The following is a 72,089-nucleotide window of genomic DNA, read 5'->3' on the forward strand; positions in this document are numbered from 1 at the left end:
TGAAGGAAAAAATGTATGCTGAGGCCATATCAATTCAGTTATCACACATACACACATATATACACACCTGTAAGAAAAGTTCCAGGAAGCAATGCTTCCCCTTCTTACAGTAGGTATATATATATACAGGCGTGAAGGAAAAAATGTATGCTGAGGCCATATCAATTCAGTTATCACACATACACACATATATACACACCTGTAAGAAAAGTTCCAGGAAGCAATGCTTCCCCTTCTTACAGTAGGTATATATATATACAGGCGTGAAGGAAAAAATGTATGCTGAGGCCATATCAATTCAGTTATCACACATACACACATATATACACACCTGTAAGAAAAGTTCCAGGAAGCAATGCTTCCCCTTCTTACAGTAGGTATATATATATACAGGCGTGAAGGAAAAAATGTATGCTGAGGCCATATCAATTCAGTTATCACACATACACACATATATACACACCTGTAAGAAAAGTTCCAGGAAGCAATGCTTCCCCTTCTTACAGTAGGTATATATATATACAGGCGTGAAGGAAAAAATGTATGCTGAGGCCATATCAATTCAGTTATCACACATACACACATATATACACACCTGTAAGAAAAGTTCCAGGAAGCAATGCTTCCCCTTCTTACAGTAGGTATATATATATACAGGCGTGAAGGAAAAAATGTATGCTGAGGCCATATCAATTCAGTTATCACACATACACACATATATACACACCTGTAAGAAAAGTTCCAGGAAGCAATGCTTCCCCTTCTTACAGTAGGTATATATATATACAGGCGTGAAGGAAAAAATGTATGCTGAGGCCATATCAATTCAGTTATCACACATACACACATATATACACACCTGTAAGAAAAGTTCCAGGAAGCAATGCTTCCCCTTCTTACAGTAGGTATATATATATACAGGCGTGAAGGAAAAAATGTATGCTGAGGCCATATCAATTCAGTTATCACACATACACACATATATACACACCTGTAAGAAAAGTTCCAGGAAGCAATGCTTCCCCTTCTTACAGTAGGTATATATATATACAGGCGTGAAGGAAAAAATGTATGCTGAGGCCATATCAATTCAGTTATCACACATACACACATATATACACACCTGTAAGAAAAGTTCCAGGAAGCAATGCTTCCCCTTCTTACAGTAGGTATATATATATACAGGCGTGAAGGAAAAAATGTATGCTGAGGCCATATCAATTCAGTTATCACACATACACACATATATACACACCTGTAAGAAAAGTTCCAGGAAGCAATGCTTCCCCTTCTTACAGTAGGTATATATATATACAGGCGTGAAGGAAAAAATGTATGCTGAGGCCATATCAATTCAGTTATCACACATACACACATATATACACACCTGTAAGAAAAGTTCCAGGAAGCAATGCTTCCCCTTCTTACAGTAGGTATATATATATACAGGCGTGAAGGAAAAAATGTATGCTGAGGCCATATCAATTCAGTTATCACACATACACACATATATACACACCTGTAAGAAAAGTTCCAGGAAGCAATGCTTCCCCTTCTTACAGTAGGTATATATATATACAGGCGTGAAGGAAAAAATGTATGCTGAGGCCATATCAATTCAGTTATCACACATACACACATATATACACACCTGTAAGAAAAGTTCCAGGAAGCAATGCTTCCCCTTCTTACAGTAGGTATATATATATACAGGCGTGAAGGAAAAAATGTATGCTGAGGCCATATCAATTCAGTTATCACACATACACACATATATACACACCTGTAAGAAAAGTTCCAGGAAGCAATGCTTCCCCTTCTTACAGTAGGTATATATATATACAGGCGTGAAGTAAAAAATGTATGCTGAGGCCATATCAATTCAGTTATGAGGTACAGAAGAGGAAAAGGAAATTGGGGACCTGGGTTGGTAAAGGATTATGAAATGTTTAGCATGTCAAACCAAAAAGGTAGGCTTTATTCTATAAGCAATGGAAAACCATCAAAAAAGTTTTAAGTGAGGAGAGGAATGGACGATCCAATTTTTCGAGTACAGAGAAAAAACTGGAGAGGGAGGAGATTAAAAGTAGAGAGAGCTTCCCTGGTGGCGCAGTGGTTGAGAGTCCGCCTGCCAATGCAGGGGACACGGGTTCGTGCCCCAGTCCAGAAAGATCCCACATGCCGCGGAGCGACTAGGCCCACGAGCCATGGCCGCTGAGACTGTGCATCCAGAGCCTGTGCTCTGCAGCGGGAGAGGCCACAACAGTGAGAGGCCCGCGTACCGCAAAAAAAAAAAAAAAAAGTAGAGAGAAGTTAGGAAGCTGTTAAAATAGTCCAAGAGGGCCTTCCCTTGTGGCGCAGTGGTTAAGACCCCGCCTGCCAATGCAGGGCACACAGGTTCGAGCCCTTATCTGGGAAGATCCCACGTGCCACAGAGCAACTAAGCCCGTGCGCCACAACTACTGAGCCTGCACTCTAGAGCCGGCAAGCCACAACTACTGAGCCTGTGTGCCTAGAGCCCGTGCTCCACAACAAGAGAAGCCACCACAATGACAGGCCCGCACACCGCAATAAAGAGTAGCCCCTGCTTGACACAACTAGAGAAAGCCTGCGCGCAGCAACAAAGACCCAATGCAGCCATAAATAAATGGGGAAAAAAAAAAATCCAAGGGAGTTCCCTGGTGGCTTAGTGGTTAGGATTCCAGGCTTTCACTGCCATGGCCTGGGTTCAATCCCTGGTCGGGGAATTGAGATAATGGAGATGGAGATTTTCATTAAAAGATTTAGGAAGGTAAAGCAAGCATACTCCAACAAAAATTAATAATAATAAAAAAAGATTTAGGAAGTAAAACTGCCAGAACTTGGTGACTATGTGAAGGTTGGAGATAAAGAAGGCATCAAAAATGATGCCCAGCTAAATGCAATATGGTATCCTGGATCATATCCTAGAACAGAAAAAGGACGTTAGTGGAAAAATCAGTGAAATCTGAATGAAGGCTGGAGTTTAGTTAATATCAATACTAATGTGCCAACCAATGTTGGCTTCTTAGTTTTTACAAATGTTAACATGTTAACATCAGGGGAAACTAGGTGAGGGGTATAAGGAAACTCTGTGTTATCTTTGCAACTTTTCTGCAAAACCAAATTTATTCCAAAATAAGCTTATCAAAGATGCCTAGGTTTCTGGCTTGGGCACTTGGGAGCTGGGGGCTGATGGTAAGGCTTAGATTTAGACATGCTGAGTTTGATGTCCCTATGACTAGAGGGTGAGATACCTAGAATTAAGTGTATCTTGAGCTCAGAAAAGAGATCTGGATTGGAGAAAACAGACTGGAAGTCAGGGTGGGCTGGTGGGCTTGCCTATGAGACTGCCCTGGGGACACTTATATTCAAAGGCAGAGAACAATCTCATTCCTCGTGAGGCTTGGCTGCAGAATAACAAGTTTATCAATAATTATGTACTTATTGAGCACTTACCACATACCAGGCCCTGTTCCAAATGCTTTATATTTGCACATGCAATCCTCGTACAATTTTAACCATTCTACAGATGGGAAAACCATGAAGCAGGACTGCTCGTGCCCTAGTAGTGGCACTCAACTGGGGCAAGCCTAAGAATCACCTGTGGAGTTTTAAAATAGATGCCTTGGAAAGAGATTCAGGAATCTAGCCCAAAGCCCACACCTATGCATACTGATGGTGGTGTTTGATGATAAACCAGCTGTGGTCATGTGAATCATCTCTTTTGCCCATTTAGTCAATGATTAGCTTGTCATTGGTAAATGATTAGCATTTACCATTGGTGTATTAAAAAGTGTATGACATTCAATTTGATATTAATCCAATACTGTTAATACAAATGTGCTGATCTATACGGAGTATCTTAGAGAGATGGTATATTTCGCCTCAGATAAACCCAAAACCTATTGTATGTGGTATTACGAGTAGCACAGAATGGAATAAAGTAGGGCTTACCTTAGTTTAAGACCAAATGGTGCTCACAGTATGGTTCCCAGACCAGCAGCATCAGCATCAATTGGAAATATTAGAAATGTAAAATCTCAGGCCACACCCTAAACTACAGGAGTAGGACCCAGCAAGCTGTGTTTGTAAGGAAGCTGGGATGCATGCTAAAGTTTGAGGACCACTGCTCCAAAAAAGCTTCAATCTGGTGGTTCTCTATCATCACCTAAGATTAGAAGCTTTAAAAAAATATTCCTAGTTTAGGCCCCAAACCTGTTTGTTAGAATCCGGGAGTGAATGCAGCCTAATCATGTAGACTAAAAAAGAAAACTCCCCAGGTGACTCATACATACATCTGGTTAAGAACCACTGTTTTAGTGGCACCAATCAAAAAATATCTACATTACTCATTTCCAAAAAGCTAGGTTAGGAAGTAAAACAGATACCTGGTTAACCACTTACAGTACACCAATTTCATGGAATATTATCCAACTGTCAACAACAATAAGGTAGTTATTTAGGTACTGATATAAAAACAATCTCCAACACAGTGTTAAATGAAAAAAAGCAATATGCAGAACATTTAAAAATATTTTTTAAAAGGGACGTGGGCATGCACATATTTTATACAAGAACAGCATATCTCTTAAAGGTTAGATAAGAAATTAGTAGCTGAAGTTTCCCCTGGGAAGGGAAGAAGGTGATTTAATTATAGGGATGGGAGAAACATTTTTACTGTGTGTTTTTGTACTGTTTACATTTTTTTTTTAATGGCCCAATAACAATTTTTTTTGGGGGGGGAGGGTTCTTCTAGATGTTTTACAGTTTTACTTTTTATTTATGTTTCTTTCTTTCTTTTTTTTTTTTAATTGGGGTATAGTTGTTTTACAATGTTGTGTTAGTTTCTACTGTACAGCAAAGTGAAGTAGAGTTCTCTGTGCTATCCACCTGGTTTTTATTAGTTACTTATTTTATACATATTAGTGTATATATGTCAATCTATAGGTACATATATTACTTATTCAAATTAATTAAGTTAAAAATGTTTAAGCTTAGGGGCAATAAAGAACCACTGCTTTAGAGGGAATGAAACATTAGCAGGCAAGCTGTCAGCTGCTAAAGGGCAATCAGAGCATTAATGAAGGGAAAGGGGCAGGAGGAAAGACAGTCCTGGCAAAAAGTCCAATGCAGGCAATCCTCCCTCCACTTCCTTCCTGAGGTGATGTTAGGTAAACTGAGACTCAACCCAGAGCACTCAATTTATCCATAGTCAGCTTTATTCTGAAATAACCATCTATGGAGAGCACACATCAAAAGAGTAGAAAAAAATAAAGGAGCCCATCAAAAAAAGTTCCCTGGCAAGTGGGAGGGAGGGCATGACGTTAGGAGCCCTGTTTAGGGAAGGAAATGTTGTCCAGGTCGTGGATGCCATTCTTGTCAATGATTCGAACACTGAAGGCTGGCAGATTCAGAATGAAGCGTTTCTGGAGCTGCAGAGAAACATGAAGGAAATGAGTCAACAAGTTTTTATTGAGAACTAACTGTGGTCCAGGCTCTGTTCTAGGCACTGGGCATATAAGCAGATAATAATCTCTGCTTTTGTGCCGCTGGTATCCTATTGGAGGCAGTTGGTACTAGGACACTGAGGAAAGCCCAAATGGCAGGTGGAGGCTGACTGGAAGGTAGTGAGCAAGAGCTGAGGGCTTGACTCTGGTCAGTCAGCTGATGAAGAATGAGACAATCTAATGCTCTATTCCTCACAATTTGCCACTAATTAGCCTGGTAAACAGACTTCTCTTTTAAAGTGTCTCAAGGTAACAAGCCAACCAAGGAGCGACTGCCCTAGGAATAAGCTTTGGACCAAAGCCATGTACTCCTAGGTCCCAACAGTTTGCTCCAGTCACCCGCCCACATTATAAGGACCAGATGTGTATGTGTTTGTGTGTATAGCTGGGGAGTGGTGGGAAGGATGGCCTCAGAACTACTCTTGGAACAACTCCTGCTTCTGTCTCCTCCAATACAAGCTAACCTGTCATTAAAGAAACACCTCTGGGCTTTCATGAGACTCTCTGCTTGAGAGGCTATTCCAAAGGAGCTGTGGTCTATGTGCATAAAACCAGACGGCCCCCATTAACCTGGCTGGAGATTATTGAGAAACACAGCTGGAGGAAATCTTTGCTTCTGTGGGTGACTCTTCCTGGACACCTCACTTAATCTCTAGATAGAAGGCACAAAGCTCCATGTGCTCCCTTAGGGGCATATCCTGGACATGTACACCTCTCCAGGCCTAAGCCCTCTCTCTCTTGATGTTTCCCATCTCCTTTACAGATGAGGACTGGACAGCAAGAACCATTTCCATTTCTACCGTCCTCTCTGGCTGATGACTCCTGTGTCCAGACACCAGCTCCAAGATCAAGAAAAGGTGACAATAAGGAAATGTGGGTTTATAAAATAATCATATTTAGGATCCTTGAGGAATAAAGTCTCAAAGCATTCAATAGTCCAGTGGCTTCTTCCTGGCAGCCCCTTGCAACACTTGCGGCTGCTGGACTAATACGGCCTCGTGGCTGAATGGTTAATAAGAAAAGCACATGAGTTTATTCTCAGCTTCTGCTTTGGAAAGGGGATTTACAAACAAGAGGAAAAAGGGGCACTATGGACTGAAAATGACAGGCTTGTGTAAGAGGCAAACTGACATTACTGTCCAATGCTACCACCTGCTCTCAACCTCCTACTCTCTTCTCACTAGACCATGAATTCAAGTTCATCCTTAGGTTACAAGAACAGTAAAAGAATTAAAAAGCCTACAGGAGCTGCTTTCTTTTCCTCCTCATCTTCCATTCATACCCCAGAGCCTTAGACTCCTAGGAGTAGTATTGGAATGGGCAGGGCCTGTGTTCCTGGCCTCATAAACTAAGGGCTGCTCTCCCCTACTGCCCAAAGCCTCTTAGTTACCTTCTATGGCCTCCTGAATTCCCAGCAGAGGCTTTCCCTCCCAAACTTATGTACTATTAAGGGAACAGACTTTTTTTGGGGGGGGTGCTGCATTTGGTCTTCGTTGCTGTATGCAGGCTCTCTCTAGTTGCAGCGAGTGGGGGCTACTCTTCGTTGAAGAGCAGGGGCTCTAGGCACAAGGACTTCAGTAGTTGTGGCTCGCGGGCTCAGCAGTTGTGGCTCACGGGCTCTACAGTGCAGGCTCAGTAGTTGTGGCACACGGACTTAGTTGCTCCACAGCATGTGGGATCTTCCCAGACCAGGGATCAAACCCGTGTCCCCTGAGTTGGCAGGCGGATTCTTAACCACTGCACCACCAGGGAAGTCCCCAAGGGAGCAGACTTTATGACAACTCCGGGTAGCACAAAAATAGAGCAGGTATAAAATCTAGCACAATAGTTCTTAAAGTATGGCTCCAGTTACCACCTGCAGCAAAATCATTTGGGACTGCTGGTTAAAATATTCTCAAGATCTACACCAGGACCACTGAATCAGAATTGGGTGGAGAGTGTGAATCTGCCTTTTTTAAGAAACAAGCTCCCCAGATGATTCTTATACATGCTAAATTTTGAGAACCACTAGTCTGGATGAACCAAAAAGAAAATTAATTAAATTATAAAATTGACATTGATGAGAAGGTGACCCATGAGTGAAAAAATAAGCTTGTTATGTACCAAACTCTACCCCTGGTAGCAACTTCACATCTGGTTAGTGGATATTTATTATACCTTCTGGCAAGGATCAGAAAAAATGCAACTGAGGAACGGGAACAATATTGGCAAACAGAGAGACAAAACATTCCTTTCAGGATCCCATGGGAGCTACTCACCTCCTCCAGACATTTCCTAAGAAGCTCCACTGCCTTCTCACGTGAGATAGCTGAAAGAGAACACAGAGGCCAGGCACTCAAGGTGCTGACATTAAGTCCAACGCTCTGCTGCAACTTTTGACTAAGTTTCACACGTTTCCAGGTCAGCATATGCCACACAAATGCCACACAACAGAAAAGGCAAAAAAACAACAAAAAAAGCCTAGCCTTCTGGCTTTCAACAAACTTATTCCATATGCAGTTGAGGGTGCCCCACACCCAATGCTCAGGCAGCCACAAGCCATTGCAAATTGATTTGCTACAGAGAAGGGAGAGCATGACGGAATTCTGCCTCCCATGGCCAGGGCTTGCCTCTAGAGAAGTCCAGCGGCCTGCCTCTTCGTTATAACCCATCCCCCAACTCCCAACGCCCCCAGCCCCCCTTCAGACCAGGGCTTAAATCAGCTCCATCTGCCCTAGCCAGCTGCAAATCAGGGAAAGGGAGGCCAGGGCCAGTGTTTTAGCCTCACTTTGCCAGCTGGGCCTCAGCTTAACAATGGAATGAGAATTCATAGGATGGGGCTGAGTCTCTCATAAAATAGGAGCCAAAGGAACTGTCCACAGGCATGGCAAACTGGGATGACATATTACGCAGTTAGGCTTCAGGGGTGGTTGGTGGTTATTTTGGTGGGCAAATCAGCTGTATTACTGACAGACGCCAAATCAAGAAGCAGTCACTAGGAGGCCAGGCTAATTCTTTTTAGGATGTGGCCTGGAGCTCTGGCATGGCTGAGGTTGAGTGAGAGGGCAGCACCAAAAAAGGAATGAACAAGCCAGATTCTTACTATACTGACAGGGATGAATGGAATGTAAGGAGAAAACTGGTTATCTGTGCTACATCTATAGCTTGTAAAAGCTGAGAATCCCAACTGCCTACTGCTCACAGTGGCTGAAGTTGAGGTTAGGATTGGGGTCAGAAAATAGAACTTAACACAAAAGCATCCCAGTGTCTGGAGGTTTGCCAAGCTGATGGTTCATGGACAAGTAGAGAGCCAGCTTTTTCTTGTAGGAGAGGGTAGCCATTAGGTGATAAGAACCAAGGGAACAGCTCAGGCTATGGCCCTAGAAAGCTTTGATATTTAAGAAAAGAAACCCTCAGTTGTCAAGCTGGAGACCTGTTCATCACCACAAGCTCAAAACAAACATTCAAACCACTTGGTTTACTTGCTCATTCTTTACACCTGAGAAGCTAATGAGCACCTAACTAGGGCAAAATGAGTGAAAAAACTGAACTTATGTAACTGAAGAATTATAGTTTTACTCCAACTCCCCTTTAAAACAAAACAAAACCCAGCTCTGGGCATATGCAATACCTCGTTTTATCTGGCAGAAGAGGGAGTTCGATCAGCTTTTCCATAACCCTAATGACCTACCAGAGAAAGCTTCCAGAGGGTACCTGCATGTACTTCTTAGGATCCATCCTCTTTTCAAGCCCTGGCCACCCAACTCCAGGGGGTTGTGCACAAAACCAGGAAACAGCTGAGGACAGGGCTCTGCTACTGCTCCCTACACTTAGAGAGCTGAAACTTACTTGGTGTGTAATACCGGTCCAGGATACTGAGAGTCAGGAAGGCACCATAGCCGTGGGCTGCAAAAGGGGCTTTTGCCAAGGCTGCCAGGTAGTCCATGTAGTAGAGCGCTGGACCCTCATGCTCATCATAGCCAGCCAGGAGGAGGTTGACGTGATATGGGGTCTGCAAAGGAAAGACACTGCAAAGTGATGGTCAAAGCAATAACACCAACACCTCTCCTCATGGAAATAGGAACGTTCCAACTCTTGATAAATAAGAAAATAGCAGCAGCTGAGTAAATCATGATGAAAGTAAAGATTTAGACAAATCTAAAGGACCCAGAGTGTGGTCAGAGGTAAAGGGAGGTCAGCTTGTTTTCTCTGAACAGAAGAGTATTTGGAGCACTTTAAGGTATGTGAAAAAGCTGCTTCTTAAAGCCCATGGACCAAAACCTGTTACAAAAGCATTTCAAAGGCAAAGCACGGGTGTTCTTGTATTGTTCCTAATAGCTGAAACCAACACACACAACTCTGAGAGTGTCAGGCCACAGGCTAAAGAAAGCTGCAGCTCCAACCACATCATCCAAAAGAAGAAGGCTCAGTCTGGACAACTGGACCAAAAACTCAAATGGTAAACATTGTTGGTGGGAACGTAAACTGGTGCAGCCACTATGGAAAACAATATGGAAGTTGCTTTAAAAACTAAAAACAGAGCTACCATATGATCCAGCTATTCCACACCCGGGTATATGTCCAGAAAAGACAAAACTCTAATTCAATACACGCACCCCAATGTTCATAGCAGCACTATTTACAATAGCCAAGTCATGGAAACAACCCAAGTACCCATCAAGAGACGACTGGCTTAAGAAGATGTGGTACATATATACAATGGACTATTACTCAGCCATAAAAAAGACTGAATTATTGCCATTTGCAGCAACATGGATGGACCTAGATAATACTTAGTGAAGTAAGTCAGAGAAAGATAAATATTATATGATATCACTTATATGTGGAATTTAAAAAATAATACAAGTGAATCTATATACAAAACAGAAACTAACTCACAGACATAGAAAATAAACTTACGGTTACCAAAGGGGAAAGGAAGCGGGGGTATACATTAGGAGTATGGAATGAACAAACTACTACACATAAAATAGATAAGCAACAAGGATTTACTGTATAGCATAGGGAACTATATTCAAAATCTTGTAATAACCTATATTGGAAAATAATCTGAAAAAAATAGTATATATAAAACTGAATCTTTTTTTTTTTTTTTTTTTTTTTTTTTTGCGGTCCGCGGGCCTCTCACTGTTGTGGCCTCTCCCGTTGCGGAGCACAGGCTCCGGACACGCAGGCTCAGCGGCCATGGCTCACGGGCCCAGCCGCTCCGTGGCATGTGGGATCTTCCCAGACCAGGGCACAAACCTGTGTCCCCTGCCTCGGCAGGCGGACTCTCAACCACTGCGCCACCAGGGAAGCCCAAAACTGAATCATTCTGCTGTATACCTGGAACTAACATAATATTGTGTATCAACTATAAAAAAAGAAAAGATTTTTTAAAAAAAGAAAAAAAGAAACAAGTCTTGCAGTAGGGAAGGGTAGAAAGTCTCAAATATTTAAGTCAAATCACTAAACTTTCTTTTTGGCTGTGTCACACATCTTGCAGGATCTTAGTTCCCTGACCAGGGATCGAACCCACGCCCCAGGTGGTGAAAGCTCAAAGTCCTAACCACTGGACTGCCAGGGAATTTCCAAATCATTAAACTTTTAATGCAGACAGTAATAATGGAAGTTCATAAATACAAAGAAATGTGGTAACTCTAGAAGAACTGTAGATTTAGGTGAAATGCTAATATTTTTCTAATATAATAAGGCTCTGCTAAGGTAACTAAGAAGTAATTTTTATCAGTGAGATAAATAAACAGTACTTATAATAACCTATTTATAGGTATCCTTTCTTTGTATTACCTGCAAGTCTAAAAATGCAAGTTTCTACAGAGAACCTTAACTATGTCTGCCTTGCTCTTCATCTCCAAATGGATGATTCTTTTTCTATACCAGGTGGGCCATTTACCATGGCCTGTCTATGCTGCCAGGCATCAGCGGTGAGACTCCCATGTAAAATGTCTTCCTTTTTCTGTGCAAAGTGTGTTTTCCCTCTTGCATTTGGCACAGTGGCTAGTGAGCAGGCCTTGCCCATGGTTATATGTCCCTCCCTAAACTTATACATTCGATTAAATGCACATTAAATGAAATCAAATACATTTATGCATCCTATTACGGGGCATAAAGTAATAACAGCTAATGGTCTTAAAAGTGATGCTTTGTATTCTTTGAACACTGATTAACATGGGCACTTGGCAGCCTGAAGAAACATTCTAACTCATGTTAGAAGAACACATGAAAATATCATGTACTTACTTGGAATTCCAAGCCAGCTGTGCTAAGTAATACTTCCCTTAGACTACAGAGTAGCCCTAACCTGCAAACAAGTTTCTGCCTTGGGGATAAGATGCTGAATAGTCTCAGGGGTTAAGAATTGACCAGCAATAGTCAAGTCTTTAGAGAAAATAATCTGCCTATCACATTTCCCAGTAAGTAGCGTGCTACACTTTGCCAGGCTCTGGAATTCTCTGCCACATTCTGTGACTACATTCTTAGTAAGTCTGACCTTAGGCAAGACACTTAACCCCTATAAGCATATGTTTCCTTATGTGTAAAACTGAGTTAATTAATCCTTCCCCTTTCTGTCTTCTATGAAATATGGTGAGAAAAAAATAATAGAGGTGAGGCATCCCAAACTCTGGAAGAAAAAAATGCTACCTGAATTCTTAGTATATTAGCTATACCCCAGTCTCCTTTTGACATCTTACCACTTTAAACAACAACAACAAAAAAGTCTAAATTACCTAAAAATAAAAAACATATAATATATATATTTTTAAACTGTGAGAATAGTAATGCAAAGTCAGGCAGACAAAGAATACTGTAGTGTTCTTATAGTTAAAATTCGAATAGCAAAACAGAGAGAGAAATATACAGCAAGGAGATTCTAACTGGTTTCCTTCCCCAAGAGGTTTAATAATATAGTTTCTTACCTATCACAAAGTAGGTTCATCTTTTTGCTATGAGGATAACTCTACTCTTCTCCATTCACTGGAGAATACTCCTTTTACGGCTAACCAAAACAATTTTATCAAGTTGCAATGGTATATTAAGGATCCACCCAGATAACTAGAGACCTAACCAGCAGAACCCTCATATGCTGTCTCCAGTGAGGCTCTTGCCCACACTTCAACTGTATTTAAAACAGTTAATGTGATCTTTAAAAGCCACCACCAAAAAATTTTTACATGAAGATGTCAACGGAATTTCAGAAGCAAACTGTATTGCTTAACTGGTCTATATAATATCATTTATTTATGCTTAAGCATCTGACACACACACACATCAAAGCTGGTATTCAGAAGCTATAACACGTGGTACAGAAGATAACTCATAAATTATTCTGTGACTTCGAATCACCAACTTTTGCGTGTGTGAGATGCTTAAGCACAGATAAATGGTGTTATTTAGACTAATTAAATCAATACATCTGTGCAACAACTTGCAGTTTCTGAAATTCTTTTGACAATGCTCCATCAAAGATCTCTGGCTCACACTATTTTTTTTCTTTTAATTTCAAATAAAGTCTTGTATACTGCCACTCTCTTACTCCTCTAAGAATCATGACATTCAAAGTGACAAAGCCACAGTGATGGGTCTCTTGACTGTTACATTTCCTCATATTCTTGATGCAACAGTGTTTTCCTGGAATAAGACAAATTCCAAGCCATTCGATTTTGTGAAACTCTTACAGCATATACATGTGTGACTGTGGTGTGTTTAGGAAAACATATAGTATGTGTAAGACACAATCCACCTATTCAAATATTTATACCAATTATAAACTCCATGAAGGCAGGATTGTGTCTGGCTTGTTCAATGATGTATAAGCATATAGTATATGTTCAGTAAATATTTGCTGAGTGAATAATAATCATACCAGAAGGCATTATATATGTTTTTGTTTTGGTTTTTTTTGTGGTACACAGGCCTCTCACTGTTGTAGCCTCTCCTGTTGCGGAGCACAGGCTCCGGACACGCAGGCTCAGCAGCCATGGCTCACAGGCCCAGCCGCTCCGTGGCATGTGGGATCTTCCCGGACTGGGGCACGTACCCGCGTCCCCTGCATCGGCAGGCAAACTCTCAACCACTGCGCCACCAGGGAAGCCCTATATATGTTTTAATACATATATGGCTAATGCCTAGTATCACAAGAAGGAAGATTAAGAAAATCACTAAACAAATGTCAGAAAGTGATAGGTCCTACTTCTGAGAACTGGTTGAAGTTTAAGTTGACTGCCAGTATCCTATGATTGCACATAATATTGCTGCTTTTTTCTAGGCTCCTAGGTCCTTCTCTTTCTACTTTTCTTTAGACATAGGTTGCTAAGTAAGTAAAAAAATTATGCTACAGGCATTTAGAATTAAATGAAGAGAACGGTAGCTTAAATAGCTCAAGAAGAAACAGCTGGACTACATTACAGTTAGACCCGAGTTTGAAATCCAGCTCTATTACCAGACGTGTAGCTTTAGAAAAGTTAGTAACCTAACCTCTCTGAAAATGTTTTCATTGAAAACATGGGATAATACCTACTACAAAAAGTCTGCACTGAAGACTCAAAGAGATAATGCATATAAACAAGCATAGTACCCAAAACATAATAAATCCTCAGTAAATGCTAAAGTAATTACTAGGAAACACAATCACCTATGAAGTTCACAGTGTCCATGAAATAAACAAGGTAAGCACTCAAGAGAAGCCCATCCACTCCTAGCACTGAGATATAAGATAAATTCCTCATATAGTCAAATATACCCCAAATAGCCAAAACAATCTTGAAAAAGGAGAAGAGAGCTGGAGGAATCATGCGCCCTGACTTCAGACTATACTACAAAGCTATAGTAATCAAAACAGTATGGTACTGGCACAAGAACAGACACACAGATTAACAGAACAGAATAGAAAGCCCAGAAATAAACCCATGCACTAAAAGTCAATTAATCTATGACAAAGGAGGCACAGTGGAGAAAAGACAGCCTCTTCAAAAAGTGGTGGTGGGGAAACTAGACAGCTACATGTAAAAGAATGAAATTAGAATATTCTCTAACGCCATATACAAAAATAAACTCAAAATGGATTACAGACCTAAATGTAAGACTGGATACTACAAAACTCATAGAAGAAAATACAGGCAGGACACTGACATAAATTGCAGCAATATCTTTTTGGATCCGTCTCCTAGAATAATGGAAACAAAAATTAAAATAAACAAATGGGACCTAAACTTAAAAGCTTTTGCACAGCAAAGGAAAACATATACAAAATGAAAAGATAGCCTACGGAATGGGAGAAAATATTTGCAGAAGATGCTACCAATAAGGGATTAATTTCCAAAATATACAAACAGCTCATACAACTCAACAAAAAATGGGCAGAAGACCTAAAGAGACATTTCTTCAAAGACATACTGATGGGGACTTCCCTGGTGGCACGGTGGTTAAGAATCCACCAGTCAATGCAAGGGACATGAGTTCGAGCCCTGGTCCGGGAAGATCCCACATGCCATGGAGCAACTAAGCCTGTGTGCCACAACTATTGAGCCCGTGTGCCACAACTACTGAAGCCTGTGTGCCTAGAGCCCGTGTTCTGCAACAAGGGAAGCCACCGCAATGAGAAGCCCACGCACCACAATGAAAAGTAGCCCCCACTCACTGCAACTAAAGAAAGCCGGCATGCAGCAACAAAGACCCACTGCAGCCAAAAATAAATAAATAAATAAAATTTTTTAAAATTGGCCATTATTTTTTTTTTTTTTTTGCGGTATGCGGGCCTCTCACTGAATTGGCCATTATTATTATTATATATATTAAAAAAAAAGACACACTGATGGCCAAAAAGCACATGAAAAGATGCTCAACACTGCTAATTATTAGAGAAATGCAAATCAAAACTACAATGAGGTACCACCTCACACCCATCAGAATGGCCATTATTTTAAAATCTACAAATAATAAATGCTGGAGAGGGTGTGAAGAAAAGGGAACCCTCCTACACTGTTGGTGGGAACATAAATTGGTGCAGTTACGGAGAACAGTATGGAGGTTCCTTAAAAAACTAAAAATAGAGTTGCCATATGATCCGGCAATCCCACTCTTGGGCATATATTCAAAGAAAATTCTGACTTGAAAGGATACAGGACCCCAATGTTCACAGCAGGACTATTTACAATAGCCAAGACATGGAAGCAACCTAAATGTCTATCAACAGATGAATGGATAAAGAAGATGTGGGCTGTGTGTGTGTGTGTGTGTGTGTGTGTGTGTGTGTGTATATATGGATGGATGGACCCAGAGATTATCACACTAAGTGAAGTCAGTCAGACAGAAAAAGACAAGTATCATATGCTATCATATGTGGAATCTAAAAAAAATGATACAAATGAACTTATTTACAATACAGAAACAGACTCAGACATATAGAAAACAAGCTTACGGTTACCACAAGGGAAGGGGGGCATATATTTGGAATTTGGGATTAATAGATACAGATATATAAGGATCTACTGTATAGCACAGGGAACTACATTCAGTATCTTTTAATAACCTATAATGGAAAAGAATCTGAAAAAGAATATATATATATATATATCTGAATCACTTTGCTGTACACCTGAAACATTATAAATCAACTATACGTCAATAATATTTTTTTTTAATTTTTAAAGGAAAATAAATAAAATTTTAAAGGAAATTAAACAAACACCTCATATACATCTTCCTAAAGGGATATGGTGGGAATTTTATAAAAAATGCCCAGCACACTGCCTGACACATGGTAGAAATATATGACAGTTTCCTTCTCTCTCCTTCCTGGACTCTTGGAAGGAGCCCTAAGGTGAAGGTATTCATTGTCACAAACATTCATAAGCACTGACACTTCGAGCATATCTAATTCACAGTACACCCACCCTAACCTATCTTGAAATTGACACAGGCACAGAGACATTTTCCTGGAAGCCTGAAAAAACAAAAACAACAAATCCTACATCCAGATTTGGAGAGCAAATTACCACTTATTAAGTACCTTCATACTATTTCCAACCTTACAGATATGTCCATCCTGAGTGCTAAGCCTCACTTTCTAGCTCCTTTTTCATCAGTTCCCTTCTTTCCCATGATCAGTACAACATGAGAATTTGCCAATAAACCTGAAGGAATGAGAACACTAATCAATCATGATAACATTGCCAGGAATCCTGTATCTTTTACGAAGTAATCCTTATCCTGTGCGTGATATAATCTGTCTTTGGTTGTCTCCACTATTCTAATTATTTAGATAGTAAGTCTAAGTAATAAAGCAAAGTTATGAGGTCCCCAAGGGGAGGAACAGTATCTATACATAACTCTGAACTAACCTAAACATCCGAGTGACCAATAAATGAATTTAAACATTTAGCTTAGACACTCTCTGTCCAATGGCCATGAGGATCACCATCAATGGTTTGCAGTACAAATGCCAACGTTCTTAGTTTTAAAGTTGTATCTAACTGACATACAAAGAAAAAAATTTAAATGATCCATCCTGGGAACTCAAAATGAACTTTAGTTTCTAAAATAAAATACCACCAAAATTTTGCCTCTTTTTACAAGTAGAGAAAGAAGAAATGAAAAAAACCTAGATAAATTGGTATCTCTTCCTCCCTTAAAAAAATACATGAGGTAAGCTTATTTTTAAAATGAAGAGCTTTAAGTCATTTTGAGATTTCCTCATCTATACAACAGGGATAATAAGAGTATCCATCATTACGGGGTTATGGCAAGGTTTAAATAAATAAATGTAAACTGCTCAATGAAATGCCTGTTCCATAGTAATAACACCATCATCACCACCACCACCCCCATCATTTTTAGGATCTGACAGCATTATTAACAGATCTGATTAGATAATAATAAGATCAAGAAGATGCACCAGGGAATTCCCTGGCGGTCCAGTGGTTAGGACTCCAAGCTTTCACTGTCAAGGGACTGGGTTCAGGTTCAATCCCTGGTCGGGGAACTAAGATCCCACAAGCCGCAAGGCGAGGCTCAAAAAAAACGAAGAAGGAGATGTACTAACTACCAGAGTGCCAATAAATTATCCACCTTTTTTTGGTTGCTAAAAGGAATACAATTTAAGCCAGGGGAATTAGCCAATAAGCATATCTCTTATGTCCCTCTCCCTGGGATTGAAATGGACTTCCTAAGTACCCCTGAGCCCTGCAGAACTGAATTCAGTTTCACTTTGTACATCTGAGCTCAATTTCCTTGTACATTTGGGAGTGGGGGGTGTACATGGCACACACATGCAAACTTTCCTTCAGTTTGATGGAGCATTTCCTTCCCTCTAACTCTTGTGCATCCAACTCCTTGTATATTCTCTCTCTCATGAAAAAGAAACACTGTAGTGATTAAGAAGAGTGTGAAATTCCATAAATTTTACAGCTCAAGAGAACAGGTGTGATACACTGAAACAACAAAATCAGTGAAGAGAGTCTGGGCGGTGACAAGCAGCGGTGTGACATCTGGCGGAAGCCAAAGTCACAGCAAGGGGGAGAGAGGTGGGCGTGAGGAAGCACCCTGCCGAGCGTGGACACAGAAAAGGAGAGGAATTGACAGTCTTCCTTTGGAGCCAGGCCAGCCTTTGCCACCTCTCAATGAACAGGACGACGTCGCTGTGAGTCAGGTGCCTCAGAGAACGATGCGGTTTCTTTTGCAATGTGCTGCACACCTTGGAACATTAAGCCTGTGAAGCATAATCCCATTCCTCGTGGGTCGGGAATTTGGTAGGAGAGGCAGAACCACCAATGGGACAAAGGATTTAGCTAATGATGACAGTGTTTCAATAAACAGACTTCTAAACAGAGACTGGGCTTTGAAGGAGACAGTGCCTGCTCTTTCATTTAGTCCAGCCGATTGCCAAAGCTGCCTAAAATTCCATCTTTGGCACCGAGAATATTTCACAAAAATGCAGTTTACAGAGTTAGAAGGGATCTAAGGGCTCATCTAGTTTATCCAATGTCCCTCTCACAAATGTGGGGACTCGGGTTCAAAGAGGGGACAGTGACTTACCCTAAACCACAGGGCTAATTAGAGTCAGGACCAGAATTCAGGCTTTCTGATCCCAAGAATTGTGTGCTTTTCTAGGAAACGATGCTGCCTCCACAAAATGGAAATTAGTGTGAAAATATGATTCAATATGTAAATGTCAGTTTCACACTCAAACAGTTCAGAATGTACTATTTTGCATACCAGCATCTATTGTCCTCTATTTCATGTATTACATCTTATATGACCAATAATATTTTAAGTTTTAAAAGGGCAGGTTTAACGTCAGACCATTATGACTCCTCTAAAGGGTCTACAACTATGCCAGATATGTAGTAGGTACTAAATAAATAGATGCCAACACCTTAACTGCTTTGCCAATGCTCAGTTTTTCAACTTTGTTAATAAATAAAATGGATCCACTGCTATTTTCTTACACTGGTGCTCTGAACTCTGAATCAGGAGCTTGTTTCCAATAACCAACAGAATTTATTAGCTATCTCCTTTGGCCGGGTTTGGTAGTATAACTTTAAAATTTCAATGTCAATTTTGCCATTTTAATTAAAGAAAGACTTTGCACCTATACTGGAATTTCAATGTTCACTATTTAACACTTTTAAAAAATCTAAAAGATTTCGGCAGCTTCCAACTCTCCTTGTGACCAAGTACTTTTCCCAGCTCGAAGAGATTATGGTTCTATGGATGGGGATAGGGCTGGGCAGGGGAAGAACTACTTATCCCTAATGCCTAAGCAATACAGAATCATTTGCACCTTGATTTTAATCCTCTCTGACAGAGTCCTTTTTAAGGAAACCCATCAATCTCTTTTTCTAATAACAGTGGTGACTATGCCTTAAGCAAAAAAATAGAGTTTACAAAAGGCCTCAACCAAATCCTGCAAGAGTTCTCCGAGACTGCACAGGATAATTATGAAATGAGTAAATGCCCCAATCAACTTCACTTTTGCATGTGGAATGTGAATACATTATAAATTCAATAAATGTTATTGAGCATTTACTATGTGAGAAGCATTGTGCCAGGTGACAAAGATGGAAACCTGGATCTGGAAGGAGCTGAGAAGGTAGACTGGAGTAGGAAAGATTTCAGATGGAGGAAACAACATATGTGAAGGTAAAGAAACATGGAGGAACATGGAATATTTGGGTATTGGTGAATATGGGACATGTATACTTAGTGAATTAGGTGATTTCAGTAAGAAGCAGAGAGGAAGTGGGATAACAGGAATTGAAACGATACTGTCACTGGCTTCCTAGACTAAAGAACATGAACTTCAGGGGAGTTCCCTGCTGGCCTAGTGATTAGGATTCTGGGCTTTCACTACTGTGGCCCAGGTCCAATCCCTGGTTGGGGAACTGAGATCCTGCAAGCCATGCGGCTCAGCCAAAAAAAAAAAAAAAAAGAATATGAACATCAGTATGTAAACCATGGAGAAACCAGTGAAAACTGCTCCCATTCCCATGACAATACAAGCCTTTTTCATGTGTTAGAAAATTGCAGAAGCAGTAGGGATGGAGGGGGAGATATGGAATATAAGATATATCAATATTTAGAAAGTAGAATAGATAGGAGTTAATGAATAGTAGAACAGAAGATGAGGGAAAAAGAGGAGTTAAGAGAATATTCAATAAACGGAAAGGTGGAGGAGCAATGTAAAAAACTCAACTGAGGCCGAAAGAGGCTTAAGTTGAGCTGTTCAGAAGTAGCTGGAAAGAAAAAATAATGTATAGCTGAAATCATGAGACTGAATGAAGAGTCAGCCAGTTGGTAGGTTTTATTTATACAAACACACATTCCTAAGTTCACATGTGGAAGACAATAAAGGAAACAATTACAACAGGACACTATGGCAGAGGTATTCGTAGGTTGCCATGAGAGCACAAAGAAGCCCTCATGAGTGACGAACATACGTGGAGAAATACAGTTTCCCTGGAAAATGACAAATTGAGTTTTAACCAACAATTAAGAGTTAGCCTTTTGGGCTTCCCTGGTGGCGCAGTGGTTGAGAGTCCACCTGCCAATGCAGGGGACACGGGTTCGTGCCCCGGTCCGGGAAGATCCCACATGCCGCAGAGCGGCTGGGCCCGTGAGCCATGGCCGCTAAGCCTGTGCGTCCGGAGCCTGTGCTCCGCAACGGGAGAGGCCACAACAGTGAGAGGCCCGCGTACCGCAAAAAAAAAAAAACAAACAAAAAAAACAGTTAGCCTTTGGAGATGTGGAAGTACATTCAGGGGAGAATGACCAGCAAAGTGCTGGAGTAGGCAAAGGCAGAGATACAAGAGAGAACACACAGCAGGTTAGGGGAAGTACAAGTAATTCAGTATGAAACAGAGAATGCCAGTGAGAAAGGGGTGACAGGTAGGTCTGGAGACAAAGCAGAGGAATAAGTGAAAGAAGAGAGATGAAGCAGAGAGGCTAATTTCGAAGACTGTGTACACCTAAGTTGAATGAGAGCAGTTCTGGGAGCTGAGAAAAAACTGGCCTATTACTCCTTCATGATCACAAGCTGGGACCAGTCCTGTTACCTACTGTTACCACTCAGAGGAAAAAAAGGAGGTACAATGTTGGAAGTTGAAAATAGTTTCCTCTTAATCTTGTGATGGAAAAAATAGTATGAGTTTAAACTGATCAGAATCAGAATACTAGACTGAGCTTCACCACAGAGAAGTTAAATTAAACTGACTGACTTTCCTCATTCTTTCCTGCTTCAGATACACTCATCTTCTGTTGCACTAAAACACAAACCAGCCCATGTTTATAAATTCTCACACTAAATTAAAAAATAAGGAAGCAAGTGTGCCTCAAATGAAGCAAACTTTTTATTTCCAGAAGCCCAAGACAAAATAAAAGAAACTTACTCTGAAAATGAGACTGTCTAACCAAGGTTTCCCATTTCTTTTGTCTGCCTTAGTTCATTCTCTGAAAGTGTATTTGGCATACTCGTTTGATGCTGGCAGATGCAAAAGCATAATATAAAAATTGTGTTCATTCTCCTTTAACAATGATTAGCTCATGTTCAAATAATTTTGCTTAACACACTGGCAAAAATTCTTATAATGGATGATTTCTTGAACTTAAGCTCAGGAACATTACTGCATTTACAACCAACATTTTATTTTATTTTTATTTTTGGCCGCCCCGTGCAATTCCCTGACCAGGGACTGAACCTGTGCCCCTGGCAGTGAAAGTGCAGAGTCCTAACCACTGGACCACCAGGGAATTCCCACAACCAACATTTCAAACTTTAAAAGCAAAACACCTTTTAAATTATTATTTGAAAAACCTATGTTTTTAAAATGCCATTAAGTCAAAAGTTAGGCATGTGTTTTTGTGAAAAAAAATAATAAAGGCTCAAGGTCAAAAGTGGCTTTATCGCTTTACGGTTGTGCTACAAAAGACAGTCCACTTGGTCTTGAAGTCTCAAGTGCCCCATCTGAACGTGGAGGACAGTATTGCTTGCCTGATAGCTGTGAGGAATGAAAAATACTCATCTGTGTTAAAGTTCCTAGAAGAAGGCCTAGGAAGTAGTAGGTGCCCAATAAATGTCAAATGAATCTGAATTTTAGAAGCAAAAAATTAAACATTGTGTATATCTCAATTTTTAGCAAAATTATATTTTAAAGTTACCCCACAATAATTATGAAATTTCTGTAAATTTTACTTTCTAAAACCATCACTAACCCGAAGTTTGAATGGTTCTTCTATGAAAGTTGTAATCTTCTCGTAATTAGAAGTTTAGAAATTTAATGAGTTGAAATGCAACAAGGCACAGATGCCTTATTATACCAACTAGTTAACACAGTATTTGTTTTCTACATTAACTTTACTTGCTAATCAAAAATACTGCTTTCTCCCAAACATCAAAATAAAATCGCTGATTGTGCAATGGTAAAACCAACAATACCATGTCCGCAACAAGGCCACCTGAATTTTTTTTCATGAGCTGGCAGTGTCCAGGGAAAATATAAGACTCCATATACCTTTAAGTCAGTTCTCAAAAAATTCAAGTGCAGAAGCCACACTCTGTACACCCCAAGGCATATGTATATTAAGTTGTACATGCTAAGCATGCCCATGAATATCTTTGTTTTGGGGGTATTTTTTTGTTTTTTTTTGTGGGGGGGAGTTTGGCTATGCCACTCGGCTTACAGGATCTCAGTTCCCCAACCAGGGACTGAACCTGGGCCACCACAGTGAAAGCCCGAAATCCTAACCATTAGGCCACCAGGGAACTCACACCCATGAATATCTTTGCATGTTGAACATCTGAGCTGATTCATCTCCCTGAGTTAAGAAGTAAGTCTGCTGCTAAAGACTATTTAGGACTATATATAATTGTATATGTTTTCAGATGTCCATAGCAACTAGGAAATCCTGGGGAAAAGACTATTTAGAAGCCCTTCTAGGGACTTCCCTGGCGGTCCAGTGGTTAGGACTCTGTGCTCCCAATGCAGGGGGCACAGGTTCAATCCCTGGTCGGGGAACTAAGATCCCACATGCTACACAGTGCAGCCTAAAAAAAAAAGCCCTTCTATTAGAACACAGTGCTCCCCATTAGCAGCCTAGGTCCAACACAAGTTACTCCTACCTCTTCAATGGACATGAAAGCTCCACATTGGTCTCCCTGCTTTCTTCTACTTTCCCTAAATGCTCTACCAAAGAGTAGCCAATGATCTAACCAAATCTCATCTGATCATGTTAACCCCCTCTTAGCCAACAAGCTTCCAGAGAGGCCCATTGCTTTTAGCACAATGCTTTTTCATCAAAGTCCTCGTAACACGGACTACCTCTCTAGTTTCAATCTCTTGCCATTCCCCTAAAACCCTGAGCCATATTTAACAAACTACTTTAGATTATGGATTTTGTATATGTGTTTATAGTAAAAACTATATAAGGCTATTTATTTCTATTTGTTTTCCCATCAATAGAGCCCTACTTTGTATTCTGTACTCCACTAGTTAAAACAGATAAAAAATTAGGAATAGGAGGTTCAGAGAACTATTTGTGCCTGCCCCAAACATCATTAGAAAATCACTGTGCCTAACCTAACCTGCTCTCTCACACTCCTTCAGGTCTGCGCCTCCAGTTTTCCTTTCTGTTTCATCTTTGCTTTAATGACAGCTGGTCCTTCAAAGCTCAAGTTAGGCTCTATTCGCAGAGCAACTACCTGTAAGGCTACTGCAGTACTTGTCACTCTGCAGTACAGTTGACTATTTACTTCTCTATTGCCCCATCTGAAGGCACACACTGAGCTTTGCACCTCTGTTTCCTCAGCCCCAAGGACAATGCAGGCTGTAGATTTGTTGAATGGATGGCTATCAGCACCTATGGAACTTCTCAGCTGTACAAAACTGTACAAATTAGGAGGCATCAGAAAGGGAAATGTGGAATTCTGGCAGGGCATTTCAGTTTATAAGGATTCAGAGATTATTTCCTCTCCCTTCCCTTTTTCTTTCCAATCTAGTTCATGCTATCTGCTCTATTGTCTACACTCAAAAATAATGGTAAATCTGAACTTTTTTTCATTTTTAGCTCTTAAAAAATGTGTTACGCTTTCCTACCCCTTTACTCTTCCGTTTTATTCTCTTAAACTTTTTTGGTGGAACAACACACTCACATAAAAGTATATAAAATATACATGTACAGCTTAATGAATAAACTGAACATACATTTAACTACAACCAAGGTCAAGACACAGAACAGTCAACTATTTCTCCCTCCAGAGGCTTTCCATTCCCCTTCATTTTAGATAACTGTGGGAGAGAATAAAGAAAACCTCAGTTTTTTGGATCAGCCCCTGAATTCATATCTCTGCGTGAACCTGGGCTATGGCAGGTAAAGAGAAGCACTAAGATGCCAGGGTACATGTGTATTTCTATCTGTGAGTATGTGTGAGGGCATGCCCCCACAGGCCAAGGCACTGGTTTAAAGCAATCTTGAAAGGTAGGGTAAATCTATATTTCTAATGGTAAACACTCTGCTGCTTAGTAAAACTGTACTCTGCTGCTTACAGCTTAAACCAAACCTTAACAGGAAACCACATAATTGTCAAGACACAAGTTTCAAAACAACACAAATTTAAGACCAATTACCTGTATTTGCTTCATCCCCATTGTGGATAGGAAAGATGCTTTAAGTGAAAAGTTGGCATTATGGGGTCACACAACCCCAGCCACCCAATAGGCTCATTCCATTCAACCAGAAGAGGGATTCTCTATGCTCACAGCAGGCATACAACAGGGTAGCACATATATGTTCTCTGAGTGAGAAAGCAACACCTTCTCACATACAACCCCCTGGAGAGAGATGGGGAAGGGGAGCGGGGAGGGCTTTACACCTGCAAACTCCTCACTCTATCAGCGCCAGGACTGGGAAAAACAGCACATATTTTAAAAAAAGAAAAAAGGTTTCCTGATAAAGCCAGTAACTTTTTTTTTTTTTTTTTGGCTCACGGGCCCAGCTGCTCCGCGGCATGAGGGATCCTCCCAGACCGGGGCACGAACCGGCGTCCCCTGCATCAGCAGGCGAACTCCCAACCATTGCGCCACTAGGGAAGCCCCAAAGCTAGTAACTTTTAAAGAAGGATGTTCTTAAGCCATTTTTTTCTAGGAGACTAGTAAGTGTAATGACTCAACATCCAAGTCTTTGTCTCCTTAATGGAATGAGTCAAGCCCTAATGACTGTATAAGCAAACTGCTTAAAAGGGCAGGTGTCAGAATTCTTATTCTTCTTGGCAGAAAAACACTATAAGCACAAAGTGTTGTCATACTAATTAAGGCATCTCAACTTCAAGGCACATCTGTCCCTAGGCCTTTGGATAATCAAAATGACCACTAAAAATAGAACAGTGGTATCTCCAATGGGGCAGATATGAGCCACTCCCAATCCTAAGAGATTCCAGTGAGATGTGACCTGGGATGCACATGTCTTACAATACCATTGAATGTCCATCTATATGTAGCCATATGTTTTAAGTTTTTACTTTATGTTCTATTAAGGTTAGTAGACAAAAGTAATTAACAGACATTTAACTCTTGGCCCATAGTGAAAATCCAGCTAGCTGACTACCTAACTGAGGTCTGGCAGGGAAGAAAACTGCTCTCTAGGTCTAAAAACAACACTGCTTGCATTGAAACTCCCTGAGTTTCATGATGAACATCTTGGTATTTTTTTTCAATTTCCTCATCACCAAAAGTAAGCCAGCTCTGTCTGTCAAGATGCCCAGGCTGCATGGCAGCAGTGTCAAAGGCTGCCATTTGCTTCAAGGCACTGCCATATGCAGGAGCACAACATTTTGTCTCTGGAAAATAAACACATCTGCCTTTGCCAGTGTCCTCCCACTGTGCCACCCATCTGGAGCAGGTGAGCTGGAAGACAAGCCTGGGCATGGGTGAGACGGGGGTGAGCAGGGGAGATGAGGCCTCAAGAGAGATGGCACATGGAGGAAGAAGGCAGTGCTGTGTCATGTCACATCCTGCTAACCACGTTTGCCAAAGCTTGTGAAATTACCCTTGTTAGTGATATTTTAATCACATGTAACAAATGGTTGGTTGTTTTTAGGGGACAAGACCTGCAAAGTCAAGGTTCCACCTGGGCCATCTGTTCACAAGGTCACATGACCTCACTGATACCAATAAACAGATATCTTTAGGCCAGCCACCAAAGGCACGAGGACAATACTGTCCTTTGAATAGAAGGCTCAAAGCAACAGGGTTCTTCTAGGACAGGACCACACAATACCTGCCTAATATTAACCAGACCAAACACACTCAAATTCAGGCCAGAGTGCTGAGACGAGTCATGTCTGGAAATGACTGATACCTGAAATTCTCTCCTTTATATTCTTTCCCTTTCACTGAAAAAAATAAATTCAAGTCAGGTTATGGTCCTGACATCAGATTTTTTTTTTTTTAAATTGAAGTATAGTTTTGATTTACAAGATTGTATTCATTTCAGGTATACAGCAAAGTGATTCAGCTATATATATTTTTTTCAGATTGTTTTTCATCATAGGTTATTACAAGATCTTGAATATAGTTCCCTGTGTTATATAGTAAATCCTTGTTCCTTATCTGTTCTATGTAGAGTAGTTTATGTCTGTTAATCCCATACTTCTAATTTAACCCCCACCCGTCCCCTTCTCCTTTGGTAACCATAGTTTGTTTTCTAGGTCTGTGAGTCTGTTTCTATTTTGTATATAGGTTCATTTGTATTATTTTTTTAGATTCCACATATAAATGATATCATAAAATATTTGTCTTTCTCCACCTGACTTACTTCACTTAATATGATATTCTCTAGGTCCATCATTGTTGCTGTGAATGGCATTATTTCATTGTTTTTTTACGGTTGAGTAATATTCCACTGTGTATATATACCACATCTTCTTAAACCAGTTGTCTGTTGATGGGCACTTGGGCTGTTTCCATGTTTTGGCTGTCATAAATAGTGCTGCTATGAACATCGGGGTACATGTATCTTTTCGAATTAGAGCTTTTGCCTTTTCTGGAAATATGCCCAGGAGTGGGATTGCTGGATCACATGGCAACTCTATTTTTAATTTTTTGAGGAACCTCCATAGTGTTTTCCATAGTGTCTGCACCAATTTACATTCCCACCAACAGTATACAAGGGTTCCCTTCTCTCCACACGCTCTCCAGCATTTATTATTTGTAGACTTTTTGATGATAGCCATTCTGACTGGTGTGAGGTGATACCTCATTATAGTTTTGATTTGCATTTCTCTAATAATTAACAATGTTGAGGGCTTCCCTGGTGGCACAGTAGTTGAGAATCTGCCTGCCAATGCAGGGGACACAGGTTCAAGCCCTGGTCTGGGAAGATCCCACATGTCGAGGAGCAAGTAAGCCCGTGCACCACAACTACTGAGCCTGTGCTCTAGAGCCCGCGAGCCACAACTACTGAGCCCGTGTGCTGCAACTACTGAAGCACGTGTGCCCAGAGCCTGTGCTCCACAACAAGAGAAGCCACCACAATGAGAAGCCCATGCACCACAACCAAGAGTAGCCCCCGCTCGCCTCAATTAGAGAAGCCCGTCCGCAGCAACAAAGACCCAACACAGCCAAAATTAAATAAATACAATAAATAAATTTATAACACACAAACGAAAAAACAATGTTGAGCATCTTTTCATGTGCCTGTTGGTCATCTGTATGTCTTCTCTGGAGAAATGTCTATTTAAGTCTTCTGCCCACTTTTTAATTGGGTTGTTTGTTTTTGTGATATTGAGTTTTATGAGCTGTTAGTATATTTTGGCTATTAACCCCTTGTCAGTAGCATCATTTGTAAATATTTTCTCCCATTCCGTACTTTGTCTTTTTGTTTTGTTGACAGTTTCCTTCACTGTGCAAAAGCTTTTAAGTTTGATTAGGTCCCATTTCTTTATTTTTGCTTTTATTTCTTTTGCCTTGGGAGACTGACCTAAGAAAATATTGCCACAATTTATGTCCAAGAATGTTTTGCTTATGTTCTCTTAGAGGAGTTTTATGGTGGCATGTCCTGTATTTAGGTCTTTAAACCATCTTGAGTTTATTTTTGTACGTGGTGAGAGGGAGTGTTCTAATTTCACTGACGTACATGTAACTGTCCAGCTTTCCCAATACCACTTGCTAAAGATTGTCTTTTCTCCATTGTATATTCTTGCCTCCTTTGTCATTGATTAATTGACCATAGGTATGTGGGTTTATTTCTGGCTCTCTATTCTGTTCCATTGATCTATATGTCTGTTTTTGTGCCAATACCACGTTGTTTTGATTACTGTAGCTTTGTAGTATTTGACATCAGATCTTTAAATCATGCTATTTGGGAGCTGGAAGAAACCATAAAAATTACCCATATGCTTTTTCTCCCAAGGTTTTTCATCTAGCTCATGGGAGAGCTAGTGCTATACCTCCTGCAGCAATTATACTAGTTTTCAAACTTCAGTAGGAAAGGGACAGAGAAGTCACTTTTTCAAATAAAACCTTACATGGAATTCCTATATATAAAATAGATAAAAGTTGGGAATGCTCTGGTGGTCCAGTGGTTAGGACTCGGTGTTTTCACTGCCAGAGCCCGGGTTCAATACATGGCCAGGGAACTAAGATCCCACAAGTCATGCGGCATGGCCAAACAGGAAAAAAACAAAGCAAAAAAATTAAAATAGATAAAAGTTGAGCTGATCGACATGAAACAGAGCTAAAGTTTCATTACACTGGTCTTCCTTGGTGAGTTTCCTGAGGCAGCTTCATGTAATAAAGTTTGAAAACCACCATACCAGGCTGGATGATATTTTTCCAACATTATTTCTATTGTTTGCTTGCTAAACATTTACAGGTATAGCCCCATAAGAAGATAAATTACCAAAGGCTCATCAAGCACTTCAGAAAAGGTTCTCTGAAAACACTTTGGCCAGTGAATAGCAGTATAGTAAAGCCCTGAAGATTACACACCATGGAGGCCAGCATTCTACTCTAAGTCTTGTCACAAACTCTGCGTTCCCCAAGTATATCAAATCCGGCTGGTTCATCTCTCAGTTCCCACATATGTAAAATGGAGATCTCCATGGATAATAACAGATAATTTTAGGGCATTCATATGGACTACACCAAATGTGCCACATAATTTATTTCAAGCAAGAAATAGCTCCATAATTCATCACTCTCCCTTCTGTAGTCCATTAATCAAATCATAAGAAGTTAAACAAGCATCATGCAAACTATGCCTGTAAGTCATTACAAATTTTTCAAAATAATCCTGTTAAAAATCTAGCAGTTCCTTAATGATGGAGTCATTTATTAAATACTTATTATTTTTCAGGGAGTTACCATTCACTCATTCAAAATATATTTTATTAAATTTATTAAACCAATGGCATATATAATTTGCCACAACTGATCACTCCTTCCTTCTTAACAGATGAAGAAAGTGAGGCTCAGGAAACATAAGTATCTTATTCAAGATTACACAAGCTAGTACATACCAGAGAAGAGACCAGAACTTTGGTAGATCTGACTCCAAAATCCATGCTCAAAGAAGCCTCATAAGCATTTAAGACTGGGGGAAAGGGCTTCCCTGGTGGCGCAGTGGTTGAGAGTCCACCTGCGGATGCAGGGGACACAGGTTCGTGCCCTGGTCCGGGAAGATCCCACATGCCGTGGAGCAGCTAGGCCCGTGAGCCATGGCCGCTGAGCCTGCACGTCTGGAGCCTGTGCTCCGCGACAGGAGAGGCCACAACAGTGAGAGGCCCACATACCACAAAAAAAAAAAAAAAGATTGAGGGAAAAAAAATATTTGAAATTGGGGAGTCAAACCTATAGCAAAATCCTAATAAGCCCTTTCTCGTTCGTTGGGGTCTAACCAGGAACAGACCAACTTAATTGTACACATGCGTCTAAATAAAAACTAAGAAGGCTCTTGATTTTTTCCTCCAATCTGTGTGTCTTTTTCATCTTCTCCTGCTGATTTCATATCTTTAATTCTTACATGAAGAAGTAACACCTATTCATTAAGAATACTTTAATAAAATTCCCTTCCAGTGTATAAATGCACAATAACATTTTCAATGGTATATGTGGACCTAACTGGATGACATTTATTCAGCAAACATTTATTGAACACCTACCATGGGCACATATTTATACCTTAACTATATAATCCTATGTGGAAATCTTGACTTTTTAGTAGAACTGAACATTTCATGCCTCCCCAAATGAACAAGCACACTTGTACATTAGTCCAGTAACTAATAAAGGAGATAGTATGAAACAGTATGGTATTTGAAGTTAAGAGTCTTACTTCAGCCTTTTATAGATGATATATGTGCCTCTGGTATACTTGGACACATAAGAGAAATATTCCTCTCGTATACTTGGACACATAAGAGAAATATTTAACCCTTCTATTAACCAGTCTTAGCATCTCTGTAAGCAAAATGGGGCTAACTCATCTTATGGTATCATAAGAAGCATTAAATAAGGTCCCATATATGGTTATCTAGGATAGCACTGTCCAAGAAAACTTTCTCTGATGATGAAAATGCTCTATATCTGTAATGTCCAATATGGTAGCCATTAGCCACATGTGGCTATTGAGCACTTGAAATGTGGCTAATGTGACGGAGGAACCAAAGTTTTTTAAAGAAACAAAAATTTATTTCTCTTTCAAAGTCCAGGAGACTCTCACCTAGGAACTGAATTTTAAATTAAATTGAAATAAAATTTTTTATTGAAACATAGTTGATTTACAATATTATATTAGTTTCAGGTATCTAACACAGGGATTCAATATTTTTATACATTATACTCCATTTAAAGTTATTACAAAATAATGGCTATACTTCCCTGTGCTGTACAATATATCCTTGTCGCTCATTTATTTTATACATTGTAGTCTGTATCTCTTAATCCCATACTTCTATCTTGCCTCTCCTCTCTTCCCTCTCCCCACTGGTAAGCACTAGTTTGTTCTCTGTATCTGTGAATCTGTTTCTGTTTTGTTACATTTGTTTTATTTTTTAGATTCCACATATAAATGATAAGAGTACTTGTCTTTCTCTGACTTATTTCACTAAGCTTAGTACCCTCTAGGTCCGTCCACATTGTTGCAAATGGCAGAATTTCATTCTTTTTTATGGCTGAGTAATATTCCATTGTGTGTGTGTGTGTGTGTGTGTGTGTGTGTGTGTGTGTATACCATATCTTTTTTATCCATTCATCAATTGATAATTTTAATTATTTTAAATTTAATTAGCCACATATGACTAGTGGCTACCGTACTGGACTGCGTCAATCTAGAAAGAAGCCTATCACGTAATAGATGGTCAATGTTGGTTTATTTCTATTTTCCTTATCAATACCAGTATCCCACTCTTTACCAGCAAATCAGTTCAACTAAAATAGCACAACAATCTCCAACAGAAAAATAACTTATAGCTATTAAATTGTTTCTTTGACCAAACAGTAAGAGCAGCATAAAAACAAAAGTGAATGTATTAATTAGGTCTATGTGCCATACACTGTGCTAACAACTTTGCATGATTACCTCATTTAATCTTTATAATAACTCTATGAAGTAGGTGCCATTATTTTATAAGTAGGGAAATTAAGCTTAGAATTTGTCCAAAGACACATAGCTAGCAAGTCAGTGGGCAAAGATTTAAACCCAGGCAGTGTAATTCCAGACACTGTGTTTAACCAACAAGCTAAACCACCTACATCTTAAAGAACCAATTTACCAAAAATTGGCAAACAGCACAGTACACAGCAAACCGGAAATCAAACAATTTGAGCTACAGACACAAAGTTACACATGCTAACTGGCTGACTTAAAGTAAGTCTCATGTGCCAACTGGTGTGACTATACAAACGTACCAAATCTAGTGACTTTTTAGTTATTAGGAAGACTGAAAAACTACCATCACCTCTCTCCCCATAATAAAATGACTGAAATATGAAATAGTATTTTAGAACTAACAATCTATTTTGACTGGAGGGTGGGGGAGCAGGGATTGGACCTAGAAGCACAAGGCAGAGGTAATCAATATTTACAAGAGCCCCATGTCACTGTCTACAAGGGATATTTATTTGTTAAGACATCAAACATTTCTGCTAGGAGATTAACCGGATTCACTACATTTGCATGAAGCACATTGCCACTCTTATCTCAATTCTAAAAGAAGCTTAACTCACTTATGTCTGTAGCATTTAAGACAAGTGTTTATTGTGCCCAAAGCTGGAATTCTTATTCCAATTCTGCTTGACAAGTCAGAGGAATATTTTACACAACAAGGCACAGCACACTCTTTACTGAATACCACAGGAAATTCTAAGTGGCAGGAAAGGTCATATGTGATTCATTTTCCTCTCTGGTGGAGAAATGAACAAAAAAAGCCACTGACTTTTCACCCAGATCAAAACAATGCATGTAAATTTGTCTCCTCTCCCCTACCCATCATGTTTCTAGCTTCTCTTCAAACTTCATAATCCTTCATATTGCACAAACCCCTTGGTCAAAGACAGAAAAAGAGACCCTATTTATTGAAGATAACTAATGAGAACCTACTGTATAGTTCAGGGAACTTGACTCAATGCTCTGTGGTGACCTAAATGGGAAGGAAATCCAAAAAAGAGAGGATATATGTATATGTATAGCTGATTCACTTTGCTGTACAGTAGAAACTACAACAACATTGTAAAGCAACTATACTCCAATAAAAATTAATTAATTTTAAAAAAGAGATTCTATTTATTGAGTTCTCAATTCAGCATTATTAGGCACTAGAAAATAAACTGCTTTAAAGATCTGTAAAAAATAACTAAAATAAACCAAAAGCCTGTACTTGTTTTGATTTGTCATAACTCAGCTTAATCAAGTCCAAATGGAAAAAAAAAAAAAAAACCTATGTTCTAGAAATATTACTGAAAAACCAAGGAGCTGTCAAGGCAGAGCAGGCAAGTAATTATGGCACCATTAGTGTAGCCTTTGCCTGACCTGCTGTGTGACCTGGAGCTAATCCCTTTGCCACTTTACGCTTTTCATTCCGTATCATTGATAGAGAATTAACTGCTATGTATCTCAGCGGACTAGTGAGTAGATTAAATTATTAAGCAAAATGCTTTGGGCAAAAGTCATATGAATGTTAAATATTATGATTTACAAGCATTCATTTTCCTAGCACTCCTGCGGGGTTAGGAAGTTATCTCGATTTCATAGATGAGTAAACAGGCACAGGGGGTAAGGCCACATGGTAAAGCTCCGTTTACAAAGTCCCTGTGGGAAGGGAATACACACCTTTAGCAATCATACGAACATTCTTAGCACATCCTATACAATCTTTAATACAGTCAAGCCTTTTTTTCCCCTTTCTTTCTTTCTTTTTTCATTCAATCCTTAACTTAATGTTGCATCTTTTAACATGCTGTCAATGGAACAGTGACAGCTCTAAGGTAACAACAAGGCCAGAATAAGTGAGAAAGAATAATTCTGTGTGCATAGGCAAGAAGAGCCATTGAAAGACACAGTTAATCTCAAAATGAAATTTGCATTATTATTTTTAAGGTTTTATCTCTACTACCGAGTAATTCAACCATGGAAATAAGAAACATGGTTTGCTATGAAAACACTGAAAACAAATTAAAAGGCCATCACAGGGCCTTCCTGTTGGTGTACCCCATCCAAATTCTCTGCAACGTATATTCACCCTCTGGGCTTTAATTAGCAACTATGCAGAAAGAAAAAACAAATCCAACAAGACTGAAAAATAACAAGTAGCAATGGTAAGGGCTCAGGAAGGCCAAATAGGGCAAAAATACTACTCGTGTGTAACAGGAACAGAAAAGAAGCACAGATTTCTCTGCTCCTAAGGCTGCTTGCTATATTGCTTACCCGACTCCGAAGATAGTCAGCCAGGTTTCGGCGAGTGAAATTAGCTGCTGCTGTGGGAGACAATTCATAACCTGGTATGAAAGATAAATAATCATATTTAAAGTGAAGCAGAAGGAATATCAGTACAAATCCTTCCACTACTCCTGTTCTTACAGCCTACCACCCTCTGGACATTCAGAGTATACACCGAATAAAGAGTACAATCAAACTTCTTGTCAACGGCTGTGAAATAGCTAGTTAGTACTGGCAGTAATTACTGTTCATAAAACAGAACCAAGGTAATTATTCTACAGTGAGTCAAATTCATAGCCTTGCTCAAGCTATTCCTTCATCAACAGACTGTGGTTTCCTCTGTAGAAGGAAAGAGGTACAAATACACAGGTGTTGGAAAAAAAGAAAGAGGTCTTGAGATGACAACTTTTAAAATTTATATAAAAAGGGATATTGGGAAAAGAGAGGCTGGAAATTAGGATAGCCTCAGAGACATACTTTATAAGTTTTCTTTTCTTTAAAAAAAAAGACATTTTATTAAGAAGTGTAATATTTTCAAAAGTACAAGCCACAGGGAAAAAATGTTTCTATCACTATCTACAATATTTTAAAAATAGAGGATCTCGGGCTTCCCTGGTGGCACAGTGGTTGAGGGTCCGCCTGCCGATGCAGGGGACATGGGTTCGTGCCCCGGTCCGGGAAGATCCCACATGCCGCAGAGCGGCTAGGCCCGTGAGCCATGGCCGGTGAGCCTGTGCGTCCGGAGCCTGTGCTCCGCCACGGGAGAGGCCACAACAGTGAGAGGCCCGCGTACCGCAAAAAAAAAAAAAAAAAATAGAGGATCTCCAGCATAAAACCTCTAAATAAAGTTGTAATGCCAGCAAAAGTACAGCCCAGAGGAATGGCGTCAGGTGTGCATTAACAATGCACTCACTTTGGGAATTAATTCCCCAGTAAAATGGGGCTAGTGCCAAAAGACACAAGAATGACCCACAACTCAGTAGACCCACACAGAATATGCCGGTCTGGAAAGAGAGCATGTGGTTATTTCCTACAACATTCCAAACACCAGTGTCACAGCAGGTAAGATGTAGATTAAAATTCTAACAAATATTTATACAACAGCTACTATGTTTCAGGGTCTATGCTAGGTGCTTTCACATACATTACTGAATTTCATCCTTATAAAAAGTCTACTAGTACATGTTAAACTATGATGGAAGCAATTCTGAATAAGCAGGAATGCTTTTCAATTCTCTACCTAACCCTCTATAAACTAAGGATTTGACAATTATCTTAAAGGCAGAAAAGTCTGATGCCTGATCATCTGCATATAGATTTTTCTTTCTTTCCCTTATTTTGGCTTAGTTCTTAAATTTTAATACGCATAAGAGTTACTGTGTAAGGATACATGCACAAAACTATACTTGACAGGTAACTTAAGGGTTTTTTTTTTGGCTGCACCACACAGCATATGGGATCTTAGTTCCCCGACCAGGGATCGAACCCACGCTCCCTGCACTGGAAGCGTGGAGTCTTAACCACTGGACCACCAGGGAAGTCCCCCGCTTAAGGGGTTTAGTCATATACAATTTTTAGTATATGACTTACCTTAATTTTAGTCACATACAATTTTTGTTTTATGCACTGACTTTAGACCCTGACAGCTACGTAACAGAACCTCTCTTGTTTATTCCTTCTCCCTCTCCTGGGACAGGACAGTGAAGTATTGCTCTACTGACTGTACTTCAGAAACACCGGCATCCTTCGCAGGCCATGCAGGCAATAAGTAGAGTCGTTAAAAAATAATTATTAAACTATTCTAAACTTGCTTAAACCTAAACACCATGTACTTTAGGTTCCTGAATGGCAGGAACTGAACCATATTCATCTTTGAATTCTCTGTGGTACTAGGCAGAGTGCTTAACATAGATGAGGCCCTCAAAAATATTTACAGAATTTAATGCATGATGCTAAGTCTGCTGCCTAAAAAACCGTACAAATAGATCATATCTAGTCATTTTACACATACCATTATATTCAACTTAAGCTCCTTCACAGTGCCACAATATAGCAGTGCTGTGTATAACAGCATTATTGCACTGTGAAGTAAGTAACTGGAAGGAAGGTTCTTTCTGCTGGAGCATCACTATACACTTCCCTGGATCAGAGGGCTAGTGGCTAGTATTATTTCACAGGGAGGCTTTCCCAGTGGATAAGAGTTCATTAGCCGCAGAGAGAGCTCACAAAATATCTCACAAAAATCCTAATTATCTCCCTAGACAAGAAGCTACCAGAGAGGCAAGGCAGAACCCTTTTATGACACAGTAAATCTCCTACAATTACACAGAGTTTAAATTTTGTTTAAAAACAAATATGCATTTTCATACATATTATTCATTAATATTATTATAATACCATTTTATTTGTTTGTTTGTTTGTTTTTTGGCCATGCCACACGGCTTGCAGGATCTTAGTTCCTCAACCAGGGATTGAACCCGTGCCCCCTGCAATGGAAGCATGGAGCCCTAACCACTGGACTGCCAGGGAATTCCCAATAATACCATTTTAGAGATAAGGAAAATAAAGGTTCAGAGAGGATAAGTGATTTGTCACATTAAGTTTAACTTAGGTCTTTTAGCTCTGAGATTTCAGATATACTTTAGCTCAAATCACATTCTCTAAAACTTGAGAAGTCTGATATTAACATGCTCATTTTTCAAGATGGCATCAGCTTTATCCCCCAAGTATTAGTGTTGTAATGGTTCTGTTTTCTGCTCTGGGATTTTTGTAGAAAATCTTTAGGATCAGAAGGAGGATCTAGCTAAGGCTTCAAAAATAAGAAGACTCAAATAAAAATAAGACCACATTGGTTTGCTCATGTATAGAACTGTAGAGAATATTCTCTTTCAATACAAATTTAAAGACAAACCCACCAAAGCCATTTTCTAAGTATTACCCACCATTTCGCATCTTATAGAGCTGCACGTTTTTCTGAATATATTCTGCAAACTGTACAGTGTCTCCAGCCTCTCCAACACATAGGAGTAAGATTTTTTCACTCATCTTAAACATCTTGTCATGATCTGCTCAAAATAAAAAACACACACTGTTAGAAAGTGCCTTATCAGAAATTTATTCTTATTACATAGGCAACCATAAACAGGTTTAACAATTACTATACTGAATAATTTTATGAATCACTGTTTTTAGAAGACTTTAATGGGCAACTGTATCAATTACTCTTACTCTGCATGTTAAATTCATCTGCATATTTTATTACTATCAATTTCAGCTGGAGAATATATGTAAAAGCTGATAACTGAAAATATACATGAAAACATCAAGGCACTTGAAATACAATGAACAACAATTAAAGAAACTGAAGGAATCAAGCCAATGGCCATTATCTTTAGGCTCATGATTACAAAGCCCTGAAATGTCTCTACAAATACAAATGTTAATTATTACATATACACATACAAAAACATATATGAAAACTACCAGTGCTACAATTAAGGAACCACGTCAAGAAAGAACAAAAAATCAACTGAGAATATAAATCACCATAGAAAGTAAACCAACTCCATTTCCAAAGCAAAGAGAAAGTTAAAATGAATGCCAAAGCAAAACTTCTAACAAATATTGTAATACTAAGCTATTTAAAAATACCTCAAAAATCCCAATGCTCTAATCTTATCTAACTGAACCAGACTCATTCAGATTAAACAGATAAATAAATATTCAGATAGCAATTAATGCCCAAGGAAGAAAACTCCATATTCAGTCTGTAGCTTCAGACAAAGGCTAAATCTCCCTATCTTACTCTCACTTTCACTTTTCATTTTTCAAATAGTGCTGAATAATCTTCCCTGGGAGACATGCTTCCTGTTTGAAAGCTTCTGAAATGTCAAAATCTCTTAATAGGATTTTAAAAACAGAATGCTACAGTTAAGTACTTTACAAGTGTTTGAGAGTTGTAGATACCAGTAATTTGGTTTCCTAGACTTTGTGGGGGTGGGGGGGACCACATAAAATGTGCCTGTAGATAGTATCAAATTGCCTTGAAACTCCTAAATAAACACACTTTTATTTGTTATAGGCTACAGGAGACTTAGAGACTATTAATTTGCAAAACTGTTTATGACAGAAAAAAATTCACTTATAAATATATTATCTATGCAAAGAAAAAGAACCAAAAGAGAATTAGATGCCACTGGCATCTGAGTTCTTGCCAGTGGCAAAAGTACAGGCAATTTTTATTTCCTTCATTATGCTTATGAGTATTTCCTAAAATGTCTATACTTAATATGCATCATCTTTGTAAGAAAATATTACTTAATAAGTTTATTACCATAATGAGAAAAAACGCTGTTCTTATTTCAGGGGGGCGGGGGGAGCTTGTTTACAAAGAATTTATGTTACAATTAGAAGAAATGCTAAATTTTGAGACAGTAAACTGTTCAATTTTGAAATGAACTTAATTCAAGGCCAAAAGTGTTTTTTAAACATCTATTGTGTGGCCAGTGATTGGTGAAGGGGGATATAAAAAAAAAAAAAAAAGTGATAGATGCTAATTACTCCTTGAGTTATGCAGGAAATAGCCTATGTAGCTCTAGGAAATTTCTGATCCTTGACAAAGAACTTAAAAGATCCACATACATGATACAAACAGACAACAAAATAAGCAACATGAGTGTACAATACTCTAGACTGGAACCCAATAGACCTTGGTTATAATCTGGGTTCAGCACTCTGAACTCGGGCAAATTATTTGCCCTTTCTAAGCCAGTTTCCAAGTGTGTAACATGGTAATACTATCACTTACACCTGCCTAACTCATAGGTGGGGAAAACTGTACATGTACAATATTATCATACTCAGTGTGAGACAATGTAGTTCAGATTATACATGTTACAGGAATTCAGAAAAAAGAGCAATCTGTGTGGGCTGAGGTACTGTAATTTAAAAGCAATTCTATACAGGCCAGAAGAGAAATGAAATGTGGCATATAACCAAACTGAAGAATTGTGCCATTTTAATAAGCAATCAATCTCTGGGAAATATCTCCTCTATAGTATCAAAATATCTTACAAAGTGACAAACCAAAAAACTGATTGGAAGTATCACTCTCATTTTATACCTGGAGAAAAATGAATCTCAAAAGGTTATTCATTTTCAGCATTCTTGCCTACTCTACACAGTTCCTTCATGAAAAGAAAGGTAGGAAAAAGTCCTCATGCTACTCCAAAGCTTCTACCATAAACATTTTTTCCCCCCCCCCCGGTATCCAGGCCTCTCACTGTTGTGGCCTCTCCCGTTGCGGAGCACAGGCTCCGGACGCGCAGGCTCAGCGGCCCTGGCTCACGGGCCTAGCCGCTCCGCGGCGTGTGGGATCTTCCCGGACCGGGGCACGAACCCATGTCCCCTGCATCAGCAGGTGGACTCTCTACTACTGCGCCATCAGGGAAGCCCCATAAACATTTTTATATCGTAAAACACTATAGGGAAAATCAGAGCTGAGTACAGTTATTTCCAACCATTTTCAAGAACTAGCTCAAATTCATCTTTCTTCTATAGACCACAGTGATTTCTTTTCTCTGAATACCATAAGGATTTACTTTTGAAACCACTGATTTAAAAATTAACCTAATACTTACTAGTGATACTTCTTTCATCATATAAAATCATCTTGTAGTATTTATTTCCTGTTTTTTTAATGTCTTAGATACCTTTATGGATTATACCCAATACACTGAATACCCTATAACACCTAGAAGTACTGTGTATGTAGGTAGGCTTAAAACACATTTTATTTTTCAAAATGATTTCATATTCATTAATGTGATGAAACAGAACACCTATAAATGTACTGACTTTGTTATAGCTTTATCTAGACACTACTTCATGCTAAACTCACTTGCATGTCAAAGGTCTTAATATTCAAAATAATGGACAGATTTACCCTCAAAAAAACAAATTGACTCTTTTGGAAAGCATGGTTTACAAATAAAACTTCTACAAACTAATCATGGAATTTCATAATCTGACTTGAGGAACAATCCATACCATAAATGTTTTAAAATTTAATAATTTTTCTTTCTTTAAGCCCAAAATGAACTGTTATCTGCTCTCAAAGCTTCCCCTAGTCTCTACAACTAGAATCGCTTCTTCCTCTGGAGTACCTAAAAACAACTCTGCTTCCTCTGCACTACCTGAGAAGCTTGATTGTACTTTTCATATGCAGTATCATTTCCTAGCTTGTGTCATAATTATCTGTACTAATATCTGAATCCCTTATTAAACTGTAACTTCTAAGATAAGGACCACATCTTATTCTTCTTTGCATCCCTTTAGCACCTAGCACTGTAATGGACACATAGGTGCCCAAAACCTATTTATCAAATGAACATTAAATCATCTGAGCCAAAGTATAATACTCTTTTAACAGCAGTATGCCTATGATCAATCACGAAAACTCACTCTTCAATTCCACAGATCAGCAACCAAAATCTTTTTTAAATTATTTATTGAGTACTGACTGTAGGGAGACAGTATAGTATAGCAGTTATGGCAAAAGATATGGAGTCAAACTGCATAGGTTTGAACCTGGGTTCTGCCACTTGTGGCCTTAGGCAAGTTTCTTAACCTCTATGCCTCAGAACTGTCATCTGTAAAGTGGCAATGTAATAGCACCCATTTCAAAAGGGTAAATGAATTAATGTAAATTGCTTAAAATAATACATACATAAGTGCTTAGTATGTTTACTACTAAGTATTTGTCATGGTGTTAAACATTTGCACAAAACTTTTTCACTCAATCCTCCCAACAAGCTTTTGAGGTTGGTATTACTAACCCGATTTAGCAGATGAGGAAATCTGGGCACTGAGAAAAAACTTGTACAAAGTCATAAAGCAAGTAAGTGACAGGGCTCCAGTTCCCTAACTCCCCTAGCTACATAAATGTAAGAAAAACTAGGCAGCCAGTGCCCTGGAAAAGAAGGATCAGAGCTAAGACTCGGGAAGATACAGGCCGCGGAAGGCAAATGCCAGGTTTCTAGCCCCACAGTCTCTCACTCTCCCCAAGATCCCACCTTATGCTGCCAGCAAACTAACGTCATCAGCCCGACAACAGGAAATTTATCAGAGATTAGGGGATCTAGGAATCCTGGAGCCAGGCTGGCGCTTAGACACTTAAAAACTTAATTCCCTTAAGCAACTCTTGCCCAGCAAGCATTCAGCAAAAGCCAGAGAAGAGTACTGACCCAGGAGCCCTGGGAGGAGCGAAAGTCAAGGCCCTAAACTTGTCTTCCTGTTTCCTAATTCTAAAACTAAGCAAGTGCAGACCAGGGCAGTCGGGGTTCCACCTCCCAGACCTCCCTGGTACTCACCCAACCGCCCCCCCACGAACTCCTCCCGGCTGCCCCTATACCCAGGCCCGGGCCTCCCCTGTTTCCTCTCACCGTCCTTCATCTGGACAATATTGCTAGCGGCCACCCGGTCGGAGGCGACAAGGACATAGTCAGGGCCCTGGATGCCGATGAGGTACTCCATGGTGGCAGGAGGCCGGGGACTGCAGGTTCGATGGAGCCCGGGACTGGCGGGCTTCTCTGCCTCACCGGTGAGACAGCACAACCGAGCGAAGATCCGAGCGACGCAGACCTCGCTAGCGTCCCGGCCAACGGCGCTCTTGGATGACGTACAACTGTCGCGAGAGTTTGGAAAGTGGGCGTGTGTGAAAAAATCTTTCCTCGCCTCTTGGCCCTGTCCAGGGGTCTTGCAATCCCGGCAGTACAGGTCACTTCACTTACGTAATGCCTAGTTTCTTTATTTATAACTGAGAGTTTAAAACTCGCTTGAGGAGGGAATCATGCACTATATGTAAAGTGCCGAGCACACGTGTGTGCCAAAAGGCATGCGTCTCTGGATGGCCGTTTCCCTTCGGTGCTCGGTAAAATATCGCCAGAAACCCCTTCCCTGCAAGCTAGTAGGAAAAATAAAAACGTGAAAGGACCCCTTTTTACATGTTTCATAAAAGTAAAATATGAATGCGTTAAAGATCTAAGCATGAAGACTAAAATCGTAAAAGATCTTTTTATGATGTTCCAACCTCAAATTGTATGTAGTTGCTACCTCGGGTAACGGTGATTTGAAGGGAGCACTTTCACTTTTTATTTTGTACACATCTGTATTATTTGAATGTTTCACAATGCTCACGTATTACTCATATTTTAATAGGAAAAGCACAGCCATCCCTTTATATGTTGCAGCCATTCCGGGGAAAGCTGATACATTCCATGATTAGTTTCTGACATTTGAATGGTTTCACAATTGAGTCTTCATACTAGCCATACTAGCTGCCTCAGAAATGGAAAACCGGTTGCAATTGTATCTCCAGACACAACCGTGCAATTCACTTGCTTCTGCAGAAATGTGTAGTCCTTACTCCCTTCTGAATGTTTCTTCCAGCTCTCTGCCCATGAAGGAACACAGAGCCTGAGGAGTTTGGGGCAGCCCATCTATCACGGGATGATGCCAGAGGCAAGTGAGGTCATTAAGTCAAGCATTCCACTATGAACACAGATGCATCCATCATCCTAGAAAGATCCTTTTTTAAACACCACTGGGAAAGAAGTCTCTCAAGCCTCTCTCCCTTTCTCTTTCTCTTTCTCTGTCATTTTGCTTGCGTTTTACAATTGCAAAAATTACATAGTTATACTATACACACACACACAAAAATAATACAAAAGCGAAGAGTGAAATATTTCTCCTCCCACTCGAGGTAACTACTCACCAAATGTCTGTATCCTTCCAGACCTTTTTTCCTTTGTATATACCAATATTCATTCATTCATTCATAAAGGCTGCAGAATTCTGAATTGGAAAATCTAATTTTTAAAAAGGACCCAAGTTGGGCTTCCTTGGTGACGCAGTGGTTGGGAGTCCGCCTGCCGATGCAGGGGACACGGGTTCGTGCCCCGGTCCGGGAAGATCCCACATGCTGCGGAGCGGCTAGGCCCGTGAGCCATGGCCGCTGAGCCTGCGTGTCCGGAGCCTGTGCTCCACAATGGGAGAGGCCACAACAGTGAGAAGCCCACATACCGCAAAAAAAAAAAAAAAAAAGGATCCAAGTATCTTTTAAACCGGCTCTTTCCTCCTCCTCCCCAGGATTCTTGAAATCCCCTCTAGCTAAGTCAAACTAAAGATTCTCTAACTTCTCATTAATATAAAAGAAAGTAGATTTTCAAGACATAACTTGTTCTATTTTACTAAGAATTAGGGAGAATCCCTCCTTCAATTAAAGTCTTAGAATAACCAAATCTTAGATTAGAAAAAGTGTCTGTGGAGGTTCCAGAAACAGCATGATGTAGTCAGTTTTTCTGTAAAGGGCCAGATAGTAAATATTTTGGGCTTTGTAGGCCGTAAGGTATCTGCCACAACTACTCAATGATGCCATTGTAGTGCAAAAGCAGCCATAGCCAATATATAAATCAGTGAACATGCAATGTTCCAATAAAACTTTATTTACAAAAACAGGTGAGGGGGAGAAGTGGATTTGGCTCATGCAACATAGTTTTCAGACCCCTGAAGTAGTGGGAGACCTGTAAATCAACAAATAACTCTGATCCCAGCTCCACCTCTTCCAACCTTGGTGCAAAATTCATTGAGCCTCAGTTTCCTTATTTATAAAAGGAACATTTAGGAGAGAGATTTGCTTTGTATTTCTCTTGAGATGGGAAGGAGTTGCAGGTTTGGTTGGTTCCATGAGTATAAGAAATCATATCCTGCTCCTTCATGAACCCTGGGAAGTTTAGCAGGACCATAAAGAAGAATGACCACATTGTACCTTGGGAATGTGGCCATACTACGGGAGGCTACCAGCCTTGCCAAGACTCCCAAGCTTGACATGGAAGCATCAGCACACCCCATACTCAAAAGACTCTGTGAACTTAGATAGTAAGGTTGGGACAAAGATAGACTGGAGATCAGTGGCCCACTCCTAAATATTCAGAGATGTTAATGTATCAGATACTGTTGATGCCCTGCCCATAACCTTTTTACCTATTTATGGTAGCTGCCATCCCCTAGCTGCTGTAAATCTTGATTAATAAAAACTCACAGCTTTGCCTTTCTTCAGAGAATTTCCCTTAACCACATGAGAAGCATCTTCGCCTGCGAGGCTATGCACCTATTCCCACTCCCCAGCAATTGACTGACTGACACAGGGATAAAAGGTCAATTCCCTTAACTTAAAGTGGGATATAATTTGTCCTCCAGAGTGTCCCTGTGGGTCAGTCTAAAGCTAAGCTCCAGCCAAGACCACATTCTTGGTTAGCTTTATTCCCTGCCCTATCTTGCTTCTGTTACTCCCCTTCTCCTACTACAGAAGCTAAAAGGAATTCTTTAGCAGATATTAATGTTAACAAGCTGCTGTGTCTAAAGTCCTTAGGCAAGAATCTCTTATAGAACAGAAAAACAAAATTATGGAGAGGTTCACATATTACATCATAGGTACACAAAATCTGGCCCCCAACTTCATATTTTACATCAATTAACATCACAGGGAAATGGAACAATTTACATCTAAGCTAAAAGAAAACACAGCCTGGCTATCTAAGGTAGACTCAAGGAGTTGTTTGAGCAGGTTTTCTTGGTAAGGCCTGAGAAATCTTGGATCACATTTCCCCAGTGACTTCAAAATTCCTTTTATGAGTTTTGGCTGAGTGAAAATCAAAAGGGAAAACAGAATTTAAAAGTTCCCACATTATTATGAAAAGACTGATTGTTTTCTGAGGTGATGGTATCCAGCAAGAATCTGTTTCAAACCTGTCTAATCAATAAATGAGAGTTCTATACCCTTGGTAACAAATCACCAGAATGGTTTTTTTAATCCATCAATATTGATATATCAATTACCTAATGCACAAGTTTTTGCAAGCCAACCACTCAGTGACAACTCCTTATCTCTAAAAGTCAGCCAATCAAGATTTGACTGATTCCAATGAACATACTTCTGAATGCCAACTAATGAACAGACTCACCCAAGTAACCACACTTATTAGGATTATGTCAACCCCCTCATGCCTCTGAAAATCCACCCATCTCTGAATTCCATGCTTTCCCAAAACTCTAAGATCAGCAATCTGCTCTTCTTGGAGAAACTAAGCCTGATAAGCATGTACTTAAGTAAGCAGTACATTAAGCTTTGTATTTTTTGTTTTTGATGTTGATTGGTGGTCTCATCTATCGACATGTGGAGGGTCTCTAGCTTTGAGTGGGTCCAGAGCAAGAAAGTGCTCTTCAGCAGTGTCAAGCTACAATATAAGCAGCCTGGCTACTTGGGCCATTTGCTCTCAGTTGACTGCATGTTACTAGAGTTGTCTTTGGTAAAGAAATATGCCATCTGGAACTTCTGTTAATCCACAGTGGGAGAGTTGTAGCTCAGACCTCTATGATTCTAGAGCAAGGGCATACCATCTTGGTAGAAGTGTCTGATCATAGGACATCAAATGACCATATAGTTAGAACTTCTCATTATGACCTGAGTTCTATCTAACCCCCCAGATTATAAGGTGAAGTGGGCCCAGCAGTAACACATCATAAAATGAAAGTGATACGTCTAGGATCACGTCTGAGCAGGTCCAGAGATCACAAGTAAACTGCACAAATCGTTGGCAGGGATAATTGATCCTAATCATCATGAGGAGATAGGGCTGTTGCCACATAATGAGGGCACAGAGGAATATGTTTAGCACTCAGGTGATCTACTGGGGCATCTCTTAGTACTCCTATGCCCAGTTGAACTATAAGTGGGCAATTATAGCAACCATGGCCTGGTAAGGGTCTGGTGACCAGGAGACCAGACACCTTAGAAATGAGAGTGTGGACGTGTATCAAATTATCACATTATACACCTTAGACTTAAACAATATTATATGTCAATTATATCTCAATGAAGCCGGAGGTAAAAAGAAATTAGGATGTGGGTCAACTTACCAGGTAAGCCAAAGGGGAGGGAGATCTAAAATGAGTGGTGACGGGACTTCCCTGGTAGCACAGTGGTTAAGAACCTGCCTGCCAATGCAGGGGTCACGGGCTCACGCCCTGGTCCGGGAAGATCCCACATGCTGCCTAGCAACTAAGCCTGTGCGCCACAACTACTGAGCCTGCACTCTAGAGCCCATGAGCCACAACTACTGAAGCCAGCGTGCCTGGAGCCATGCTCCGCAACAAGAGAAGCTACCGCAATGAGAAGCCTGTGCACGGCAACGAAGAGTAGCCCCTGCTTGCCGCAACTAGAGAAAGCCCGCACACAGCAATGAAGACCTAACACAGCCAAAATAATAATAATAATAATTTTTAAAAAAAATTTTTAATAATAATACAAAATAAAATGAGTGGTGGTAGAGGGAGATGATGAGTGTCAGTTATAGCTCATGGACCAAATGCAGCAACAGGGGCTGTCCTTCATTCCACTAACTCTCCTCTTGTAAGTTTCCTCAGATTTGTGACCAACCAGGGTCCTGGAGAAGCTATGCCTGGACAGAGTGAAATTAATATGAGAAGAAAGTGGAGCTGATTGGGGCAAGGGGTAGACTATAGAGGCTTTATTAGGGTAAACATCCCCCAGCTATGTTGGTTAATAACAACTCACAGCTGCTGTATTAATTTGCTTGCGCTACCATACAAAATATTATGGCCTGGGTGGCTTAAACAACAGAAATTTATTTTCTCACTTCTGGAAGCTAATAAGTCCAAGATCAAGGTGCCAACATGGTTCAGTTCCTGGTGAGAGCTCTTTTCCAGGGTTACAGATGGCTGACTTCTCACTGTCTCCTTACATGACCTTTCCTCTGTGTGGAGAGAGAATCTTCCTCTTCTCTTCTAAGACCTCTCAGCCCATCAAGAAGGCAAACACTCATGACCTAATCTAACCCTAATTACCTCCGTGCAAAGGTTCTGTCTCCAAGTATAATCACATTGGGGGTTAGGGCTTTAACATATGAATTTTGTGGGGGACACAAACATTCAGCCCAGAACAGCTGCCCTCTCTTCTAGAGAACTGTCTTCCCCTCACTCGGGAGGCTGCATCCCACCTTGAGCAATAACTCATTGACACAGGGGTAAAAAAGACTGGCTCTTTTGCCTCAATGGGTAACTAATTCTGAATTCTATTTTGTGCTCCAGAGCTTTCTTGTAGAATCAGCTGAGACCACATTCTTTCCAGCTCTTTACTCTCTGTCCCATCCTGCTTCTCTCACACCCTCTCTCCAGAAATCACTCCCCGAATAAGTCACTTGAACAAGAATCCCTGTCTCAGACTCTGCTTCTAGGAAACCTAATCCAAGCCGCTGTACATTGCTCAGAATTTTTGTGTGGTCTTAGGGAGAGGGAGAGTCCCGAAAAATATTTCTGAAATTGAATTTCTTATTAACCAGGGTGAGTGAGGGCTCACGTGATATTTATCTAATGTAGAAAAATGCACCACTTCTTACGTGTGACAGTTGTAGGGTAAAATTCACACCCATTACAGGTGTATATCTCTTGTCCTGTGGTTTGCACCACACCCCTTCCAGCAGATGAATTTATTTTGAACAAGGTACATCCTTCCATTGCCAGATGCAAGTCTGCACTTTTAAAACAATCCACAATGTGATAGGAAACTGTCTCTTAATAGCAAGGCACCATCTACCAGAACCACGCTTAACTGAATGACTGTCCCCCTCTTCAGTCTTCCATGTTTCCTGTTTCATTTGCTTCTGCCAGTCAGAGCCCGTTCCCTTGGTACATTCTGACTGACCTTCAGTGACTATAGCTTCCCCTTTGGCCCTACCTTTGCCTCATAGGTTGGTCGCGATATTCAGCCACTGATATTCATTAGTTATCCTTGGCTTCACCTCTCAATGATGACCTTGCCTCCTTGATTACATCTGACATATGCTCCCTGCCCCTCTGGAATGGGCCCTGATACTCCCAAGGTTCTGGGCTTATCAGGCCCACTCTGTATAAACCACTCTCTTACACATTCAAGTCCCATTCTTCTCAGCCTTGGTGGTACCTCTGAGGTTGTCCACCCCAGATGGATAAATATGTCATTTAAATAGTTCATTTTTTGTCATCCATATTTTATTGATGATTAGACACTTGAAATCATAAGCAGCATTTCTAAATCCTCGTCCTTTTCTACAAGGCACCTTTCTATATCACATCTTTGGCCTTCATGGTATCTACTTTTACTTCAGCCTGGATGTTCATCTCTCCTCATCACATTTCTGTTTAGCACCTTCTGCATCAGGTCAGGAAGATTTCTTCCAAACACACGTTTCCATAAAATGGTCTCTATGCTTTTACCACTGATGTTTGTCACGTTCCAGAAAACTCAATTCCTCCAACTTGGATAGACAGTGCAAATGGTGGTTAAAAGCTTATATTTAGAAATGAAACAAACCCAAGTTTCAATCCTGGCTCTACCACTTACTAGCTGGATCATCTTGACCAAGATGTTCAACTTTTTTGAGTCTTAATTTCATTACCTATAAAATGGGGAATGAACGTGATAGTACTTAGAGAGTTGTTGTGAGGATGAAATGAGATAAAACAAAGTGTTTAGCCTAGTGTCTGGCATACAGTATGCATTTAATAAATATCATTATTACGTATTCACCATCTTCAAAGTTAGCTGTTCAAGTCCCAGAGCTGTCTGGTAGTTATGCAAATGGCCAATCAATGCATAGTAAGAACTATCCATCAGGGCTTCCCTGGTGGCGCAGTGGTTGAGAGTCCGCCTGCCGATGCAGGGGACGCGGGTTCGTGCCCCGGTCTGGGAAGATCCCACATGCCGTGGAGCGGCTGGGCCCGTGAGCCATGGCCGCTGAGCCTGCGCATCCGGAGCCTGTGCTCCACAACGGGAGAGGCCACAACAGTGAGAGGGCCGCGTACCGTTAAAAAAAAAAAAAAAAAAAAAGAACTATCCATCAGAGCCATTCACCACTGTGGGAGGTGGATGTACCAAGGATGTACCAGAAGGAAGTTCATTACAGGAGAGGTTAGGCCAGAGGGGAGTCAGTCCAGACAGAATGCAGGGTACCAAACCAAAGCATAGAAGGCAGAAGGCAGCCCACCCAAGCCTCAACTGGAGAGGAAGGGCAGGGGAGAAGGCCAGGGATGAATGAGGGTATGTTTGGGGTAAACAGAGAAAAATTAAAGTACAAATGGGTGAACTGCACGGATTTGGAATGAAAACCCCAAAAAGCAATGTCCTTCCTGGGCAAGATACCCTGAGGTGATAGAAGCAATCTTAGAGAAAAAGATGCAGGACAGATAAGAACCTTCTCAAATTTCAAATTCTCTTTCCTGCTTCCCCACTACTGACCTGGGAAAAAGAAGTTTCACTTTCAGTTAGAAGGCTTTGGGATGGAGCCAGTCCTAGGGAAGAGGTTAAATTAAAAATAAGGAACCTAGGGATTGGACAAACTCTATGAATACATCTTGTGCTCCAGGCCTTAGTTTCTCCATCTGGAAAGAAAGAATTTTTCCTGGAAAATCTCCCATACCTCCCCATCCCTGGGTTGTGTGATTGGCCTAAAACACAAACACCAGGGCTGGCTGGTGTTTTCAGCAGCAGGCTCCAGCATCCTGGAAGCTGTCAGACAAATGACACCTTTCTCCTCCTTGCATTACCCCCAGGGACCAAAGTGGTCACATCTGCTGATGGCCAAAAACACAACTCTTCTTTTAGGTCCCACAGGAGCTGACGCAGCCCCAGTAGAATTGAAGTGGTCCATAATCAGAGACCTGTTGCTGTCTTGTACTGTCTGAAACTGACAGCACCAAGCATGTCACTGGCACATAATTTCTATTTACCACCTATAACTGTTTTAACCTCTTGCCCAGAGGAAGGGGAAAGGACCTGATGACTTTTAGAGAATTCCAGTGACCCAAGAAGCCTGTAATCATTAAATACAGTGATTCTGGGATCCTTTAGGAAAAGTCATAGAGGACTTATGAGAATTCTGCATAAACATCAGAAGTATCATTTGTGCCATCTGATTTTTCGTCCCCAAGGAGATTAAACAGAATCAGGAAGCCTGGTGTATCTCCTCCCAGGGCTTGGAAAAATAAAGAAATTCAGGACCATGTTAAGCTCTGCCTTACCTGTCCCCCTCCCATTCTCATCCCAAATCCATCTTCCACCTGGAGCCCACCCCTAACTATCCCATCACCCACTCAGGCTCTGAGTCAATGAAAGTTGATGAGCTCTCTTGATTAGGGCCCTTTAATCTAATGGTTCCTGCTCCAAAGCAGCCCCTTCTATATTTCTGCTCTCTGATATATCTAGGGCTTTGGACTGTGGAGACAAGAGTAAAATACAAATGTGCCCTGACTCCAGCTACCCAGAACTGATGTTTGGATTGTTGAGACTCTGGGCTAAAAGCCCTTCCTGAGCCTGGTCCTCCTTGCTGCTCATCTTCTGAAAGCATTTGCTTCCCTGATGCTTCTCCTGCATGAGGAAGTATGGTAGGCCAACTCGCTGCTGGCACCTGCCACACTGTAGCATAACACAAACACCAATGGCAGAAATAATCACAGTGACAATGGCTTGGTCTACACGCAGAAGGTACTTGTCATCTCCCCAGGAGCCTCTTGGCCTAGGGCTCAACTGTGATGATGTACCTGGCCCCTGGCCCACACTGTCATAGTCACACACCAGATTCACACACTGAATGGTTGACATTATCATTACTGTCAGCACCATTCTTGATAACTATTCATTTATTCCTGCGAAACACATTTGCTGAGGACAAACTGCCTGCCAGGTACTGTGCAAGATTCTAAAGGAGTTACAAAGACGAACAGTTTCAAGGAGGAGGCACCAGAGAAGAGAGAGATCAACAAATAATTCCAATATAGGGTTGTACAGATTGCTGTTGTAGGTGGATGGATTCTCAGTGCCTAGAAAAATGATTGGCCATAGTGAGTGCTCAATAAATATGTTTCAATGAAGAATAAATAAATGAGTGAATGGATTGATTGATTAATTAATTAACTGGTTAAGAACATGGAGTCTAGATTCAGAGTGCCTGGGTCTGAATACCAACTCTGTGTGGTTTGGGACAGGTTACTTGACTTCTCTATGCCTTAGTTCCCTTATCTGTAAAATGGGTTAATAACAGTACCTTCCTTATGGGGGTGTTGTAAAGATTATTTGTAAGGTGTTTAGAACACAGCACTATTACTGCATAAGTAGTAACACACAATACTACATAAGTGTTTGGTTAGTAAAAACAACTGGCTAAGATCTCATCAGGTTGACAGGGTAGAAAGTCAAGGGTGTAAAGAAAAACATTCCAAACAATGTAATGGTATTGAGGTGTGTCCAACAGATGGCATCTTCAAGAAATGTTTCCACTAAAGGGAACATCCTAAAGGGAGGCATTGCTTTTAAAGCAAGAGCATGACTCAGTCAAGGATGCATTTGAGAAAAGTTGTTGTGGCTGTTGTGAAGAGGAAGAATTGGAGGGAAAGAGACTTGACCCCAGAAGACCAATGAGGGGGCTGTTAGCATCACCCGGTGGGAAACAATGCAGTCAGGACAGAGGCTGATAAGGAAGGCATGGATGTGAGAAAACTTCTGAATCAGAGCAGCTGGCGATAAATGCTCTGGAAGAAAAAGAAGCAAGAGCACAGTCAGAAGATGCAGGCCCTGGGCTGGGCAGGCCGCTCTTTGAGGCATTTGCCAAGCAGCTATCCACGTGAGTGACTTCGCATCTCTCACCAGGAAGCTCCCTGGAGAGCTCAGCATGCAGGCAGGTCTGGGGAGTTCAGATGGCTGTGCAGAGCCCAAGGTAGGATGAGCAGTGGCCAGGGCTCCTTTCCAGTACCCTGGACCCAAGTTTTGTGCACTGCTTTGGCTCCAGAGGTAGCTGATGAAGTGCTCCGCTCTTCATGACCTGTTAGATCTGCTCAGCTTCCTGGCTCTCATCTGGGGAAATGGGCCCAGGTGAGACCAGGGGAACTGATGCAGATTCATCTCTGACTTAGGATGTTATTCATTTGTACTGATAGTATGATGTAATGGTTAAGTGCATGGGTGATTAGCACCAAGCAGACTGGGTTCAAATCCCAGATTCAACACTTAACTGTGTGACCTTGGGTAGGTTACTTAAGTTCTCTGTGCCTCCATTTTCTAACCTGTAAAACAGAGATGGTAATAGTATCTACCTATAAGGATGATGTAAGAATTAAATGAGGTAATTTGTTTATGAAGAGAACCTATTACAGCTTTTAAGATATATTAAGTCCTATGTATGTATTTAAATTGTTTGATTATCGTGTTTAAATTAAATGTGTTTTGGTTATTTAATACTGCTACTATTTCCATTTCCTATATGAGAAAAAGTGAGCCCAACAGAATGCAAGCTTCATATGAACAGAGAGTTTGTATCGCTCCCATTGTATCCCCAGTCCGTAGTAGGGTACCTGGAACCGTATTACTTGGTATTTACTGAATACTTTTTGAATGAGTGAATGATTGGTACTCCACCTCCAGGATACATGGGGTGTACAGATGCTAGCTGAGAAGCACTTTGGTAGAATTGTTCCACGGCCAAACAACTTCCATTTCGGTTTTTAGTAATTGTCCCACTTAACGTGTCAATATTAGCAGTAGGTGTCTAAAAAAGAAAAAGTTAAAGCACTGGTTGCACACTTGAGGTCTGCTCTAGAGAGCTATTTAGCAGCAAGGAAGAGAAATCTGCCCAATCCAGCTTAATAAAGTGTTTTTTTACATTGGAAGAGCACAGGAGAAACTCATTGAACCCACCTCCAACAAGTCCAGTCAATATGCTTGGTAACTAAGAAATCAGCAGTAACCCCCCCATTTCTGTCTCTTAGAGCCTCCTAATTTTCTGCCTCTATGTTTTTCTGCATGTCTGCTCCATTCTTCTCCCAGAGACTGGTTTCCTCTGTTTCCACATACACTATTATGGCTGCCCCAATACATGGGAAGCGAGAAAGAATCTGACTGGCCCAGCTTTAAGCAACTGTTCCCTACTCCCATCTAATCATCTATGTCTAGGAGGTAGGATTGAGGGATTCAGAGGACTCCTGCTTTTGGAAGAGGATATCCACGAGAAAAATATGAAGGGCACCTCTAGAACATGGTCCTTTCCCCGGAAATTAAATAAAACTGATGAGTACTGACAAAGTATCTGTCCTTATGGGTGAGGTTTCTTTTTTGTGAGTAGGATGTAAGCCCAGAAATTTACCCAGAGTCTTAGACACATCCTTTCCACAGGCACTCCACCAGGCTTAGCTGAGTTCAGCTCCTGCCTGCCTGGTTTCTGCTACTTCCAAGCTCAGTTTCCAGAACCCAGTGGCCTTCACCAGAAGATCTGATCATGCCAGGAAAACAAGGACCCAAGAGCTGTTTTTGACTACTTAACATAACCCAAGAGAGGAGATAAACCTCTCATAGAGCTGTGTCAACAGAACTTGCCTCCCAGAATTGTCAGATCTCAAGGTTAGGGCTTGTGGTGAAGGGGGAAGACCAGGTTTGGGAAAATAACCTATTCTTCTAGCCTGTGTTTTATATTAGCTACATTTTGCAGTGTTTCCCAACTTTACATTCAGTAGATATAGCTGGGGTCCTCACGATGATCCTGCAGATATGAAATTTTTATCCTCATTACACAGCTGAGAAATATTGAAGTTGGAAGAGGTGAGGTGACTTGTCCAAAGTCACACAGTTAGGTGCTGATCTGAAACTGGAACCCAGGTCTGTTGGATGCCCAGCCCAGAGTTCCACTGTACTGCTACCTGGCAATGGTTTGGGGAGTGAGATTGTATCTGGGGAAAATATAGAGAAGGCCAAAGCTTGCAGGTGGCTGGAGATGCAGAGAGTTAATTCAGCATCTCAGTCCCTCAGGGATGGATGGCCTGATGAAGCTGGTCAGGGACTACAGAGAATGAGGATTTGATCTGCCATTTCATGTGAAAATGGATTGTAGCCCCAACCTGTGTGTGTCAATGGAGCTGATTAGCACTTGTGTGAGTCTCCAGCCATCGATTGGCAGGTGAGAATCATTCTGGCAGCAGCAGGGAACCAGTCCTCTCCCACCTCCATCCCCACCAGCTTCCTCCCTCCACAGAGGTTTCCTCCCCCTCCCTGCTACCTGAAGTCTCCAAACCTCCTCCAGCTGCCAGGCCTAATGTGTGCTCAGAGCTCCTCTACCTGCTTTTGACCAAAAGAGGAGGCATGGCTGGTACTTACCTCATTCAGCTATGCTAGGTGCAGCTGGTAGAACGGCAGCTGGCCTTTCCAAAATGCACTGCCTGCTTGGAGGATAAAGTGTGAGTGAGTGGGTGCAGGGTTCAAGTTGGAGCTTACACCATGCAATGGAAAAAGCAAGGGCTCTGACACATATTGACCGTGTGACCTTAGGCAAATCATTTACCCCTCTGTGCTCCGGTTTCCCTATGTATATGTGTGAAGGTTAATTTTGTGTGTCAACTTGACTGGGCTAAGAGATGCCCAGATAGCTGGTAAAACATTTCTGAGTAAGCCTGTGAGGGTGTTTACAGAAGAGATTAGCATTTGAATCAGTAGACTGAGTAAACAGGGTCTACCTTCACCAGTGTGGGTGGACATCATCCAATCTGTTGATGGGCGCAAATAGAACAGAAAGATGGAGGAAGGGTAAATTCTCTCTCTCTCTCTCTCTTCTTAAGTTGAGACATCCATTTTCTCCTGCCCTTAGACATCAGAGCTCTTGGTTGTCAGGCCTTCGGACTCAGGCTGAATTATACCACCAGCATTCCTGGTGCTTCAGCTTGCAAACAACATATTGTGGGACTTCTCGGCCACCATGTGAGCCAATTACTATAATAAATATCCTCATATATGTGAATATGTATATCCTATTGTTTCTGTTCTTGGAGAGCCCTGACTAATACAGTACGGGATAAAAATAGCTTTCTCACTGGATTGTTTGGATTAAAAAAGGAAGTGTGTGGGGACTTCCCTGGTGGCACAGTGGTTAAAAATCTGCCTGCCAATGCAGGGGACACGGGTTCGAGCCCTGGTCCAGGAAGATCCCACATGCGGCTGAGCAACTAAGCCCTTGCACCACAACTACTGAGCCTGCACTCTAGAGCCTGCGAGCCACAACTAATGAGCCCACGTGTCACAACTACTGAAGCCCGTGAGCCTACAGCCCGTGCTCTGCAACAAGTGAAACCACTGCAACGAGAATCCCACGCACCACAACGGAGAGTAGCCCCCGCTCTCTGCAACTAGAGAAAGCCCGCGCACAGCAACAAAGACCCAACGCAGCCAAAAATAAATAACAAAATTAATTTATTAAAAAAAAAAAGCAAGTGTGTGAAAAAGTATTTTGCAGTCCCTGACACATAGTAGGAATGTTATTTGGAAATTGACTCTCCACTCTCCTCAAGAGGCACCCACTCTGGGAAGCCTTCTCTGGTTGATCCAACTTCTATCTCTCTTTTCATCATTTGAGTGTCATGCGCAAGTGACAACAAAAGCCTCAGGGTTTTCGCTGACCTGGAGAAGTTCTGCCTCCAAGGCAGCTCAGCCCATAGTATTGAGCTGCCTTTGGGTGAGTGAACAGTCAAGTTCCAACAAGGGAACCCAACAGGCTCAGATTCATCACACACACCCCCACCACCACCAGTCTATCTGGACTTAGAGGTTCTACCCTAAGCTTGTCACATGGTATCTAGGGATGCCCTGGGCGTTCTTGTACCTGTCAGGCTGTGACCTCTTTCACTGCCTCCAGTTGTACTTGGTCCACATGGCAGACTTCCTTCATTAGTTTTCTCTCCTGTTCCTCCAAGGCTGGAGCTCTGCCCAGTTGGTAGTGACCTTGATTTTCTGCCTTGATCTTGCCAGACTTCTCCTTAGGGGCCTGGACTTGCCTACTGATGGCTGGCCTTCTGCCCCAAGTTGCTTATGCCTTCTGTTACCAGAGCTTGGCCTCAGCCTTGCCTGAATTGGGCACTTCATGACCATCAAAGGTAGCTACAGCCAGAGAGTAGGGGGTTCTTGAGTTCCCAAATTTGGAAAGTGTGGCTAAGCTCTGCTACTGACTCCTAGGGCTGTAGTGGCAAATGAAGATTGTGGTCAGGACCATGGACAGAGCCCACAGTGTCCAGAGTGCCTGTGGTTGAGGATGGATTTCATGTCCCTGACTCCATGCTGAAGAAGTGAATAGGGGCACACAGTCAGCACCACAAACAGAGGCTCTGTTGTCCTGGAAGTAGTCTTTAAGACGGTGGATTAGTCAAGATTCTTCTGACTACAAGAAATGGAGACCTATTTCAAACTAGCTTAAGCTAGTCTTTGAATGAGCCAGATGAGAGAGATGGTGGAACTGAGTGCTGAGACTTGATGCAACAAACAGTGGGAAGTAATAGGCACATCCCCCTTTACCTTAAAACAAGATGTAGTTTCTTTTTTTTTTTTTTTTTATTTATTTTTGGCTGTGTTGGGTCTTCGTTTCTGTGCGAGGGCTTTCTCTAGTTGTGGCAAGCGGGGGCCACTCTTCATTGCGGTGCACGGTCCTCTCACTATCGCGGCCTCTCTTGTTGTGGAGCACAGGCTCCAGACGCGCAGGCTCAGTAGTTGTGGCTCACGGGCCTAGTTGCTCCGCGGCATGTGGGATCTTCCCAGACCAGGGCTCGAACCCGTGTCCCCTGCATTAGCAGGTAGATTCTCAACCACTGTGCCACCAGGGAAGCCCAAGATGTGGTTTCTTTAACAGACATGGGGCTATTCAAGCTATCTATTTCTTCTTGAGTGATTCAAGGAAATCGTATTTTTATCCAAGTTGTCAAATTTATTGGTGTAAGGTTGTTCATGGTACCCCCTTATTATCCTTTTAATTTTTCTAGGATTTGTAGTGATTAACCTTTCTCTGTTTCCTGATATTGCTGTTGGTAATTTGTATACTCTCTCCATTTTTTCTGATTAGTCTGACTGGAGGTTTATAAATTTCATTTATTTTTTCATTATTCCTGCCACTGCCTCCATCATGCCAGTTTAGAACATTATCATTTCATTGTGGCAACCTCCTAAGAAGTGTTTATGCCCCAGCCTCCCACTCCAGTACATTCTGCATACTGCTGCCAAATGAAGCATCCTAAAAGGTCTTTCATAGGAAGATTTTCAATGACTCTACATTGCTTTTGAATAATTTCCAGACCCCTTCACTTGACATTCAAGTCCCTCCCCCGCCATCTGACAAGCATTCACATCTCCAGAGCTGTTGTCCACTCCTCCCCTGCATGAGTCCTCCTGTTTTCCAGCCAAACAGATCCATTTGTCATTCCCATTAAATCTAGGTGATTTCTCAGCTCTGTGCTTCTACAATTCTTCAACTGTCAGCTGCTGAAGGAAGAACATCAGACTTGGAGTCTGAAGACCAAAATTGGAATCCCATTTACGGGCTATATGGCCTCAAGTTTTTCATCTGAAAAATGGGATAATGCTTGTCTTACAGAGTCATTCCTAATTCGTTCAGCAAGTACTTGAAGGAATATGCCCTGAGACTTACTGCGTACTTGTGTGCACGTGTGTGCACATGTGCACATGCATGATGGGAAGTAATGCTATTGCTCCAGCATGAAGGGATGTGCCCTGAAGACAAACACAGAGAATAAAATAGATAGCATTTATTGACTCCTTACTGTACCTGTTTATTGAGTCACTACTATTCTAGGCTCCAGGGACATAGCAGTGAGCAACAGACAAAACTCCCTGTTCTCTTGGAGTTTACATTTAATCCCTACATTCTAATCCTACACTTAACCTTTTGGAAATCTAAGTCAAAGACTGCATTCTTTATTTTAATTAAAAATTTATTTGTAGTAAAATATATATAACAAAGTTTACCATATTAACCAATTTAAAAATTACTTATATATTTTACATTGTGGCAAAATAAACATAAAATTTACTATCATAATCATTTTTAAGTGTACAATTCAGCAGTATTAAGTATATTCACATTGTTGTGTGACCATTACCACCAACCATCTCTAGAACTCTTTTCATCTTGCAAAACTGAAACTCCACACTCATTAAACAATAACCCCATTCCCCCTGCCCCCTAGCCACTGGAAGCCACCATTCTACTTTCTGTCTCTGTGAATTTGACTACTCTACCTCATATAAGTGGCATTACACAGTATTTGTCTTTTTTGTAACTGACTTATTTCACGTAGCATAATGTCCTCAAGGTTCATCAATATTGTAGCATTGTCAGGATTTTCTTCTTTTTTAAGGCTGAATAATATTCCATTGTATGTTTCTTTTTTTATTTTTAAAGCAAATCAATACATGTACATAGTTTTAAAAAGCCAACCAGTACTACAAGTCTTATCACAAAAGACAGTAGTCCATACCCCACACACAAGTCTTACTCCTCAAGGCAACCATTTAAAATCACTTTAGCTGTGCCTACTGGTATTTACCTCTGAGCATCTAAATAATATGCTTTTTATGTTAGTTCTTAATCTACTATAAAAGATAATAACTTAATATTCTTGTAGCACACCCACACCTCTCCCTCTTGCATCCTTCTTGTATAATTATATAACAATTTTCATCAAATCAACATTCAGGATTTGCCTTATTGATTTTGCACACATGGTTCACTGCCAAAACTAATGTTGTGTAACATTTCTTGTACAGATTTTTCTGTCTTTCCTTATGTTAATGGCTTTTTTTTCTTTCTCCCATTTTCTTTTTTTTAAAGATTCTCTTTTTATTTAATTAAATTAATTAATTAATTAATTTTTGCCTGCACTGGTTCTTCATTGCCGCGTGTGGGCTATCTCTAGTTGCGGCAAGCAGGGGCTACTCTTCATTGTGGTGTGCAGGCTCTAGGCACGCAGGCTTCAGTAGTTGTGGCGCACGGGCTTAGTTGCTCCACAACATGTGGGATCTTCCCGGACCAGGGCTCGATTCCGAGTTCCCTGCACCGTCACCAGGGAAGTCCCTCTTTCTCCCATTTTCTTAGTTTTCTATATCCTTATCATGAATTCTTCCCAAACTCCTTAACAGAATGCAAAACCTTCTAAATGCTAATTTCCACATGGTGAAACACATCAAGTAATCTATTAATTCCACCATTTTGTTTTTCCTAAAGGCATCGTTCCTGGAGTCTTCCATCTCCCTGCTCAATGTGTACAGCTATCCCTTGGTATCCTTGAAGGATTGGTTCAACAACCCCCACAGATACCAAAATCCACCAATGCTTAATAAATGGGAGTGTATAAAATGGCACAGTATTTGTATTTAACCCATGCATGTTTCCCACATACTTTAAATCATCTCTAGATTATTACCTTACTACAATGTAAATGATATATAAACAGTTGTAAATACAGTGTACATGCTATTCAGGTTTTGCTTTTTGGAACTTATTTTTTTCAAATATTTTTTATCTGCAGTTGGTTGAATCCACAGATGTGGAACCCACGGATATGGAGGGCTGACTGTAGTTACTCTCTGGTCCTTCTGCACAGCCATCATTCAGGGGATTGTCTTTGTAATTCTTCTGGGCTGTATCCCCTTTTCCAGGACCCACAACTTTTTTTTTTTCTTGGCTTAGTCCTTCATTTTTTTTTTTTTTTTTTTTTTGCTGTATGCGGGCCTCTCACTGTTGTGGCCTCTCCCGTTGCGGAGCACAGGCTCCGGACGTGCAGGCTCCGAGGCCATGGTTCACGGGCCCAGCCGCTCCATGGCATGTGGGATCTTCCCGGACCGGGACACGAACCCGTGTCCCCTGCATCAGCAGGCGGATTCTCAACCACTGCGTCACCAAGGAAGCCCGATTCACAGTTTTTAAAGGTTACACTCCATCTATAGTTATAAAATATTGGCTATATTCCCCGTGTTGTACAATATATACTTGTAGCTTCTTTTATACATAATAGTTTGTATTTCTAGTTCACTTTTTAAGCAGAATAAAACCTCCAGTCCCTGCCAGGGTGTGGAAGATATAGTCAGCTGTCTGTGTGTGATAGGGAAGGGACTTGCTTCTTATGCAGACTTTCAACCCATTCCCATGTTCTTAGCCCCATGCCTCATTCCCACCTTCTGTGATAAGTGTTGCCTCCAATTCCTTTGTTGTTCCACTGGTTCTGGGTCTCTAATTGGCTGACTCCTCTTTGGCATCCTTTGCTGTAGCACTTAGTATGTAGCTATCTCAGCTCTGCCAACTCTTCCATCCACTTGCCATCTTCCAAAAATGTGTTGACATCTGTGGTCCACCACGGCCTCTTTTATATTCCTTTACTTTTATTTTAGCGAGGCTTTTAAAAAGGAGCAGATATAAATGCATGTATTCCATCTGCCACATTTAACCAGAAATCCAAGGACGGCACTCTTAATTACTACGCTATATTGTCTCTCAAATGAGACAGTACCTCTGGGATCCTACATCCCAATGAGGATGAAATGAGACTACACATGTGAACATACTTTGTAAGCTCTGAAGAGCTATGTGAACGAGAGGGTCTATATTAAATTCCTCTACAAAGTGCCCTCCTTCCTTTTCCCTGCTCTCTGATTCTTCCCCTTCTCCAAGGTACAACTCAAGCTTTTCTTCTCCTTGGGACCTTCTCTGATCAACCCAGCTAACAAGGATGTCCCTGAGCCCTGAGCCACCACAGGAGTCTCTGTGCACCTCTCTTGGCCCTAAGCAAAGCTGCTTTATTTGACTATGGGCACAGAGTTCCTGGCCAAGATACATAGTCAAATTTGGATCTTTCAGTGTGCAAGAAAAAAGCTTTCCTTGGACACCAGGTGTGTGGGCACACAGAGGAAAAATGCCATATGAGGACACAGCGAAAAGGCAGCCATCTGCAAGCCAAGGAGAGAGGACTCAGGAGAAAACCTTCCAACACCTTGATTTTGGACTTGATTTTGGATCTTGATCTTGGACAGGATTGAGAGAGAGGAACCAAGATGGAGGAGTAGAAGGATATGCTCTTACTCCCTCTTGTGAGAACACCAGAATCACAACTAGCTGCTGGACAATCATCAACAGGAAGACACTGGAACTCACCAAAAAAGATACCCCACATCCACAGACAAAGGAGAAGCCGCAGTGAGACGGTAGGAGGGGCGCAATCACAATAGAATCAAATCCCATAACTGCTGGGTGGCTGACTCACAAACTAGAGAACAATTATACCACAGAAGTCCACCCACTGGATTGAAGGTTCTGAGCCCCATGTCAGCCTTCCCATCCTGGGGTCCGGCAACGGGAGGAGGAATTCCTAGAGAATCAGACTTTGAAGCCTAGTGGGATTTGATTGCAGGACTTCAACAGGACTGGGGGAAACAGAGACTCCACTCTTAGAGGGCACACACAAAGGAGTGTGCTCATTGGGACCCAGGGAAAGGAGCAGTGACCCCAGGGGAGACTGAACCAGACCTACCTGCTAGTGTTGGAGGGTCTCCTGCAGAGGCGGGGGAAGTCTGTGGCTCACCGTAGGGACAAGGACACTGACAGCAGAAGTTCTGGGAAGTACTCCTTGGCGTGAGCCCTCCCAGAGTCTGTCATCAGCCACACCAAAGAGCCCAGGTAGGCTCCAGGGTTGCCTCAGGCCAAAAAACCAACAGAAAGGGAACCCAGCCCCACCCATCAACAGTCAAGCAGATTAAACTTTTACTGAGTTCTGCCCACTAGAGCAACAGTCAGCTCTACCAGCCACCAGTCCCTCCCAACAGGAAACTTACACAAGCCTCTTAGATAGCAGATGTGAATGGAATAATGCTCCAACCGAAAGACACAGGCTTGCTGAATGGATACAAAAACAAGACCCATATATATGCTGTCTACAAGAGACCCACTCCAGACCTAGGGAGACATACAGACTAAAAGTGAGGGGGTGGAAAAAGATATTCCATACAAATGGAAATCAAAAGAAACCTGGAATAAGAATACCCATATCAGATAAAATAGACTTTAAAATAAAGAATATTACAAGAGACAAGGAAGGACACTACATAAATTTCCCTGACGCAGTGGTTAAGAGTCCACCTGCTGATGCAGGGGACACGGGTTCGTGCCCCGGTCCGGGAAGATCCCACATGCCACAGAGCGGCTAGGCCAGGGAGCCATGGCTGCTGAGCCTGTGCGTCCGGAGCCTGTACTCTGCAACAGGAGAAGATGAATCTAGAGACTGTCATACAGAGTAAAGTAAGTAAGAAAGAGAAAAACAAATATCGTGTATTAACACATGTATGTGGAACCTAGAAAAATGGTACAGATGAACCAGTTTGCAGGACAGAAGTTGAGACACAGATGTAGAGAACAAACGTACGGACACCAAGGGGGGAAAGCCGTGGGAGTTGGGGATGGTGGTGTGCTGAATTGAGCGATTGGGATTGACATGTATTCACTGATGTGTATAAAATTGATGACTAATAAGAAGCTGCTGTATAAAAAATTAAATTAAATTTAATTTAAAAAAATAAAAGCTTTCCTTCTTCCTATGGGTAGGAGCTTTGCTAAACGATGATGAGCTTTGGGGGTAGAGAAAGAAGTGTTTTGTATCTTTGGTAGTGAGTTTAAGGGTTAAAGTGGCTTCTGTTGTCCTGCAGTCTGAGCTGTGGCCATGGCACTCAAAGCTCACCTTCTTCCTCTCACCTCCTCTTTCCTCTCCAGACCTCTCCTCCAAGCAGTGGGGGCAGTATCAGCGACTGCACCAAGTCTGTGCCACTGGTCCAGAGGCTGTGTCCTTTCACTCCCTCCCTTTTACCAGAGCTTCCATGTGCATTCTGAGAGATTCAATTCATATTCGCAGAGAACTTAAGCCAGAATGGCAGTGGAAACAGATGGGTCTCTGGCTAGAAGCAGTTGATCTTTGCCTCAAAAAAAATTCCTGATTAGTTTTTTTTTTTCTTATTTATTTATTTTTTTATTTATGACTGTGTTGGGTCTTCCTTGCTGCGCGGGTTTTCTCTAGTTGCGGCGAGCAGGGGCTACTCTTCATTGCGGTGCATGGGCTTCTCATTGAGGTGGCTTCTCTTGTTGCAGAGCACAGGCTCTAGGCGCACGGGCTTCAGTAGTTGTGGCTTGCAGGCTCACTAGTTGTGGCTCACAGGCTCCAGAGCACAGGCTCAGTAGTTGTGGCGCTCCGGCTTAGTTGCTCCGTGACATGTGGGATCTTCCCCGACCAGGGCTCGAACGCATGTCCCCTGCATTGGCAGGCGGATTCTTAACCACTGCGCCACCAGGGAAGCCCCCGATTAGCTATTATTGACAATAACTAAAATGTGAAAGCAAGCCAAGTGTCCACTGATGGATGAATGAATAAACAATATGTGTATATACATATTGGAATATTATTCAGCCTTAAAAAGGAATGCTACAACAGGGAACCTTGAGGACATTATGCTAAGTGGAATTAGCTGGTCACAAAAAGACAAAAACTGTATGATTCCATGTATATGAAGTACCTAGACTAGTCAAATTCATAAAGACAGAAAGTACAATGGTGGTTGCCAGGGGCTGGAGGAATGGGGAGTTATTGCTTAATGAGTAATTGAACAGTTTACAAGATGAAAAAGTTCTGGAGGTGGATAATAGTGATGGTTGCACAACAATATAAATGTACTTAATACCACTTAACTACACTTAAAAGTGGTTAAGATGGTAAGTTTTATGTTATATATTTTTTACCACAATAAAGTAATTGGAAAGAGAAAAGATCCTGATTATTTTCTGAGACAGATTCCATCTGACAGTCCTTACAGAACATTCCACTGGAGTGAAATGTGCCATCTCTTGTACATTGCCTGATATGATTCTTATGAAGGAAACAGCTTTTCACAAGGACTGCAGCTGCAGGGAGCTCTCTGAGGGTCAGTGCTCATGTCCTGGAGCACCTCTGAAACACACAGGTGCATAGATGCACTCCCACACGCAGACAGCAGGGCACAGCTCTGTGTATAGCAGTGGCACTGCCCTGCCCCAGGTTGTACGCACCAGGGCAGAAATCCAGTCCCTCTGGTTTCTCCTCTGTCCTTCCCAGACCCTTCATCTTGGAGACCGGTGAAGCTAAGGCTGATTGGGCTGGAAATTTCCAGGAGGCGTGGCTTAGGTGGGAGAATGGCCAAGGAGAGAAAAACAATGAGGAGGTCATGTCACTTGGGTCTGTCTCCACCCTGCTGCTGATTGCTCTAGGGCTTAGGATCTCAGTCCCCCACTTTTTTTTCTGTCTAGAGCTGTATCGTCCAATATGGGAGCAACTAAGCCTGTGTGGCTATTGAGCGCATGAAATACAATTATTCCGAATTGAAAGGGGCTGTAAGTGTAAAATACATACCAGAATTTAAAGACTTAATGCAAAAAAAGGTAAAATAGGGCTTCCCTGGTGGCGCAGTGGTTGAGAGTCTGCCTGCCGATGCAGGGGACACGGGTTCATGCCCCGGTCCGGGAAGATCCCATGGCCCGTGTACCGCAAAACAAACAAACAAACAAACAGAAAAAAAAGTAAAATATCTCATGAAAAAATATTTTATATTAATTATATGCTGAATGATAGTCTTTTGGGTCAAATAAAATATATTACTAAAATTAATTCCATCTGTTTATTTTTTACTTTATTTAATTACATTTGTGGTTTGCATTATATTGCTGTTGGAAGCACTAGTCTGCAGCCTGTCCTGATCCCAGACTGCTTGTCTGGGCCCTGATCCCCCCCTTGAATCTTATTCCTTTCCACACAAATTGGGACTCTTGTCACTGTTGGGGTCCCTTGTTGAATGGAATAATAAATGGAATAATGTACCCACCTGATGTGACATCACCTCCTCCCTGGACTCCTTCCCACTGTTCCTTCTGGTCTGAAGGCCAGAGCACTCCCTCCCCTCCTCCCCAGCATCTATTCTGTTTGAAGTCCCAGCAGATGCAGGGTTGCTGGACTAGACACAGGTCCAGAACTCTCCACGAAGCCCTGTATAGGCTGGACCCACCTATCTGCCAGGGTAAGGGCAGGTGGCCAGAAAAGTCACGTCTTTTTCTTATTTTTCCTCCTTCCCTCTTATTTGCCCTCTCCTTCTCCCAACCTTCTCTTTTTCAAAAGTCTAATTCTGAGCAGCCGGCTTTGTTCAGCCTGACTGGTTTGTTATGGCTTCTAATCTGCGCCAGGATTAATTAGCTAATTACTGACAAACATCCGCTGGCAAGATCCTGCTGCAGCTTGTCAGCTTGAAGTGTTGAATTATTTTAATCATTGATTTTCATCTTCAAAATTGATGCTGCCTAGAGACTTGTAGGGCATCTTTTAATTATGATTTGCAGTTTCTGCTGGGCTATGTTCTGTTCCTGGGGATAGGGGATAGTTTTTTTTTTTTTTTACTAGTCTTCCACCAAGGCCTGAACACCTTCTACCCCAGAGCCTGGAGTCATGCTCCATGGATGAGAGGTGAGGAGGGAACCCAGATCATCTCTGGACACCGCCCCTTCTGTATCCCCAGAACACATGCATGGGAGCATAATGTAAATTTGCATTTTGTAAGTTGCTGTTGTGTGTTGGACACCATGCTAGTCATTTCTTCTTTTTCTTTTCAATTTGTATATTTTTGGCTGCATTGGGTCTTTGTTGCTGTGCGCCGGCTTTCTCTAGTTGCGGCCAGCGGGGCCTGCTCTTCATTGCGGTGCATGGGCTTCTCATTGCGGTGGCTTATCTTGTTGCAGAGGACGAGCTCTAGGTGCAAGGGCTTCAGTAGTTGCAGCACGCGGGCTCAGTTGTTGTGGCTCGTGGGCTCTAGAGCACAGGCTCAGTAGTTGTGGCGCACGGGCTTAGTTGCTCCACGGCATGTGGGATCTCCCCAGACCAGGGCTCGAACCCGTGTCCCCTACATTGGCAGGCAGATTCTTAACCACTGCACCACCAGGGAAGTCCCTAGTCATTTCTATTATTTCACATTTGTGAGCATTTGTGAGCACAGAGAGTATGGAAACGGCCTGAGAGCTGGACAGAGTGGCCTGGAGTGATCAGTGGTGAGAAGAAAAGTAAGGAATGGGTTTATTTACTTGTTTGCCTATGGCCTAATTTAATTATAGTAAAGTGAGATTATCTTAAATGTAAAACTTGGGTATACATATGTGTACACCCCCCACCATATCAAGGTAGCCTAGAGACTCCCTCTTGCCCCCCCAAAATCAATATCTCCCAAAAGTAAGCACTTCTGACTCCTTTCACCATAGATTTGTTTTTTCTAGTCTTTCACTTTCATATAAATGGAATTATATGGTATATCCTCTTTTATGTGTGACTCCTTTCACTCAACGTTTTGACTGTGAAAGGAAAGGTTCTTTAATATAAATCATCTTACCTGACCAAGATTTTGGTTTGGGTCCAGCTAAGAGATTCAACCCAAGTCCTTAGAGACGTTGCCTCTGACTCCTTGCTTACTAGCATGGTCCTGAAATCAGTTTGGATGTGACTTTTCTCCCACATTCCCTCTCCTCCTCTACTTCTTCTTTCCTCTCTTCCTCCTCCTCTCCTTTCTCTCCCCACTGGCAATAGACATGTCTATCACCATGCTGTACTAGGAAGTCATTTCTGAGCTTTAGTTCTTGCCATTCTGGATGCAAAGGATGCAAAGGTGTTTCCTAAAGACACGGTGCTCAGAGCGGGATCGAGAAGGGCAAAAGATTGTTCCCTGTTATAGGTTGGATTCTGTCCTCCAAAAGAAGGATGTTGAAGTGCTAGCCCCAGTATGTCAGAATGTGACCTTGTCTGGAAATAGGGTCTTCACAGAGGTAACCAAGTTAGAAGGAGATCATTAGGGTGGGTCCTAATTCGGTAAGACAGGTGTCCTTATAAAAGAGGGAAATTTGGACACAAACACACTCAGGGAGAATGCCATGTGAAGATGAAAGCAGAGATGGGGTGATATCTCAAGCCAAGGAATATCAAAGATTGCCAGCAAAGCATCAGAAGCTGGGAAAGAGGCATGGAACAGATTCTCCCTCACAGTGTTCAGCAGGAATAATCCTGCCTATACCTTGATCACAGACTTCTAGCCTCCAGGACTCTGAGACCATACATTTCAGTTGTAGAAGCCAGTCAGTCTGTGGTAGTTGGTTAAGGTAGCCCTAGCGAACTAATATACCCCCAAAGGGAGCTCTGATCATTTTTTTTTTTCTAAATTTGTGTCATGGGACCAGCAGCAATCTCTGCAGAATCCTCTGTGCTGGAGCCACCAGACGTTAACTCAGCCCCAGGATGGGAGTGACTGAGGCGACAGCTCAGAGCTGGCAGACTGAGGAGGGGAGAAAGATCAATTTAACGAGCTCAGCAATGCCATTAATGAGGCACCAGGCAACATCCAGGGGCCTTCCGTGAAGGCTTACACCAGGGCAGGACAAGCTGAAGGATGCCATGAGCCAGGCCACGCCGGGTTCTGATGTGATGTGATCTGTCCTCTTGATGCCTTCCTTCCACAGGGCCCGGGATGGAGATGGGAGTGGACACAGAAAGTCCAGATGCATTGGGACTCCCGTCCCATTCTCTGGATTTGGGGCCTGGTCCTGTGCATGGCCTCACACCCCTCTAATACATCTCATACCTGAGTCCACCCTTATACACACCTGCACGCGACCGTGCCAGGCTTGGCAAAGGCAACTCTGCTCTGTATGTGTTTCCCTCCTCCTACTCCCACCCACTTTTGAAGTTCCATCTGGAACAGTTTGCTTCATAGGAGTATGACTGAGTATCTTGCTAGCCTGTCTGGCAAATACACAGGGAGCTTCCTGTCCAAATCCTACACCTTCTTTTTTTTTTTAATTTAATTTAATTTTATTTATTTATTTTTGGCTGTGTTGGGTCTTCGTTGCTGCGCAAGGGCTTTCTCTAATTGCAGCGAGTGAGGGCTCTCTTCGTTGTGGTGCACCGGCTTCTCACTGCAGTGACTTCTTTTGTTGCGGAGCACGGGCTCTAGGCACACAGGCTTCAGTAGTTGCAGCACGCAGGCTCAGTAGTTGTGGCTCACGGGCTCTAGGGCACAGGCTCAGTAGTTGTGGTGCATGGGCTTAGTTGCTCCGCGCATGTGGGATCTTTCCGGGCCAGGGCTCGAACCCGTGTCCCCTGCATTAGCAGGCGGATTCTCAACCACTGTGCCACCAGGGAAGCCCTACACCTTCTTTCCCTGCTATTTCATACTAGAAATCCCACCCCCATGTTCTATCCCTAAGGTCAGAACCAGGTCTCACTGCTTTCTACCAGAGCCAAAGACTCTGACCAACAACCTCCCTCCTCACCTACAGCTAAGGGCTCCCCCTATTCTGTCCCTGGAGATCTGGGTGGGGTCTGAGTCCCTCACTCAGGCTGTGTCTCCTATAACCGAATCTAGCCTATGATGATTTGCATGATGAGGGGGCGTGGGGCAGACCCCCACCATGAGCTATCTTAGAATCTCAATCACAGGTGAGCCTGAGGCCTGTGCCTGGGGTCCTTATAATGAAGTAAGCAGTGAGGAGAGAAGCAGGATGGGACCTGAGTTGTAGCCCTGGTTCTGCCTTTAGGGAAAGCTACTTCCCTTCAAAGTCTCAGATGATTTCTAAGTCTCACCTGAAAAATTAGGACAATAATCTCGACTATATAGAATTATGCAGATTAAATAAGTATATAAAATATTAGTTGCATGTGGTGTACACATACAATAGAATATTATTCAGCCTTAAGAAGGAAGGAGATTTTGACACATGTTACAACATGAATGACCCTTAAGGATATTATGCTAAGTGAAATAAGTCAGTTATATGAGGTACCTAGAGTAGTCAAATCCATGGAGACAGGATGTAGGATGGTGGTTGTCAGGGGCCGAGAGGAGAGGGGAATGGGGAGTTATTGTTTAATAGGTACAGAGGTTTTTATGCAAGATGAAAAGAGTTCTGGGGCTTCCCTGGTGGTGCAGTGGTTAAGAATCTGCCTGCCAATGCAGGGGACACAGGTTCGAGCCCTTGTCCGGGAAGATCCCACATGGGGCAGAGCAACTAAGCCCATGCACCTCAACTACTGAACCTGGGCTCTAGGACCCACGAACCACAACTACTGAGGCCACGTGCCACAGCTACTGAAGCCTGCGCACCTAGAGCCCGTGCTCCGCAACAAGAGAAGCCACCACAAGAAGCCCACGTACCGCAATGAAGAGTAGCTCCCGCTCGCTGCAACTAGAGAAAGTGCATGCACAGCAACAAAGACCCAACACAACCAAAAATAAAAATAAATAAATTTATAAAAATAAAAAAAGAGTCCTGGAGCTGGATGGTGGTGATGGTTACATGACAATGTGAATATGAGAAGGGGGAGTGGAATCCAATAGGAACAGGATAAAAGTGTCCAGATTGCAAGTGAGACATCTGGGCAGCAGACAGACTAGTGAGTTGGAAGAACATGACTTGGACATAGGTGAGATTTATAAACAAAAGGAGAAGCAAATTGGAGCCCACCCCAATATTTGAAGGGTGGGTGGAGGAAATGGAGCACAGGACCAAGAATGAGGTCTCACAGAGGAGGAAGAGGATGAGCATAGAGCATTGTCATAGAAGGTAAGGGGGGAGAGGGTCTCAGGAGAAACACAGGCAACTGCAGTGTCAGATGTTTCGGACAGGTGGTGAGAAAGGCCATCAGGATGGATATTTGTACTTACTGACAACTCTATCAAGAGTTGTGGGGCAGAAGTCAGGTAGCCAGGTGTGGAAGAGAGAATGGAAGGGGAGGAAGTGTATCCATTGACCGTAACTATTCTTGCAAGAATTTTGGTAACAAAGGGAAGGGGGGGATTTGAAATGATGGCTTGAGGAGAGATAAGCCTGTTTGTAATGGAGAAAACCTAGGCAAGTTTATGGGCTAAAGAAGAGGCAGTAGATCAGGAGAAGGTGAAGATACAGATTGAAGGCACAGAAGAGTAAAGGGTTGACCGAGGGCCAGATATGTCCAGGCTTCCTACAAGCATCCCCTGCCCACCCTGTGTGTGCAGTGAGAGAATCCAGACCAACCCAGGCTCCACCTGTGCTGACAAGAGGGCACCCCTTTGCTCTTTTTTTTTTTTTTTTGCGGTACGCGGGCCTCTCACTGTTGTGGCCTCTCCCGTTGCAGAGCACAGGCTCTGGATGTGCAGGCTTAGCGGACATGGCTCACAGGCCTAGCTGCTCCGCGGCATGTGGGATCTTCCCGGACTGGGGCACGAACCCGTGTTCCCGCACGAACCTGCATCGGCAGGCGGACTCTCAACCACTGCGCCACCAGGGAAGCTGCCCCTTTGCTCTTTGACAAGGACAGATGTGGGTGTGTCGAGACTATGAATGGGGTGTGCTTGTGTCAGTGGCTACACTGTCCACACTGAGATTGACCACATACACCCTCCCTCCCACACCCGGCCTCATACACCCTTTCCAACACACTACTAGTACATAGTAGACATAACTAATTTACATGGGATTTTTGTTGAATATTCTATCTTATGGTCTTCACAAGGTTGTGAGGATCAAGTGAAAAGCATATCTAAATGCTCTGTAAAACTATGAATAATACAAATACTAGGAATTATTATTGAGAAACAAGCTTCACACACGTAAGCCCATGAACACACACTGAGGTTCTCATATATCAGCCTTGCACACACAGACTCACAAGCTCATACTGTTTGGCTAGGGCATGTATGCTCACATGGATCCATGAATCCGCTAAGACACACTCACACACTCCCCTGTAGGCCTACACAAATATGTCTGGGCTCATACACACAGTGCACCAAATTGCCCTACAGACTCACACACACCCAAGTTCATAAGCACGCTCTCACAGACAACACACTCATATATGCCCACTTAGGTTCACATATGTGCAAGTACACACACACACACACACACACACACACACACACACACACACACACACACACTGGAAGAATAAGAATCTTCCAGCCCGAAGAGGGCTGAGTTAACTTGACATCCATGAGCCAGAGGAGGACTTCTCAGTTAGTAAGTGATTTCACCAACCTGCTGCTTTGCTCCAAGACATCAGTATCAGCAGAGAATCAATCTGTCTGGGGCCAAGGCAGGCAGGGAGGCAGAAAGAGAGGAAGGGGTTTGTAAGAACAGAACTCTCCCCTCTCCCTCCTTGTCTGTCTCTCTCCAGATGCCCACGGCACCTCCCCCCATGTCCCTGAGCAGAAGCTGGGGATGCTCTGAGCCACAGTTTCTGTCTTTGGAGAGCCCTCAGCCCTCAGGCCAATGCCACACTCATCAAAAACATCTCATAGAACATCTGCACAAACTCAGCCGCCCCAAGCCCCTTTCTCCTTTCCTGGTTTCACTGCTGCATGCCCCAGCGCACAGATGGGTCCCCACTTGGGTGATGCAAACACTGAGTTCGGGAAGAGGAAGAGTTTTATCCAGGGAGCACGTGTTTGTTGTGCTGTCATCAGGGCCTCAGCCTTGCATGTGGCCTTTCGCAAGCCCCAGTCAGTTACCAGCCATTCTCCATAACAGCTGCTTCAAACCTTGTCAAGCCCACATCTCACCACCCCCTGGCTTCACTCTCAGGACATCATTCTCTTGAATGTTGAGAGAGAACATCACCTCTTTCTTTACAGAGAACATAAATAGATTAGGGACCATCAGAAGCAAAACTTTTAACTTCATGAACCCCTTCCAGTAGAAACCCAGTCACATTTGTTCTCATCCTTATCGCCTCCCATCTCAGCAATGTCCACAGCTAATTGCTTACTGTTGCTCTGTATCCCACTCCCACCTCTTCTAGAAACCTTCTCCATCAACTATCCCCCCATCTCCTGTATCTTCAGTCCCTTGCTCTTTATTAGATCTTTCCCTTCACATATAAATATGTTCACCATCTCTTCCATCTTAAGAAATATGTTATTCTTCTATACAGCATTTCACTATCTGTCACTCTGTCTCTCTCCTTCTGTTCATTGACAATATTCTTGAGTTGTCTCCATTCACTTCTCCTCTTCTTACTACACTTTTTCTATTCCCAACTCACTGCTGTCTTCTGCACAAGATCCTATCCCCTTTCCACCCGCATACAACTGTCCCTCCAAGAGCACCAGCCATCTCGTTTGAGTTAGACAAGTGTCCACTTCAC

General features: G+C 41.8%; 1 protein-coding gene across 1 annotated transcript; it reads right to left on the minus strand.

The window, feature by feature from the left end:
* Window positions 1–5,218: 5,218 nt before the first annotated feature.
* Window positions 5,219–41,618, minus strand: PSMB2 (proteasome 20S subunit beta 2). The gene is made up of 6 exons (XM_024738895.1): window positions 41,393–41,618; window positions 36,893–37,015; window positions 33,939–34,009; window positions 9,357–9,519; window positions 7,787–7,836; window positions 5,219–5,453 (listed from the first exon to the last, which is right to left on the minus strand). The coding sequence occupies exons 1-6, from the start codon at window positions 41,481–41,483 to the stop codon at window positions 5,346–5,348; spliced, it is 606 nt and encodes a 201-aa protein (XP_024594663.1). The 5' UTR covers window positions 41,484–41,618; the 3' UTR covers window positions 5,219–5,345.
* Window positions 41,619–72,089: the final 30,471 nt, after the last annotated feature.

Source organism: Neophocaena asiaeorientalis, unplaced genomic scaffold (genome assembly GCF_003031525.2).
Source record: "Neophocaena asiaeorientalis asiaeorientalis breed wild unplaced genomic scaffold, Neophocaena_asiaeorientalis_V1.1 scaffold106, whole genome shotgun sequence".
In the NCBI taxonomy this organism is placed as follows: domain Eukaryota; kingdom Metazoa; phylum Chordata; class Mammalia; order Artiodactyla; family Phocoenidae; genus Neophocaena; species Neophocaena asiaeorientalis.

Excerpts from the sequence above, each read along its gene's own strand:
- PSMB2 (XM_024738895.1), bottom strand. The coding sequence starts at position 41,483 with ATGGAGTACCTCATCGGCATCCAGGGCCCTGACTATGTCCTTGTCGCC. Across the intron at positions 37,016-41,392 it reads TATTGTCCAGATGAAGGACG|ATCATGACAAGATGTTTAAG; the intron begins GTGAGAGGAAAC and ends TATTTTGAGCAG. Across the intron at positions 5,454-7,786 it reads TTAGGAAATGTCTGGAGGAG|CTCCAGAAACGCTTCATTCT; the intron begins GTGAGTAGCTCC and ends GTTTCTCTGCAG.